Raw genomic sequence first — 72,089 nt, 5'->3', positions numbered from 1 at the left:
AAAAATTGTCCTCCCTGATCTTAAACGGCACTGACTGCCACTGCTGTGCATTCAAACTGACCGCCACTGCTGTGTTCGTTGTCTGTAACTTATTTCTGCCCATACCATAACCCCATCGCCACCATGGGTAACTGTTCACAACGTTGAGATCAGTAAACCGCTCGCCCACACTACGCCAAACACACTGTCTGCCATCTGCCCCATACAGCTGAAACCGTGATTCATCCATGAAGTGCACACTTCTCCAGCGTGCCAGTGGCCATCAAAGGCGATAATCTGCCCACTGAAGTCGGTTACAAAGCCGAACTGCAGTCAGGTCAAGACCCTGGTGAGGACGACGAACACGAAGATGAGCTTCCCTGAGACAGTTTCTGACAGTTTGTTTAGAAATTATTCGGTTGTGGAAACCCACAGTATCATCAGCTCTCTGGGTGGCTGGTCTCAAACGATCCTGCAGGTGAAGAAGCCGGATGTGGAGGTCCTGGGCTGACGTAGTTACACGTGGTCTGCGGTTGTGAGGTTGGTTGGACATACTGGGTTGGAAGTGGCTTATGGTAGAACAATTCACATTAAATTCTCTGCAACAGGTCTGGTGGACATTCCTGCAGTCAGCATGCTAATTGTACGCTCCCTTAAAACTTGAGATATCTGTGGAATTGTGCTGTATTGTCCCCAGCACAAGGTGCACCTGTATAATGATCATGCTGTTTAATCAGCTTCTTGATATGCCACACCTGTCAGGAGAAATGCTCACTTACAGTGATGTAAACACATTTGTGCACAACATTTCAGAGAAATAAGCTTTTTGTGCAAGTGAAACATTTCTGGGATCTTTTATTTCAGCTCATGAAACATGGGACCAACACTTTAATTGTTGTGTTTATATTTTCTTCCGGTTTAAAATAAATGTGACAACATGGTGAGCACGTGAACAGGATCTCACGTGAAATAAATATGACAGCATGGGAATGCAAACGTTTTTCACATGTGAAGATACAATTCCACATGTGAGAGTTAGGTTTTCACATGTGAACGTTTTTTACATGTGAAAATGAATCTGCAATTCACATGTGAAAAGGTGGTGATAACATGTGGAGTGTTCCAAAAACGTTCACAGTATCGTGGAGTGTCTCAGCTTGTCTGGTTCCCTTTTCTCTTCTTGCTCAGACTCCTTGGGTTCCATCCATGCAACGTCATCTTACATAGCTGAAAACCTCAAATCCATTGCTTGTGGGACACATATGTTTCTTGTGTATTAAATGCCAAATGGAATTGCTATCCAATCGCTACTTAGCCGCATGAGAGCCATAGCTTTGAAGGCTGACCTTATTTACGGCATCTAATTGAGTGTATTTCTTACAGATTTAGAAACACAGGAAAAGTCCCAAATGCCACCCTATTCCCTACATAGTGCGCTACTTTTGACTAGAGCCCTATGTGCACTGGTCAAAAGTAGAGCACTATATAGGGAATAGGGTGGCATTTGGGACGCCCTCTTAGAAAGACAGTGAATAGATCTTATGATAAGTGACAGTTGAGAAAATACTATTTAATGTCATTATCATTTATTTTACTCAAAGGAAGATTTAGGGACAGAAACATAAAGAGACCCTTATATAAGCCTTTGGGGCCAAATCATTTGCAGACATGCACACAGCTAAATGGAGGAACGAAAGGAAAGTTATGAAAGAACGTTAACCTTGCCCATTATGATATTACCTCAGATAAACAAAATGTATCCTAGAAGTTTAAACAAAACCATACGACATGGAGGAAATACATTACATTGTAAATACATCTATAAAACATAGGTAACACAATCTGACATAAACCACTGAAGAGAAGATAGACCTAAAGGAAACTAAACTACAGATGACAGTGTCTGAAATCCTTGTCTGGCTCGTGACATCCTGTGGGATAACAGATAGGTCCTGAAGGTTCAGTTTACGGCCTGAGGCAGTCCATGGGGCTCCTAATACACACACAGCCGCGCACGAATGCACGTGTGGACACACACATACATAGGCAGTCCATCACGTCCCCTTATACTTACAGGACCGCAAGGAATATTTTATATCAGCACTGTCTAATTTGCCTTTGATCTCTTACTGTTTATTGCCATGCCATTTTGATAGCCCTCGCTATGTAACTCTAGCACCAATGTTCTCTTTGGGAATTAGAGTTCCCTGCAAACAAAGGGTTCTCTATCTATGCCATCATGTCATCTATATAATAGAAGTTCCAGAATGAGGAATGCAGTCAAAGCCACAACCATGCATAACTTTGGAATATCAGTTCCCAAACTACGGTACGTGAATTGATGGTATGCTTTAGCTACTGGTACTAGTAGCCGGGGACTTTAATGCAGGGAAACTTAAATCTTAAATGTTAAATTTGACCAAATTTCTATCAGCATGTTAAATGTGCAACCAGAGGAAAAAGAACTCTAGACCACCTATATGCCGCACACAGAGACGAATACAAAGCTCTCCCTCGCCCTCCATTTGACTAATCTGACCACAATTCTATCCTCCTGATTCCTGCTTACAAGGAAAAATTCAAGCAGGAAGCACCAGTGACTAGATCAATAAAAAAGGTCAGATGAAGCAGATGCTAAGCTAAAGGACTGTTTTGCTAGCACAGACTGGAATATGTTCTGGGATTCCTCCGATGACATCACATCAGTCGTTGGCTTCATCAATAAGTGCATCGATGACGTCGTCGCCACAGTGACTGTACGTACATACCCAATCCAGAAGCCATGGATTACAGGCAACATCCGCACTGAGCTAAAGGCTAGAGCTGCCACTTTCAAGGAGCGGGACTCTAACCCGGAAGCTTATAAGAAATCCTGCTATCCCCTCCGATGAACCATCAAACAGGCAAAGCGTCATTACAGGACTCAGATCGAGTCATACTACACCGGCTCTGACGCTCGTCGGATGTGGCAGGGCCTGCAAACCATTACAGACTACAAAGGGAAGCACAGCCGAGAGCTGCCCAGTGACATGAGCCTACCAGAGGAGCTAAACTACTTCTATGCTCGCTTTGAGGCAAATAACACTGAAACAGACATGAGAGCACCAGCTGTTCCGGAAGACTGTGTGTTCACGCTCTCCACAGCCGATGTGAGTAAGACCTTTAAGCAGGTCAACATTCACAAGGCCGCAGGGCCAGATGGATTACCAGGACGTGTACTCTGAGCATGCGCTGACCAACTGGCAATTGGCTTCACTGACATTTTCAAACTCTCCCTGTTCGAGTCTGTAATACCAACATGTTTAAGCAGACCACCATAGTGTCTGTGCCCAAGAACACTAAGGTAACCTGCCTAAATGACAACCGACCCCTAGCACTCACATCTGTAGCCATGAAGTGCTTTGAAAGGCTGGTCATGGCTCACATCAACACCATCATCCCAGAAACCCTAGACACATTACAATTTGCATACTGCCCTAACAGATCCACAGATGATGCGATCTCTATTGCACTTCACACTACTGCCCTTTCCCACATGGACAAAAGGAACACCTATGTGAGAATGCTATTCATTGACTACAGCTCAGTGGTCAACACCATAGTGCCCTCAAAGCTAATCAATAAGCTAAGGACCCTGGCACTTAACTCCAACACCATCAACACTTAACTCCAACACGACTCCAACACCATCATTAAATTTGCCGATGACACAACAGTGGAAGGCCTGATCACCGACAACGATGAGACAGCCTATAGGGAGGAGGTCAGAGACCTGGCCGTGTGGTGCCAGGACAACAACCTCTCCCTCAACGTGATCAAGACAAAGGAGATGATTGTGGACTACAAGAAAGAGAGGACCGAGCATGCCCCATTTTCATCGACAGGGCTGCAGAGGAGCAGGTTGAGAGCTTCAAGTTCCTTGGTGTCCACATCACCAACAAACTAACATGGCCCAAGCACACCAAGACAGTCGTGAAGAGGGCACGACAAAACCTATTCCCCCTCAGGAGACTGAAAATATTTGGCACGGGTCCATCGAGAGCATCTGGTTGCATCACTGCCTGGCATGGCAACTGCTCGGCCTCAAGGCACTACAGAGGGTAGTGCGAATGGCCCAGTACATCACTGGGGCCAAGATTCCTGCCATCCAGGACCACTATACAAGGCGGTGTCAAAGGAAGGCCCTAAAAATGGTCAAAGACCCCAGCCACCCTTGTCATAGACTGTTCTCTCTGCTAACGCCCTGCAAGCGGTACCGGAGCGCCAAGTCTAGGTCCAAGAGGCTTCTAAACAGCTTCTACCCCCAAGCCATAAGACCTCCTGAACATCTAGTCAAATGGTTACCCAGACTATTTGCATTCATGTAGTTCAATACATTAAAGTATACCTAAAAGTAAAGTCTTACCCTCTGACAAGGGCCCCAGCCTAGCCAACGCTGTGCCGGCATCACAATGGACTCTATTTGTTTGCCACCAGCTTGTTGCTCCTAGCAACACCCCCCTCTCCTGTTCAGTGGCCAAAATGAAACTCTCTCTCTCTGCCGAGGGGAGTGGAGTGGACAGATATTATTCACAACAGCCTGATGCGAATCACTGATGGAAACAAAATTGAAGATAAAAAATTGTTTACAGAAACATGTTATGGCAGAAACTAGTATGATGTCTTGATGTGTCAGTGTTTCCTTGTTGTAAATATGACTCTACGCTACAACAAGTCAGGACAATTATTCTAGTCTATTTCCAGAGTCATGGCGTTTTACAGGCCAGTAATACCAGACCATCATACATTGCACAGAGACAGAGGAAGATCGAAATAATGTGGCAGACTGGCAGTTTCTAAGTATACTGCAGAGGTTAAGAGCATTGGGCCAGTCACTGAAATATCATTCAATGTGCCCTTGAGCAAGGCACAACCCTAATTGCTCCTGTAAACTGGATAAGAATGTCAATGCCACACATGTCTCAAGTTTTGAGGGAGCATGCAATTGGCATGCTGACTGCAGGAATGTCCACCAGACCTGTTACAGAGAATTTAATGTGAATTGTTCTACCATAAGCCGCTTCCAACGCAGTATGTCCAACCAACCTCACAACCGCAGACCACGTGTAACTACGTCAGCCCAGGACCTCCACATCCGGCTTCTTCACCTGCAGGATCGTTTGAGACCAGCCACCCAGAGAGCTGATGATACTGTGGGTTTCCACAACCGAATAATTTCTAAACAAATTGTCAGAAACTGTCTCAGGGAAGCTCATCTTCGTGTTCGTCGTCCTCACCAGGGTCTTGACCTGACTGCAGTTCGGCGTTGTAACCGACTTCAGTGGGCAGATTATCGCCTTTGATGGCCACTGGCACGCTGGAGAAGTGTGCACTTCATGGATGAATCACGGTTTCAGCTGTATGGGGCAGATGGCAGACAGCGTGTTTGGCGTAGTGTGGGCGAGCGGTTTACTGATCTCAACGTTGTGAACAGTTACCCATGGTGGCGAGAGCTGTTGCCAGAGAATTTAATGTTAATTTCTCTACCATAAGCCGCCTCCAACGTTGCTTTAAAGAATTTGGCAGTACGTCCAACCGGCCTCACAACCGCAGACCACGTGTAACCATGCCAGCCCAGGACCTCCAAAATCCGGCTTCTTCACCTGTGGGATTGTCTGAGACCAGCCACCCAGACAGCTGATGAAACTGAGGAGTATTTCTGTTTGTAATAAAGCCCTTTTGTGGGGAAAAAGTAATTCTGGCGGCTGGGCCTGGCTCCCAAGTGGGTGGGCCTATGCCCTCCAAGGTCCATCCATGGCTGCACCCCTGCCCATTCATTAGGGCCTAATGAGTTCATTTCAGTTGACTGATTTCCTTACATGTACTGTAACTCAGTAAAATCGCTGAAATTGTTGCACGTTGCGTTAATGTTTTTGTTCAGTATACATGAGATCATGTTTTCACATGTGTAGTTTCATGTTATCACATGTTGCTTTTACATGTTGTCACATGTTATCACATTAACTTCACATAAGTTCACGTGATCACATTTCATTTGGGAGTGGGGAGTAGATCAGCTTTAATATTGCAAATAGATTGTAGCTTTCATCAATATCATTTTCTGCATAATTTCCAATCCCCCATATATATTTTTTGTAAATATATAAAATGGTTATACATTACTAGTCTGTCTGTCTCTCTGTCTGTCGCTTATCTGATGACCTCAGACCACTTTGTCTTATTAGAGTGTGTGTGAGCGTGATTTATTGGAGAACGGGCTCAAATAGCCCGGAGCCTCGGCTTCACAGTTCCAGATAAGAAAACAGAAGACGTCACACACAGGACTGCAAATTAGATCTGTTAGTCCCCATGGAACGCAACGGCTGTTTTCAGCGTGGGGGGGGAGGGTAACACAACAGACATGTGACTGTGTCCTTGTAAAGATTTAAAACAATAACACCTGGAACAAGTCAACATTGCATATAGACTATGCTGTCTTTGAAGTGGTATTCTTAATCTCTTGCTGTATTATAGGCTACTGACCAATAGAATCTCTGACCCCTAGCCACTTTTCTTGCCCTCCCTCTTCTGTGTAAACTCGTCATCACATGTTGTACCAACTTGTGTAGGGTTTCATTTCTTTATTGGGCAAGACTGTGTCATTTAGGAGCCACAAAAAGTTTCCGAGAATTCAGGTCAGCAGCTGCATGGGATTGAGTGGGCAGCATAACTTGGCATGAGGCTCTCATGTCTAAAGAGGGCATTTATCAAAGCCTGTCCTCCTCCCTATTCGCTCTCTTTCTCTCACTCATGTACATTTTAGTCATTTAGCAGAGGACTCCGTTCTCTCTCTCTCTCTCTCTCTCTCTGTGTGCACGCGCGCTCTCCCTCCACGTTCTGTTCCTCTGTGACTGACTGGTAAAGCTCCAGTAATGAAGTCAAGCTAGCCGCTCTGGCTACACGAACAACACCTCTTTCACTTCAGCAGTTCTACTACAGTATGTCAAGCAGTGAGCACGGTTGTTATTTACCTCATATTACAGCCTCTTACGTTAATAGTACACATCTTATACAGAGCCATACATAGAGATATATCTCTGATCTAATCTCTGGTTATCTCATACAAATGTTGAAAGAAGAAGCCTACAAAGAGCTGGCAGTGGTAACGTCTGCTCACAGCTCACACCCTCAAACACGTAGATCCCCTGAACGCAGCTCAGTCTCCAGATCCCAATCACCTGAATTCTTATCACCTGTTCACACACCTGTATGTCATTATCACACACTATTTAGTTCAGTTCTTTGCACCCCATCACTGTGAGGTGTTGTTTGTTTTGCGACACACGTCTTGCTGAACGCTGGTGGTCCCGTGTATGATAGTTTTTGCCTATTCCCTGCCTGTACTTTAGCCTATTGGATTTCCTGTTGGCTACCTATTGCCTGATCTCCCGGACTATGTTACCAGCCTTTTCCCTCCCTGTACTGTTGCCCTTTTTGACCCTCTGTGTATGACCTTCTGCCTGCCGCTGGACCCAGCTACCTGCCTCCTGTGGTCCTTTGCAATAATCACCTGCTGTGCCCTGCACTTGAAAACCAGCTCTCTGTCTCCCCTCGTTTTCATTACAGCAGTGATTGTTATGACAGTAACAACAGTAGTGCACTGAATAGGGTCATATGGCCATGTGCCATTTGGGACACAGCCATGGACTTCAACCATTACTTTACTAAATCGTGCTTAAACAAAGTTGAGAATCAATAAATATGTGTTCTTAATTCTCACCTTTCCCCTTTGTTGACAAAGACACAACCCAAACAAGGTACGGGGCAATTTATTTCTTTAGTGTCACTGAACATTGTGAGAAACACTGTCTTTTGTTTTACATGGCAAGTGAGAGGAGAGAAAAAGCAAATGGTGTAAAGCAAAGACATTGCTTCTGTGGAGAAAAGCCAGTTGGTAAAGTTTTAGGACACCCACCTCAACGTTTGAAATGCTAATGAAACACTTGTGCTTCCTCTCTAAACTCGAGAGCTGAATTAACTTTGCAGAGTGTTCAACAATACTCAAGGGCCAGGGAAATATGCGTCATCGATGTGAATCTTTTGTTTTAATTACATGAGCCGAAGAAAACAAGACGAAACGTGGTTTGGGGCCAATAAGGTACTGTGATGAGTATAATTCTGAATAAAGCCAAACGGTAATTATACAGTAATTAAGATTGAACTTTGTCTTTCCATTGTGGTGTTATTCTGTCAGCCATATGCTGTTCTTTTATATCAGTCACAGGATGAAGCAGTATTTGATCTCTGGTAAAAAAAAAAAAAATCCTATCCCCTGTTTATCACCAGGAATATTTGTAGCTCTGACTCTTCAGACCCATGACACTGCTGAGGGTAGTTGTCACTCTCCTTGGAGATGACGTCTCTCGTCTCTCTTTTAACTCTGCTGGCGCCCCTACTGCTTGATGGATCTGGACCTTGAGTGGACCTGACCTGAGTGTAGCTGGTGCTGTGGAAAGTTGAAGGGCACATTTGGACACATTGTTTGAGTCCTAAATGGCACCCTATTCCCTGGAGCCTTGTGGGCCCTGGTCAGAAGTAGTCAACTTATAGGGAATAGGGTATCACATGGGACTCAGTCATTGAGTAGGGAGGTGGATGAGGCGTGCTGTGTGTTGACTATGATGCAGGATGGATGGATGTGGGGCCTAAGGGGCAATTCATGTCCGGACTGCCTCTGTAAACGTCTCCTGTGTATTACAGTAAACTCCAGCTCGTTACTGAGCAGAACAAGCCTTTGGTAGTTCTGGTAGCTTTGAGAAGCTGCTCTAGTTGGCAGCGGATATACAGGGATACTATAAAGGGCTGCAAGAATACAATATACAGCTAGTGTCTTGATTTGATAGAAACCCTATTGAACACTGTGAATTATACACATACAGTATGTTGTTAAGTTTACAACTTGATAGCAGACTAATCATGTTCAGTTTGGTACAGTACAACAATGTGGATTATGTCATAGGACTGTAAGACAATCTTCAAAGATGAATGATTTTTAATGCCATTACTTTTTATTTTATTTTGACCCATAAATGTTAATTGTCACCTACATTTAATACATAGGTTTTTCGGGTGTTGTTTTGTGCTCTAAAAAGCTGTGAAATCTCCTGGTTTGTGTTTTTTTAATGCTCTATGGTATTGTATGGTAATGTTAATGATCTTGGGGAATAATAATGATGAAAAGAGACATTGGAAGAAAATAATACTTGCAAGTGACCTTATTCAATAAGTTATATTCAATAAAATGCCGTGGCTCTGATAAACAGAAAAAATGACACACTAAGAACAAATGAAACTACATTCAGGGTATTTATTACAGTTAACTAAGACATAAACACGGTTCTTAGCATGGTCCTATCAACTGTTACCACATCATCACAAGTCTAACTTCCAACCAGAGACGCCAGTAATTGCCTACATTCTTTCTGTATCCAGGTAACAAACAATATACTGTAGAAACCTTCACAGGGGAGACATTTTGTTGCCTGACAGATCTATTACATAATAAGGAATGGCTCGGTCTGACATGTGTATCCTATAGCCAGCGGCAGCATATAGATTACCCAGAGTTCTCTCATTGACTTACTCACATCCTTGATTGATTGCGTCATCGCTGTTGCTGTAACCTTCTCTAGCAGGATGGAAGTGACTGTTACCATAAGCGGTAATAGATTGGGTGGATGGTTCAATCCTGGGAAGGTGACCAAGCATTGTCTTATTAGATCATGATGATGACTCATGGTACAACTATCTATCCCATGGCCTCTAACGGAAGGTTAATCTCTCGCCTGATGTTATTCGTCCCCAAAATCCCATTTGAGAAGTGTTTGAGGTACTGTATGTTGCCAACCACTGTCTCAGAATGTGTTTTCTTGTAGCTGTTCTACATTGTCCTTATTGTGTGTTTGTGGCCGCAGACAGGCACCGTGGTCCCTCCATTACATCTCTGAAAATAATGTCCCTTTTTCATACCAAAACTGTTAGACGGAATTAATGTGACCAAAAAAAACAAATAGAAAAGTTGAACAATATTTTTGGAAGACTTCCACAGTGCGAAATTAACAATTGTGACAAACATTATGAATGATTCAAAGGTTCTAAAGGCTCCAAACAATACACTCTCATAGGACAATGTGCTCAGTACAGACAACTCTGAGCTTGTCTGGAAGCAGAACGGATTGGGCTTAGGGCAGAGATGGAGAGAGAGAGAAGGAGACAACACTGGAGAAAACTAGAGCTGGCAAGGATGTGAGGAACTTGAGCTGAGAAAGACACTCGGCTGAGCCAACGATCAAAGCCAATAACACATGAGTGTGTATGTCTTTATTGACACGGATTTGTGTATGTACCTACAGAAGTGTGTGTGTCTGTGTGTTTGTGTCACAGTGCGTGCTCTATGTGTGTGTGTGCAGGGGAATAAGATAGGGGGTTAATGGGGTTGAAGAGATTCTGTCTGGCTCCACCACATTTGGGCTGTAAGTGTCACGTCTTGTCTGCTAGCGTGCCCCTCTCTGCCTCATTGTGGCGAGGTGAGGTGCCAGGTCCAGGGTGGGCCCGACATCTCTCCCTGTCAGCACTTCACTGTTGTCAGGGGAAATAGGCAGATTTATGGAGGGGGGGACCTCAGGCCCTCTCCTCCTCCTCCTCCATCCCTAATGTTATCTTCTCTCCTCACCCTCCTCCTCTCCTCTCTTCTCTACTGTCCTCTCCTCTCTTCTTTTCCTCCTTTCTTCCTCCTGATCGTCCTCTATCCCCTCTTCTTCCTCCTCCTCTCCATCACCTCTCCTCCTCATCCCTTCTTTTGGCTATAGTATGTTGATTGCTTCCAGGAATACTCCAGTTGTGTCTGTACTTTAATGCCACTGATATAATGCCCTTTCCAATCAAGTCTGAAGGGCAAGAAATTCACATTGAAGGATTATGGTCTGTCTTTCAACCTCAAACAAACAATGTAATTATTGTAATGGCTGGCATTCAACTAGAACGCATATGCGAAAATACTTTATTATCGACAATCGTTAGTTCTATTAGTAATGTGGATTGTAGAAAATGTCCTCTTGAATTACAGTCTTCTCTGGTTGTTGGCATGGTATGGCATTTACAGTTTAGACTTTGATAGGGGCTGCTCAGAGTGAGTGGGCTCTTTGATGTGGACAAGGGGCCAACCAGGCTCCATTGGCTGCCCGGCATAGAAATAGAATTACTAGAATGGAAGTCCTCATTCTGAAGGTATTTTTCTCCATAATGTTTTTCTCCATTCTATTTCTATAACGGGGATCCTGCCTCAGAGTGAGCTGCTTGTGGGTGGTCACCCCCATTAAATGATCCTTATAACTTCTTCTGTGTGCGATTTTAAAATAATCATTTGACGGACATACATCTAGTGTATTACAAACAATTATTGGTATCATGATTGTCTTTGAAATTTGTGTTTATTTACACAAAGATTCACCACGAAGATTGCCATTTTCCCATTCACCATAATGTTAGTCTTGAAAACCTGACCTCAGGCAACAGTGACTAGGGTCTGGTTTCAATTATGGACTCTTTTGGCAACTAAAATAAGGGAGAAAAAAAAATCCAGGGTGGGTTCTCTTCAGACAGACAATTCTCCCACCGAATCACGAGGCAGACATGCCAGAACGTCGCCATTCAAAGCCAAAGTTTGCAGGCAAAACCTTTGCAGTGGTTTTAGTGAAGGTAGTTGAAGCAAACTAGCAGTTACGTTGCTCCTCTATGCTAAAAGAGTCCATGAGTGAAACCAGAGCCTAGTTACTGTTGCCTAGGGTCGTGTTTTCCAGACCAGTATAATGGGGGATCCTGTTTTCTGCAAACAATGCCTGCAGTACAACGTTCGGCCTTGAACTTCCGCGGCTTCAATGAGAGGGGGCAGTCGTTCTCCCCCGGGCCAGACCTGGGTGGACGGCTGACTCTAAACACCTACCGATTGGCTCGCTCACAGCACTAACGATCCACTCCTGCTGTTGACTGTGCGTTACCATGGTAACGTGGGCTGATCAGTTCATCTCAGTGCAAGGTGTGGTCTTTTGGAACTCCTTTTATAAACAGTTCAAGTTTAGGAGAACTCAACGAGAAATGAGAACGGAAAGAGCTAAAGCAGCTTTCATAAACAGTACAAACTGATGACACCCGTTACTCATATGAAAAGTTACTTGAGTGTTAACTTTTTTTGCAATGGGCAGTCATTGCGACGGGCAATTTTAGATTCACTCCTAATTTCCTGAAGTAAAAGCCGGAGCAAAATAAATGCCATTTGGGATGCAGACGAAAACCCCTAAAATATTCGACTTAGACAATATTCTCTGCAGGCAGTGGATGAAGCAGCCAATCAGATCATATGATGCATTACACTTCATAAGACATTAAAAGGGTGGAAGGTGTGATATGGAATTGCTCTGAATGCTACATGGGTTGCCGGTGAAAGATGTTCGTAATACAGGGTCAAGGAAAGGCAGTCTTTTCCAAAAATATTTGCCGCTAGGTTGAAGAAAAATAGTGTATAATAGTTCAAGGTTTTGACATTACATGTCATATTTACTTACAGTACATACACAACAGAAACCATGCAGTTATAGCAACAAAGCCTGGATTGTATCAAATCTAGAAACAACACCAAAACATATGAACAAGTACAGGGTCATTTCCAAACTTCATGAGGGAAAGTTGTCAGGCTGGTTAGTCCCATCAAACTGTGTGGACTGAGCGATGGAGTTACACTCCACAGCAAATCACTTTTCCACCCATGAATCCAGGTCCTCTTGAACCTAACTGTGACATAGTCATCATACTGTAAGTATGGAACTTGTTATTGAGTTAAAGGGACTTATAGCAGAGTGAATGCACACATTTCCAATATGGGATCCCTTCTGGAATTGAACCCACAACCTTGATGTTGCCAGCGACACACACTCTAACCAGCTGAGCCAAAGCGGACCACCACCATTGTCTCCGAGAGAAGTCTAAAGAGTGGTTGATGTTTCCAGGTCTCTGGGACAGGCCTCATCCTTAATTCACTGTGTATAATCCTGTGGATGATGGATAGCCTGGGAGGCCTTGTACCGTACTGTACTGTTTGTGGCCTGTCGTTAGCACTGCTGAATAATTAAAATACTATTTATGGCTTATTGGCTCTCTCCGTCATACTTTATAGGCCTTCAGTATCCGTCTACGTATTTAATCACAGAAAGTTCTCAAAATAAACAAAAAAAACGTAACGTACTAAACAAAGTAAACTAAACACATTCATAAGCAGTGCATGTCAACAAAGTTGTCTACTTTCATTTCTAGGCTTAAGCAGGATAGTTAAATACATATTTTAGTTAAATTAGTTTGTTTTGTGAACTATTTCCCACAGAAAATAGTCAAACAACCCTTTCCCTTCCATTCTTCTTTAGAATCAGAGCCAGACCATTACCCTTTTACCAAAGCAAAGCAGAAATGTGTTTGCTCCGTGTAGCATCAGGGCTTGCTCAGGTCAGAGAAACAACAGGAGACATTGGTTGAAGAGAGGGTTTGTGCAGCCAGCGTGGCTCACCCCAGAGAGGAAAACAAAGACACATTTGCCAGAGAGTGAGTGTGAGTGAGTGAGTGAGTGAGTGAGTGAGTGAGTGAGTGAGAGAGAGAGAGAGAGAGAGAGAGAGAAAGTGAGAGGGACATCCCAGCTAACAACAAACATTCCCACCACTTTAGAGAACGTTCCCTTGGGAGTCTCATTAGGTCATTACCTAACGTTTTCATAGGAACGTTCCAGAGATGTGCAAGGACTGTTTCCAAGAGACCACTCTCTTAATGTCAAACATGGTTGCCATGGTCTTAGAATATTCAATATTAATATTCTAGACACATTTCATTGGAACGTTGCAAGAATATTTCGGTGTCCAGTTTTCTGAGGAATATTCCATCAGCGTCACACCAAACATACACAGAACATAGTTGCCGCGTTCCATCAACGTCACACCAAACATAGACAGAACATAGTTGCCACGTTCCATTAACGTCACACCAAACATACACAGAACATAGTTGCCACGTTCTATCAACGTCACACCAAACATACACAGAACATAGTTGCCACGTTCTATGAATATAACATGTTCATGCTCTAGACACGTTTCACGGGACGTTGCAAGACCAGTAATAATCCTCTTTGCAAGGACGGCTTGAAAAACAAACACTTGAGAGCAGCTGATTTCTCATGGCCGCGAAAGGTCAGCTGGTACAAATTGAGCTGCCTGTTCCTATCAGCTTAAAGGTCATGAACGCCTGATTGCTGTGTGTGAGAGAAGGAGAGGAAGAAAGAGGCATAAAGAGTAGAGCGAGAGAGACAGAGAGAGAGGGGGTGGGGGCAAGAGAAAGAGGGGGGAGAGAGAGAGAGCAGAAAGAGTTTCACTGAAAAATTAGGACTGATCTGACAGCTGCTGGTGTGGTGCCTGTGGCATTTGGCAAATTGACCTGCTGTACAAGCTATAAAGCTGGAGTAAACAGTCATGTTGCTGGGCCAATTACCCCACAAGAAAAAAGGGTTCCATCCCGAATGGCACCCTATTCCCTACATAGTGCACTACTTTTGACCAGAGTGTATGCCATTTGGGGGCGCATAAAAAAGGGATTTAAATATGCCAGTCCCCTGACACTGTAGAACAGGGAAACTAACTGTCTCTGTGCCAAACACATGGACGACAAATTAACTGGCTCTGGCTCCATGTCTTGTTTTCAGTCGTGAGAAAGTGAAAACAGCCACAGCTCAGTCGCTCAATACCTCCAGGCCCCGCTTTATGCTGAGGTCATTCAAACACAAAGGATTGGGCTTTTTTACTGTCTTTCCCAGACTAAATAAAAGATGGTGTGTACATTAATCAGATATGCCAGGCCAAGCAGAATATCACACTTTTTTGTTGCAGTGAGATATTTTTCAATTAAAAAAAATATATATCTACACCAGTGGAGACAGACTCATCAGTGGGTGACGACTGGGTCTGGTAGTTAGACAGGTTCCATGATGAGTGGGAAGTGGGCATCTCCCATGATCTGTAGCCTATACTTGGCACACACGGTAGGCTACAACGAGGGCTACCTGTAATGCACCAGACCAGCCAGCACCTACACACAATGGCAATTTATTCCATCTGACCAACGGAAAAGACCCATTGAGCTAAAACTGGGGAGGGAGAGGAGGCGGAACACTCCTGCTATAGACAGTGTGGTCCGTTCCACTACAGACTACAGTCCATATTATATAGTGCACTATATAGGGAATAGGGTGCCAGTTGGTACACAGGCCTGGTCCTGACCTCAGGCTGGGCCAGTCACAGCAGGGGACTGGAGGTACGTACCAGAGGGGCTGGTGGAAGGAGCTATAGGAGGACGGGCTCATTGTAAAGGCTGAAATGGTATGGTATCAAACACATCAAACATATTGAAACTACAGATTTGACTCCTCCTATAGCTCCTCCCACCAGCCTCCTCTGGTACATACAGCATCACCCTCTGTAGGTAGCTTCACCTCTTGATCCCCTGTTACAGTGTTAGGTGTCATACTGTTACTGTTTAGCATGTCTGATCTGGTATTACATAGGACCTTAAGCCAGTTGGTCCATAGCCCATCAAATCCAAAACAATGAGGATTTACTACGGAAAGTGTCAGGTACAATACAGTACAGAACAATACCCAGACAGAGAGGCCCATGTTAGGGTAGTATGGCCCTGAAGAAGGCACAGTGATGCCCGAAACGTTGGTGTTTTTTTTTACCCAAGACATGACTAGGAGGTTATATATATGGAGTGTGCGACTCTCTTTTTATAGCTTACAGTTTAACTAGATACTAAGCTAAACAAGATACTGAGATAATCTATTGCATTGTTTGTCAGCAGCAAAATGTGTGTGTGTGTGTGTGTGTGTCCCTGGTATATGGGACCACTCAGTAGGAAGTACTTGCAGTACTATTGGTATTCCATTAAGCCTCTTCATTGATTTCTGAATGCACACTACTGCACATCACAACTTCACTGTCCCCTGGAAAGGCACGCTGTAAAACATAACTGATACAGATAGGATATGCTAGGAAGTGGTATGTCCACATGAATGTACACCACACAACAGTTCATTACTTAATGACCTTTTGAAGACAGGACAATCAGTTCATGGTTAGATGAACCAATCCCAGGGAGGGATACTGAATGAGAAGAGGAAACAACAAAACATCATTGTTATCTGGGACGTTCAGATCCTGTTCATACGCTAACGAGGATGGCTTTGATCATGGCCTGCGTCCCCAATAGCACCCTACGCAGTATATAATGCACTGCTACTATTGGCCCTGGTCAAAAGTACTTCACTATATAGGGCGCCATTTAGGAGGCGGTACATGTGTTTTATATACACAGGAACATTCACGCAGAGACTCTTTCAGTCAGTATTATGCTGTGACCTACTTATGGTTTCTACCGTGGTACAGTACACTCCTACATCACTGATCCTATTTGAATGGACTTGTTATTCTACCAGAGCTAGCAGACCAGTTATATACACTATATACACACACAATTCAAAAGGCACTCGCACATCTAGGCACATCTTTTTTGCAGGTGCATGGTGACAGTTGAATAAAATGAGAAAAAAGTAGAAACCTGCACACCACTCCTGATAGTATCTTTCATAAGATGTTGTATATATACACTATATATACAAAATGATGTGGCCACCTCTTGAAATGAGTGGATTCAGCTATTTCAGCCACACCCATTACTGACAGGTGTATAAAATTGAGCACACAGCCATGCAATCTCCATAGACAAAAATTGGCAGTAGAATTGCGTTACTAAAGAGGCTCCCGAGTGGTGCAGTGATCGAAGGCACTGCATCTTAGTGCTAGAGGCGTCACTATAGACCGTGGTTCAATTCCAGGCTGTATCACAACCGGCCGTGATTGGGAGTCCAATAGGGCGGCCCAGCGACCGTCATTGTAAATAAGGTGTTCCTAACTGACTTGCCTAGTTAAATAAAGGTTTAATAAAAAAATAAAAGAGCTCAGTGACTTTCAATGTGGCACCATCATAGGATGCCACCTTACCAACAAGTCAGTTTGCCAAATTTCTGCCCTCTTAGAGCTGCCCCGGTCAACTGTAAGGGCTGTTACTGTGAAGTGGAAATGTCTAGGAGCAACAATGGCTCAGCCGCAAAGTGGTAGACCACACAAGCTCACAGAACGGAACCTCCATGTGCTAAAGCAGCTAGTGCGTAAAAATGGTCTGTCCTCGGTTGCATTACTCACTGCCAAGTTCTAAACTGCCTCTGGAAGCACCGTCAGCACAATAACTGTTGGTCAGGAGCTTCATGAAGTGGGTTTCCATGGCCGAGCAGCCGAACACAACCCTAAAATCGCAATGCCAAGCGTCGGCTGTAGTGGTGTAAAGCTCACCACCATTGGACTCTAGAGCGGTGGAAACGCGGTCTCTGGAGTGAATAATCACGCTTCACCATCTGGCAGTTTGACGGATATCAGGAGAACTGTACCTGCCCGAATGCATAGTGCCAACTGTAATGTTTGGAGGAGGAATGGTGGTCTGGGGCTGTTTTTCATGGTTCGGGCTAGGCGCCTTATTTCCAGCGAAGGGAAATCTTAACACAGGAACAGTTTGGGGAAGGCCCTTTCCTGTTCCAGCATGACAATGTCCCTGTGCAGAAAGCAAGGTCCATGGAGAAATGGTTTGACGAGATAGGTGTGGAAGAACTTGACTGGCCTGCAGAGAGCCCTGACCTCAAACCCATTGAACACCTGTAGGATGAATTGGAACACCTACTGCGAGCCAGGCCTAATCGACCAACATCAGTGCCCGACCTCACTAATGCTCATGGCTGAATGGAAGCAAGTCCCCACAGCAATGTTCCAACATCCGGCGCCGACAGAGATGGCCGCCTCGCTTTGCGTTCCTAGGAAACTATGCAGTTTTTTGTTTTTTTTACGTGTTATTTCTTACATTGGTACCCCAGGTCATCTTAGGTTTCATTACATACAGTCGAGAAGAACTACTGAACATAAGAGCAGCGTCAACTCACCATCAGTACGACCAAGAATATGACTTTCGCGAAGCGGATCCTGTGTTCTGCCTTTCACCCAGGACAACGGAATGGATCCCAGCCGGCGACCCCAAAAAACTTCGAAAAAGGGGAAAACGAAGCGGTCTTCTGGTCAGACTCCGGAGACGGGCACATCGTGCACCACTCCCTAGCATTCTCCTCGCCAATGTCCAGTCTCTTGACAAGAAGGTTGATGAAATCCGAGCAAGGGTAGCATTCCAGAAGGACATCAGAGACTGTAACGTTCTTTGCTTCACGGAAACATGGCTCACTGGAGAGACGCTATCGGAGACGGTGCAGCCAGCTGGTTTCTCCATGCATCGCGCCGACAGAAACAAACATCTTTCTGGTAAGAAGAGGGGCGGGGGCGTATGCTTTATGGTTAACGTGACGTGGCGTGGCCACAACAACATACAGGAACTCAAGTCCTTCTGTTCACCTGATTTAGAATTCCTCACAATCAAATGTAAACCGCATTATCTACCAAGGGAATTCTCTTCGATTATAATCACAGCCGTATATATTCCCCCCCAAGCAGACACATCGATGGCTCTGAACAAACTTTATTTGACTCTTTGCAAACTGGAATCCATATATCCGGAGGCTGCATTCATTGTAGCTGGGGATTTTAACAAGGCTAATCTGAAAACAAGACTCCCTAAATTTTATCAGCATATCGATTGCGCAACCAGGGCTGGAAAAACCTTGGATCATTGCTATTCCAACTTCCGCGACGCATATAAGGCCCTGCCCCGCCCTCCTTTCGGAAAAGCTGACCACGACTCCATTTTGTTGATCCCTGCCTACAGACAGAAACTAAAACAAGAAGCTCCCGCGCTGAGGTCTGTTCAACGCTGGTCCGACCAATCTGATTCCACACTCCAAGACTGCTTCCATCACGTGGACTGGGATATGTTCCGTATTGCGTCAGACAACAACATTGACGAATACGCTGATTCGGTGTGCGAGTTCATTAGAACGTGCGTTGAAAATGTTGTTCCCATAGCAACGATTAAAACATTCCCAAACCAGAAATCGTGGATTGATGGCAGCATTCGCGTGAAACTGAAAGCGCGAACCACTGCTTTTAATCAGGGCAAGGTGACTGGAAACATGACCGAATACAAACAGTGTAACTATTCCCTCCGCAAGGCAATCAAACAAGCTAAGCAGCAGTATAGAGACAAAGTAGAATCTCAATTCAACGGCTCAGACACAAGAGGTATGTGGCAGGGTCTACAGTCAATCACGGATTACAAAAAGAAAACCAGCACCGTCACGGACCAGGATGTCTTGCTCCCAGGCAGACTAAATAACTTTTTTGCCCGCTTTGAGGACAATACAGTGCCACTGACACTGCCCGCAACTAAAACATGCGGACTCTCCTTCACTGCAGCCGACGTGAGGAAAACATTTAAACGTGTCAACCCTCGCAAGGCTGCAGGCCCAGACGGCATCCCCAGCCGCGCCCTCAGAGCATGCGCAGACCAGCTGGCTGGTGTGTTTACGGACATATTCAATCAATCCCTATCCCCGTCTGTTGTTCCCACATGCTTCAAGAGGGCCACCATTGTTCCTGTTCCCAAGAAAGCTAAGGTAACTGAGCTAAATGACTACCGCCCCGTAGCACTCACTTCCGTCATCATGAAGTGCTTTGAGAGACTAGTCAAGGACCATATCACCTCCACCTTACCTGACACCCTAGACCCACTCCAATTTGCTTACCGCCCAAATAGGTCCACAGACGATGCAATCTCAACCACACTGCCCTAACCCATCTGGACAAGAGGAATACCTATGTGAGAATGCTGTTCATCGACTACAGCTCGGCATTTAACACCATAGTGCCCTCCAAGCTCGTCATCAAGCTCGAGACCCTGGGTCTCGACCCCGCCCTGTGCAACTGGGTACTGGACTTCCTGATGGGCCGCCCCCAGGTGGTGAGGGTAGGCAACAACATCTCCACCCCGCTGATCCTCAACACTGGGGCCCCACAAGGGTGCGTTCTGAGCCCTCTCCTGTACTCCCCGTTCACCCACGACTGCGTGGGTCTCAAGGCCATCAGCTTCTATCTCAAGGCCATCAGACTGTTAAACAGCCACCACTAACATTGAGTGGCTGCTGCCAACACACTGACTCAACTCCAGCCACTTAATAATGGGAATTGATGGGAAATGATGTAAAATATATCACTAGCCACTTTAAACAATGCTACCTAATATAATGTTTACATACCCTACATTATTCATCTCATATGTATACGTATATACTGTACTCTATATCATCTACTGCATCCTTATGTAATACATGTATCACTAGCCACTTTAACTATGCCACTTTGTTTACATACTCATCTCATATGTATATACTGCACTCAATACCATCTACTGTATCTTGCCTATGCCGCTCTGTACCATCACTCATTCATATATCTTTATGTACATATTCTTTATCCCCTTACACTTGTGTCTATAAGGTAATAGTTTTGGAATTGTTAGCTAGATTACTTGTTGGTTATTACTGCATTGTCGGAACTAGAAGCACAAGCATTTCGCTACACTCGCACTAACATCTGCTAACCCTGTGTATGTGATAAATACAATTTGATTTGATCCAGCGGAAAGCTTTCCCAGAAGAGTGGAGGCTGTTATAGCAGCAAAGGGGGGACAAACTCCATATTAATGCCCATGATTTTGGAATGAGATGTTCGACGAGCAGGTTTCCACATACTTTTGGTCATGTACCTTGTCCAGCACTATGGACAGATTCAATAACATGAGACATGCATGGATCCATGGAAGATGTAGTGATCACAGCCAGAACAGTGTAGTTTTGAATCTGTTAAATAGAACAGAGGCCATTTTAGTACTATCAATTCATCATAAATACATCGGTATGATTCACAGACTGCCTCTTTGCACTGAAACCAAATACACATCTAAATATTTCTCCAAAGTGATAGTATAAAAAAACCTGAGGCATATCTTACATGCGAAGAGTTTATTTATGAATAATCTGCAATGTTATACAACACTAGCACACTCTGACTGTATGTATGCTCCTTTTTAATGATCATAACATGAATACAGACAAACATGTGGCTCCAAAAACAGAGTTCCCTTTTTACAATACTCAAAAAAATACCTTGCTTTCATTTTAAATACGTGGCGTACATTGTTGGAAATAAAATATGCATTATATGAAATAGAACAGCTGCTTATTGGGTAGACTATAGTACCAAATGCGATTCTATGCAAATTACCTCTCTCTCCATAACACCTTCTTACGAATTACATGCAATAACAAAAAGAAAATGGATGCCTGTATGCACGTACAAAAAAAGCTGTACAGACTTTGTATGAAAATAGAAAACATCACAGCAAGATATGCAACGATAGTATCTATGTTACAAATAGCTTGCAGTACAAAAGGTCTATGAGAATGACCATTTAACGATAGTCCACCTGGAACCTAGCCTAGAGTTACAGAGCAAAGGGTTGGTCGTGTCAACCATAGAATTACAATGATTAGAAGTAGAATCATACTTAGAATTTCAATCATTCTAATTCGATGGTGTCAACATTATCCTGTGCTTGATATCAGGGCTACTGTATCACAAACTCAAAGCTCAAACTGACTTCCTGCTTTACGCAACATCCATCCGTACCGCATAAATTCAATCCCGGGGTAAAGATAATAGCAGTATGTTTGTAGCAAGCGGGGAAAAATAACATATTGAAGTCTTTATACATGGAAACCTGTTTTGGTTCAGGATTAGACTTAGATCTTTCAACAAGTACTGGTTGATGACACACACGGCCTTACATATAGTCTAATGTGATATGCAAGCCAGTTATTTGAGCAACAACATAAAGGTGTATAACAATTACAATTAAATCCTTAGTGAAGAGCATGTAAACATATGAATTGCTATGCTTTGCCAGCTTACAAGGCGTTTGATATGTTGAACGTTTACATCTATCAGGTTAATGAATTAACATTTTATATATCAAAGATATAGTTTTGATTTCCATAACATACATTTCATTATTATTGCCAAAATAACACAAAATGGTCTTATCCATATACAATTAAAGATGAATTACAACATGTCCAGTTGAAATAAGAAAATGAGCTTAGCCATTAAAGTACACATACTGTATGTGTTAAACATAAAGAAACATTTGGTACGCCTCAAAATGGCAGCATATCCCCTATATCCCTCCAACTCAACTCTGGACCTTGAAGCCAGTTCCGCTGCATTGTTTCATTGTTCCCTTCTAATCAGGGACTGATTTACACCTGGGACACCAGGTGGGTGCAATTAATAATTAGGTAGAACAGAAGAACAGCCGGCTGCTGACCTCATAGGGTAAGAGTTGAGTACCCCTGCCCTACATAGTCCACTCATTTTGACTAGGGTCAATAGGGCTCTGGTCAAAAAGCAGTGCACTATGGCATAGGGTGCTATTTGGGACTCGCCCTACCACAGAAACAGAAGTGTGTACAAGGCACACTGAGATCCTTACATGTCTATCTATTGTTCCTTGCAAAAAAAAAGCACTTTTGGAAAAAATGTGATATATTCACGTGATATCTCAAAAATTGATTTATGTGAGCAAATGAAACTGCACGGTTAAATATAAACCTCTTTTACATTTGAAAATATACTTAAAATATACTTTTTTTTTGTACAGTATGAGGATTGATTAACAAAAATAAATACATTTTGCGAAATGAAATGCCGCTGCGATTGCTGATGCTGAAAGAACAAAATCTGACCCCTGACACAGTCCTGTCACAGTCCTGACACAGTCCTGACACAGTCCTGACACACCATGGCACTAGAAATGAAAGCAAACGGTCCTCGCATTCACCCGAGGAACCCCTCCAACGGTGAACCACCAGCGACTCACAGACAGTTGACACAGGACCAGTGACGTTAGCTAACAGTGCCACCTCTGGTGCTCTCAGTACCAAATGGTAGAGATTTAACGCAACGATTTGTAATGAGATCAATGTCTTGGGCCCCATCTCAAATGTAGGTGTCTAGGGGGCAGTTTGGGATTGGGCCTTACAGGACACAGGCTCTCTCGGCTGTTCTCTCAAAGCAGCCCCAAGAGAAGCCCTGTGTAACAACAGTATTGCTCTGAGTGACACTTTTGTCAAACACCACAGTGTTTTATATCTAGCCTGATCCCAGATCTGTCTGTGCCGTCATGCCAACTGTCAAACCAATGACCATAGGAGGTGGCAGGACAGCAAAAACAAATCCGGGACCAGGCTATTCTCAATCTGGTCCAGCCTCTTATTGAATTACATTCTCAGACTCACGGCCAAGCCACACACACAATAACAGAAAACAGGAAAGATGTATCCATTGGTAATAACATCTCAAGAGTATAGCTTTCAAAATCTGATTCTTCTTCGACATTTAAGTTCTCAACGCAGGTAAGAAAATATACAGTTCAGCAACAAACCTCACAAAAGTATGTTGGAATAAAACCTTAAACCTCTATAATTATTATTTACATTTGGTGTGTGCATAAGTAACACTGATTGTAATGCGAGACGTTTGTCTTTTTGTGGATTCATCTCATAGTAACGGTTTGTGTTTGAAAAGCAGAAGCACTTCTTTACATTCATATTCCAACATCAGGCCTCTAGGAAGGAACCACAGTGCTGTTGTATTGGGATTTGTGAGACAGTTGATGACAGACATGCAATTCCAAGAAAACCCAGCTAACGTCCCAAATGGCACCCTATTTACTATACAGTGTACTACTTTTTACCAGAGCCCTAAGGGCCCTAGTCAAAAGTAGGACACTAATGACTGGAAGCGTCTGGAAGGAGAGGAGGATGGTGAAGAGGAGGAAGAGGAGGGTAAGTAGAAGTATGTCCAGGTGGTTCTCTTGTTTGGCAGTCGAGAGGCCATTGGAGCACCAAGAGTCAGACAGACATTATAGACTGTTGCTGTTGCGTAAACAATGCTTGTACTGGTGAAAAGGGCGCACAGTGGTTGGAGGGGGGGGGGGGGGGGTCATGGGGTGAGATGAAGTTTGTGTCCTAATTCCCTATCTAGTGCACTACTTTTGGCCAGGGCCGATAGAGTTCTGGTCAAAAGAAGTGCACTATATAGGGAATAGGGTGCTATTTGGGAGACACACAAAGGCATTGACTGAAAAGTTTACGGACGGATGGGCGGACGGAGCGGTGACCAAAGCCAATTCCCCCAGATGTCCAAGGTATTGATAGAGGTCGAGGTTACACTCTCTCCACTCGACTAGGATCATAGGAGTCTGAGGAGTAAAAGAACGGACACCAATCACAATCCAGTCAGAGATTCACGATGATGATTCCATTAGCTAAAAGGTTCATTCATACACAGTAATGAGAACACAGGGAAATCCAAGTCTGGGTGCCAGTCTGTTTGTGCAATCATGCCAACTCTTGGTCACTCATTGCAATGCCAATCTGGCAAGAACACAAACAGATCTGGGACCAGGCTAGGAAAATCCATCTTACTTAAAACAACTTGTTTCAGTGAGTCACAGTGGTCTCGGAGGATTCCCAGCTCACACACACACACACCCTTCCATCGACACCCGCTAAACCAACCCAATAAACAGTTCTATCATACAGCTGGAATAATCATTTCTGGAGTGGTTTTATGGCTGGGTTCTCCCACAGTTCTGCTATAAAAACACCTTATTGTCCACTTAGGTCAAACTGCCATTTAACCAGCCAGAGCAAAGGTTGCATCCCTACTAGTTCATCTGAGAATGTTCTTAGTGTGTTTTCCAGCAGTATTAGTCTTTAGAATGTATTAAAACCAAGTCTAAATTAAACTTCTATCACTCATATGCTAGGATAACAGCTCCCTCTTGTGGCACACATGCCAAAACAAATCTCCCTTCCACTAATGAACGAGGCTGAAGGAAATGCACATCTTTCAAGATCAAACAAAATATATTTACCTGTGCCTATTGTACAATGACGTATTTAATGCACTTTGAACTGTAGTATGAAAAGTGTTTTAAAATGGTTCTTATTTAAGGCATGCATGTGTCCATGTTCCTACCGTACCCGAGAGCATCTCGCCGTCCTCTAGGGTGGGAGAGGAGCCACAGGAAGACACACTGAAGCTCAGGGGGAGGGTGATCTCTCTCTTGGTCACCGTGCCGCTACGAGGTTTAGGGATGGGCTTGGGGAGGAGAGGAGGTTTCATAGGTCTGGAGACCGGCTCTGGCCTAACCTCCTGTTGGACATCTGGTTTCTCACTCCTCTCCGCCTCCTGCCACTCTCTTTTCTCATCAGGCTCTACCACCTCATCCTTCTCTACCTCCTGCCCCTCTCTTGTCTTCCCCTCTCTTTTCGTCTTTGGCTCTTTCTCCTCATCCTTCTTCCCCTTGATTTTGACTTCCTCTTTCTCCTCCTCCTGCACGACATCTGGCTCATCTTCTATCTCTTTCCCCTCCGCCTTGGACTCCATCCTCAACTCCTCCATCTCCCCCCCCTCTCTCTTCTCCTCTGCCTGCCTCATCCCTTCCCCTGGGTTTGCGTCGTTCTCTCGCTCTGACTCTACCACTACCCCGGTCTCTTGTTCTGGTTCTGCCTCTCCTGAACTCCTGACACGGATGCAGGAGACGGAGAATGGCTCATCCATGTGGACCATGCTCTCCGTGCAGCCAGGTGATATGGAGGAGGGGGACGAGGAGAGCCTGGGGGAGGCACCACCACTACCGTGTCCCTTCTTTCCTTGCCTCTCCCCACCCCCTCCCACACTCAGCACGCTGAGGGCCAGCTCCTCGTCTCGGGTCATGGGCAGAGACAGGGGCAGACTACTGGGAGGGAACTCCGGTAGCTCCAGCACCATGGAGGGGTGGCTCTGGCTCTCTCCACCTCCTCCAGCATGTCTGTCTTCATATACTGATAGGCTGTCATCCTTACTGGGTCCTCCTCCTTTCTCCTCTCCAAAGGTAACCACGGAAACCTCTACCTCCATCACTTCTTCGTACTGTCTTCTCACATGCTTTGTCTCCGTGTCTCTGTCCGGACTGTGCTCCTGGGTTTCTTCTTTGTGTTGTCTCTGATTCTCTGGGTTGTCTCTATGCTCCTGCTCCTCCTCTTTCTGTTCAACCAGGCCCAGTGATTCCACAGCCTGTGCTCCTTCTGGATGGAGTTCTGGTGTCTCTTCCCCAGTCTTTGTGTCATATTGGTTCTGCTGCTCTCTGTAAGGGCTGTGTGCCTGCGTTTCACCTATGCCAGTCTCTCCTTCCTCCTCGCTCTCCTCCACCACCCCCTGCAGTGACTCCTCCTCTCTCTCCTGGACCCGGCTCTGCAGTGAATCCGGGGCTACGTCTATCCCCAGTATCCTGGCTGCTCTCTGCTCCATCGTCTCGTTCTCAGGGATCCCCTTGGCACACTTCACCTCATATAGATTACTCAGGTCCTCCGTGGGCCTGGTGTTCGCCTTCTCCTTGATCAGCAGGGTCTCCAGGTGTCGATCTGCCAACGTCGCCTCATTACGCCAACTCAGAGGATCGGAGCTGACGCTGTATCTGTAGTCGCCATCCTTGAAGGCGATCGCTGCCTCCCGGGTCAGCCTGCCGGGTCGTGGTGACCCCCGCAACCCTTCACCTCTTGGCGACCCGCTGTTCTCACTCCGTGCCCTGCGGATGTTCAGATTGGGCTCATGGCCTCTGAATCTGGGTGGCACGACGGGCACATTATCCGGCTTTACCTTCCTCTCCTCTTCCACTACTTTAGTGGAGCCCAGCTCGTCCTTATTACTTCCCTCACGGATGTGCGCAACCTCAACCTGGCTGCTTTTGGCTAGAGATGGTTTCTCTCCGCTCTCCCATAATATCTGTACGTTGTGACATAGTTCCTCGTGGTCTAACGATGTGAGCGGTGTGAATGTGGGGCCACAGTGCTGGTCCTGCTCTCCGAGACTCCCAGGGGCCTCAGTGTAGACGGTGAGCCCCACGTCCCTCAGTAGAGACTCCTTGGCGACGTCCTGCTCCTGCCTGTAGGTAAGCCTGGGGTCATAGGTTTCCCTGTGGTCACTCTGTTCATTGTGGAGTTTGTAGTCTCTGAAACCAGTTGGCACCAGGTCCTCTCTCAGTGGTCTGGGGATGCTGGTCCTGTTCTGGGGCTGGGGCCTGGAGAAGGCACTCCTCACCTCCCTATATTCTGGGTCTATAGAGGAACCAGGGCCCCAGCTGTCTAGTCTGGGCCTGATGGTAGGGACGTTGTTGTTGGGTTTGTTATTCAGGCGCTGGTCTGGAAGGCTAACTGTCTCCCGCTCAGAATCTAGAGGGGGAGGGGCTATGGGCTGATGTTGATGTTGTGTGTCTTCTCCGCTCAGCTCCATGATGTTCCTGTACACCTCATCCAGGTCATCTATACACTGGTCCACACTGGGTCTCCTGGGCTGGACCTTCTGGATCTGGTCTAGTTCTACGCCTGCAGCCTTGTTGAAACACTCCAGCTCCTCGATGGCGTCCCACGGCCGCCGGCTCACCGGCTTCAGCAGGAACTGACCAAACGCCACCTGGCCCTGGCTGTTAGCGTTGACATCGTCTGGGGGTTTGGTAGTGGTGTTGGAGGTGGTGGTAGTAGCACCAGTCTTTCTGGATGTGGAGGTATGTTGGTCTCTCTCCTCCCCAGATCCAGAGGGTGGAGGCTGGGGTGGGAGTGATGGAAGTGACAGGGGCTGGGCCGGGCTGATACTGAGGCGGGAGAAGGCGCTGTTGCTGGACGGGTGGAGGTTCTTCTGGCCTTTCATGGGGTAGCCCACGCCGTAGGAGGCGGACACAGAGCTGCAGTCGGGGCCCACGCCGCTGTCTGTGGTTGTGTCTGAGGCCGGGTGGCCTGGCTCCTGACCCCCCTGTCCTCCAGGTGGACCGGACCCCCCTGTACACCCAGGACCCTTCACGGGGGAGCTGGTCTGGGTTTCCTGGTTCCTGTATTGGTCCCCGGGCCAGGAGCCGGCATAGCACAGCTCCTTGTCAGCACTGGCCTGGAGTGACCAGGCGTCTACTATCTCCTTCCTCAGAGGACCCTTCCTGGTGCTTCTCATAGAACTGAAGCTGCTGGTGTGGGAGGGGGGTTTGAGACCCATGTCTGATAACGACTTGCTACGGAGGCTTTGGCTGTTGTCTGATTGGACCACAGTGTTTTGGTTGTCTTCTGTGGCGAAGACGCTCACGATTGGCAGACTACTTGGCAGACTGTCAGGCATCTTCTCATTATTGTTCTGGTCTGCTGTGGAGACTGAGTCTTTATTGGTTTGTTGTTGCTGCATGTGGATGGGGACAGACACCAGGCAGAATATGGTCTCACTGTGAGACTTCCTCTTAGAGTTTCTGTTGTTGTGGTCTACCCCCGAGTCTGCTGGAACTATCTTCTTCACCTGCGTGATGGTTGTTTCCGAGAATCCTTGGTCTGAGCTGGAGCTAAGAAGCACCGATGAGGCCGGGGTGGGGGGCTGGAAGGCAGAGAAACCACCTAGGTTGTTTTTGGGATTATACCTGTTACAGTTTTGGTCAGTTGCTGCTGGGAAGTTATCTAGTGAGTCAGTCTCTTTGTGCAAATCGCTGTGCTGCTGCTTCCACCGGTTATTCTTATTGTCATAGTCGCTAGTAGACTTCGGCGTTGTCGGACTGGCTGGATCTGACGTGCTGGCAAGTGTCGGCGGGGCCCCCGTGGAGGCGAGGGACAGGAAGGCACTGTCATCAGACGAATGGTCTGACACGGTGACACTGGGAAGCTCAGAGGATGTGGAGTTACGGATGTGGCGAATGTTGTCGGGGTCCGTCATGGAGTTACCTCCGCCGCCTAGAGACGAGCTTCCTCCCCCAGAATTTTGTCGGACACGTGGGTCGTGGACGTACTGGATGCCAGGACCCAGACCCGGCTGGTGCTGCTGCTCGCTGTAGCCAGGGTAGAGCTGCTTCCGGTGGGGCATGCTCCTCTCTCGGAGGGGCTCTCTCTGAGGCTCCGGCCAGGACCCTCCTCCACCGGTGTGTCTGCTACCGAACCAGGGGTCCGGGGTCCCACGCATCTGTTGCTGCTGGAACACCTGGTGGTACCTGATAATAACAAAGTATTTAACATCTACATTGTATATTACATTAATGTTCATTTGGTCATTTAGCAGATGGTTCTTAACAACAGAAAATTATCCAAGTGCTTCAAAAGCAAAGTAAACAAGTAATATAAAAAATCACAAGTAAGGCTACAACAAGTTGCTACAACAACCATTACCTGTAGTTCACTGGGACCTCTCCATAGCCCCTGTGACCTCCATGGCCCCCTCTCATAAGCGGAGCTCTCTTGGGGGGATACGATGGGGGAGGGATATAACCCGGAGGATCCGTGCCGGACCCTCCATCTTGTGAATAATAGTCCAGCCTGGGGTCACCCATCCTGGGGTGGGGGAGGGGGGTTCTGTCCCTGGCCTGGGGCTGTGGAGTTGATGCTGCTGCTGGGTCTCCTGACAGCGTCTCAGAACTCCCCCGGGTCTGCTGGTGCACCTCGTAGGACGGAGGCCGCAGGGGACGGCTGAACCGGGTCTTTGGTACCAGAGAGGCCTGGCTAAGCTGGCTGGCCATACTAGCCTGACTGGATGGTCTGCTGTCATTCTCAGACCACCTGTCCCTGTCCCCTGTCCCAGCCTGGTTGTGGTTATATCTGTTGTAAGGGTCGTGATGGGGCCCTGGATGGCCGTTGACCTTCCTGTACACGTCCTGCCCAGACCCAACAGACCCAGACATGGCCACGTATTGCAGGCTGTCCGGCGGCAGCATTCGGGGCAGAGACTGGGACTTCCCTTTGTTCCTGGGCCCCATTACAACCACAGCGCCATCGGGTGTCCGGAGGTGGCGCTGCTGCAGTTGCTGTTGCTCCTGAGCCCGAGCCCAACTGTCGCCCTCACTGTCCGAGAGCTGGCGGGCGAAGCTGACCACGGCGGGTCGCCACTCGTCCGTGCCCAGGCTCTGACACTTCCTCTCCACGGCAGCCGTCGTCCACTGCTGCAGCGCTGCCTCTCTCTGCTTGGAGCGGGACTGGGCCTGGGACTGGACTGCCCAACGCTGCCTCTCACGCTGCTGCCGCTGATCCTCTGGGGGCACCTAGACAGACAGAGGACAACAATGGAAAGCAGTCTTTGTATAGGTCTCAAACGACAACCTAGTCCCTATGTAGTGCCATACCTTTGATCCAGGGCCTATGGGGAATAGGGTGCCATTTGGAACACGCATTATTGTGTCATCCTCAGTGGTTTTACTTATCATTACACTATGTCTTTTAAAAAGGTCAAAAAAACGAATCACAGATTTAAATCACCTCCTGTCTCTGCGGCTGCTGCACCCCCTCTGACCTATAGCCTCCTCCTCGAGGTTCTCTGAAGTCAGCGTAATCCAGGAGAACACTGAAGTCCTGGCCTCTCCTCCTCCAGTAGGACACGTCTCGGTGGCCCCTGGACTCTGAATACACCCCTCTGGGCCCCTCACAGAACCTAGAACACAGAGAAGACAACACAGTATTAGAACACCGTATAAGAACCTAAAACACAAAGAACGCAGACTATTAGAGACTAGAGCACTCATACAGTGCCGTCAGAAAGTGTTCAGACCTCTTGACCTTTTCCACATTGTTACTTTACAGCCTTATTTTAAAATGTATTAAATTGTTTCCCCCACCCTCATCAATCTACAGACTATACCCCATAATGACAAAGCAAAAACAGGTTTTTAGAAATGTTTGCTAAATTATTCAAAATAAATAACTGAAATATGGCATTTACAGCATCGAGTCTTCTTGGGTTTGACGCTACAAGCTTGGCACACCTGTATTTGGGGAGTTTATACCATTCTTCTCTGCAGATCCTCTCAAGCTCTGTCAGGTTGGATGGGGTGCGTTGCTGCACAGTTATTTTCAGGTCTCTCCAGAGATGTTAAGGACATTCAGAGAAGCCAGAAGCTTGTCCGGAAGCCACTCCTGCATTGTCTTGCCTGTGTGCTTAAGGTCATTGTCCTGTTTGAAAGTGAACCTTCACCCCAGTCTGAGGTCCTGAGCAGGTTTTCATCAAGGAGCTCTCTGTACTTTGCTCCGTTCGTCTTTGCCTTGACCCTGACTAGTCTCCCAGTCCATGCTGCTGAAAAACATCCCGACAGCATGATGCTGCCACCACCATGCTTCACCGTAGGGATGGTGCCAGGTTTCCTCAGATGTGACGCTTGGCATTCAGACCAAAGAGTTCAATCTTGGTTTTATCAGACCAGAGAATCTTGTTTCTCATGGTCTGAGAGACCTTTAGGTGCCATTTGGCAAACTCCAAGCAGGCTATCATGTGGCTTTTACTGAGGAGCACTGTCTGTCTGGCCACTCTACCATCAAAGTCTGATTGATTGGTGGAGAGCTGCAGAGATGGTTGTCCTTCTGGAAGGTTCTCCCATCTCTACAGAGGAACTCTAGAGCTCTGTCAGAGTGACCATCAGGTTCTTGGCCCTTCTCCCCCGATTGCTCAGTTTGGCCGGGCGGCCAGCTCTAGGAAGAGTCTTCCATTTAAGAACGATGGAGGCCACTGTGTTCTTGGGGACCGTCAATGCTGCAGAAATGTTTTGGTACCCTTCCCCAGATCTGTGCCTCGACACAATCCTGTTTCGGAGCTCTACGGACAATTCCTTCGAGCACATGGCTTGATTTTTGCTCAGACTTGCACTGTCAACTGTGGGATCTTATATTAGACAACTTGTTTTTGCTTTGTCATGTGTATATTGCTGAATATATATAAATAAATAAATATATAAATAATACATTTTTGAATAAGGCTGTAACATAACAAAATATGGATAAAGTCAAGGGGTCTGAATACTTTCCGAAGGCACTGTAACCCAGTATTAGAACGAGGAACACAAAGAACACAGTATTAGAACCTAGAATACAGAGTATAAGAACCCAGAACACACTATTAGAACACACAGTAGTTGAACCTAGAACACACAGTAATAGAACACACAGAAATAGAGCCTAGAAACCTAGAACACACACAGGAAACATCAGGAATAACTTTACAGCAAGATGTCATTGAGGCCCTCTTCCACTGGAGGGAGTCAGAACACTACTGGTAGAGGAATAGAGACATCAGTGGTCTGTCTCTCCCCATCTCTAAAGGCTAATGTAGAATGGAAGGGTTGCTGCTGTGTGACCATTAGAGATACACACGCATAATGCAAGCCAACTCCCAGTCTCTGGATAGGATATAGGCCTAGTTACAGCTATTTCTGGATATTCCTACTGTACATGCAAACAAACATGACATGTGTGCACCCTACGGTCTGAGAGAAGCTGATTCTCCATGCTTTTTTCATGTTCTGTCAGGGTAGTCAGCCGTGAGAATTAAGATCCACTCCATCCCATATCTTATATTACAGCCTACTTAGTCAATAGTAAGTGGATAGCATCTGCACCTCCTAGTGGAAAGATGAGGTATATTCCATATTTACCTTCAACAACTAAGCTAAAAACACCCCAGCAACAACCATTGTAAAAAGTGTCACGTATATGATTTTAATGCTTACATTTTCTAATCAAATGCGCTGTTTGCACTTGAGGCAAGGTTAGGCTATGCAGGTTGAATTATATAAGCCTAATATAATCAATGTTACCATTGTGTAATATTCAAGGTCAAATCCCTGTTCTATGAGCAAATATCAAAAACAAAAAATATAAAAATATATACATATAAAAAATAAAAATCTACATTTACTGAAATAGTATATAATTGAGTGTCATTGGGTACTGATATCATAGAATTACATAGAGAATGAATTCCACTACAGAGCTATACAATACACAAACCTCCAGCGCTGCTACTGCAACTAGGCTACTCAAGCTGAAAGGACAGACGAAAGGATGAGTGTCTCTGTAAAAATCCTACATTTTAACACCAAGGGACATTCCCCCGGAAAGGTTGCCATTGCATAACACCTTAACTGAACTAAGAATAGCAGGCAGCATCTCTTCTCCATATTTAAATACTGCGTGCATTATTAATGTTGAATGCGTTATATAAGGAAGGTTCTATGTGAAGCGATGGAGAGAGGGGCTATCGATAGCCTACTACTGATCGGGCTTTTAAAACAGGCAGACGTCCCTATCTGTCTCCATGCGTCCCAAATGGCATCCTATTCCCTATATGGGTCATTCTACAGAAGTGGTGCAAATTGGGGGTTGGAAAAAAATGAACATTTGTATCCTGTTTTTCCCAAACTTTCAGCACACGTCTTCCAACATATGTCAGGTAGACATACAGTTGAAGTCGGGAGTTTACATACACCTTAGCCAAATACATTTAAGTTTTTCACAATTCCTGACATTTAATCCTGGTAAAAAAATTCCCTGTTTTAGGTCAGTTAGGATCACCACCTTATTTTAAGAATGTGAAATGTCAGAATGATAGTAGAAAGAATGATTTATTTCAGCTTTTATTTCTTTCATCACATTCCCAGTGGGTCAGAAGTTTACATACACTCAATTAGTATTTGGTAGCATTGCCTCTAAATTGTTTAACTTGGGTCAAACGTTTTGGGTAGCCTTCCACAAGCTTCCCACAATAAGATGGGTCAATTTTGGCCCATTCCTCCTGACAGAGCTGGTGTAACTGAGTCAGGTTTGTAGGCCTTCTTGCTTGAACACGCTTTTCAGTTCTGCCCACAAATTTGCTATAGGATTGAGGTCAGGACTTTGTGATGGCCACTCCAATACCTTGACATTGTTGTCTTTAAGCCCTTTTACCATAACTTTGGAAGTATGCTTGGGTTCATTGTCCATTTGGAAGACCCATTCGCGACTAAGCTTTAACTTCCTGATTGATGTCTTGAGATGTTGCTTCAATATATCCACAACATTTTCCTTCTCATGATGCCATCTATTTTGTGAAGTGCACCAGTCCCTCCTGCAGTAAAGCATCCCCACAACATGATGCTGCCACCCCCGTGCATAACGGTTGGGATAGTGTTCTTCAGCTTGCAAGCCTCCCCCTATTTGCTCCAAACATAACAATGGTAATTATGGCCAAACAGTTCTATTTTTGTTTCATCAGACCAGAGTACGATCTTTGTCCCCATGTGCAGTTGCAAACCGTAGTCTGGCTTTTGTATGGCGGTTTTGGAGCACTGCCTTCTTCCTTGCTGAGTGGCCTTGCAGGTTATGTCGATATAGGACTTGTTTTACTGTGGATATAGATACTTTTGTACCCGTTTCCTCCAGCATCTTCACAAGGTCCTTTGCTGTTGTTCTGGGATTTATTTGCACTTTTTGCACCAAAGTACGTTCATCTCTAGGAGACAGAAAGCGTCTCCTTCCTGAGCGGAATGACGGCTGCGTGGTCCCATGGTGTTTATACTTGCGTACTATTGTTTGTACAGATGAACATGGTACCTTCAGGTGTTTGGAACTTGCTCCCAAGGATGAACCAAACTTGTGTTTTTTTCCTGATGTCTTGGCTGATTTCTTTAGATTTGCCCATGATGTCAAGCAAAGAGGCACTGAGTTTGAAGGTAGGCCTTGAAATACGTCCACAGGTACACCTCCAATTGACTCAAATGATGTCAATTAGCCTATCAGAAGCTTCTAAAGCCATGGCATCATTTTCTGGAATTTTCCAAGCTGTTTAAAGGCAGTCAACTTAGTGTATGTAAACTTCTGACCCACTGGGATTGTGATACAGTGAATTATAATTATAAAATTACTTGTGTCATGCACAAAGTCGATGTCCTAACCGACTTGCAAAAACTATAGTTTGTTAACAAGAAATTTGTGGAGTGGTTGTAAAACGAGTTTTAATGACTCCAACCTAAGTGTATGTAAACCTCCGACTGTACATACTATTCACACACATTTGTTTGCATTGCATATTTGAAATACTTAGCTGAATTCCTTACCATCCCATTAAATTGGCCAGGTCCAAAACATACTGATAATGTTTCAGTAAAGGGAGAATCATGCACAGTATTGATCCTTTTGATTAACCTTCTATTACAGATACATTTTAGAAATTGCATTTGCATACCAAATTAACAAAATGGTAAAAACATGATTTAACCTGATTTTCTAAACCTTCAAATTGAAATTTAGAGAAATATCATCTCTATTGTTCTCTGTAAAATGTTCAATGTTGATTGTATATATTTAAAACTTGTTGATTGATTGATTTACTTATGCATCTAATTAAATATGTTGTTGGATGCTTAAATTGTCAATTTACCTATCTTTATTTTGGAAAAATAACATCCGTTTCGGTGTAAATCATACAGATAAATGGAGGACTTATTTTAGTATAGATATTGCCATTCAGGGCTTCCACCATTTAAAAGTAAGCTGGGTGGAGATTCCTATGGGTTGGGAGTGATCAGATCAGCCAATGATCAGAGAGCATTGTCTTCTTCAAATTGGGTCGCCTATGGTTTGTAAACCAAAGACTAAGGTAATATCCTAGAGCCAAGACCAAGAGTCCATGGGCCCTTTCTTCAATTGTAAGAAACTCAAGTAAACTTGAGTAAAGTACAGTACAATATATTACAGTACAGTAAGTACGTTTTTTTTGTGGGGGGTGTTTTACCCCCTTTTTCTCCCCAATTTTCAATCTTGTCTCATCGCTGCAACTCCCCAAAGGGATTGGTAGAAGAGAAGGTGGAGTCATGCGTCCTCCGAAACATGACCCGCCTAACTGCGCTCCTTAACAACCGCCAGCTTCACCCGGAAGCCAGCCGCACCAATGTGTAGGAGGAAACACTGTTCAACTGGCGACCAGGGTCACCCCGCAGACTCCCGGCCCGCCACAAAGAGTGGCTAGAGCGCGATGAGCCAAGTAAAGCCCCACCAGCCAAACCCTCCGTTAATCCGGACGACGCTGGGCCAATTGTGTGCCGTCCTGGGACTCCCGGCCACGGCCGGTTGTGGCACAGGCCAGAAATGAACCCGGGTCTGTAGTAACACTTCTAGCACTGCGCCACTCGGGAGGCCCCAGACGTCTATGTTTTGACCAAATAGATGTAAATGTTTGGGCTCTTGGAGGGTTGGAGCCCCCCTGCTAGCTATGCAACTTAATGCACTACACTTTTTCCTGAAGTGTGCACTTGTCCACTACCCACATGGTGGTCCTCTGTAGCTCAGTTGGTAGAGCATGGCGCATGCAACTTTATAATGGAGATAGCCTCAATGGCGCGGTCTGTGCTGTCACAGACACCATAATGGCACAGATACAAAGATGAGACCTCTATATATCTCTATGGTGTCAATTGTTACGGCTGGGACAATTTTGGTCTGGACACAAATAACATATGGCTGGCTATCTTTCATTTGGACAGATGTACATCCCAGCAAATATACAGTGGGGCAAAAAAGTATTTAGTCAGCCACCAATTGTGCAAGTTCTCCCACTTAAAAAGATGAGAGAGGCCTGTAATTTTCATCATAGGTACACTTCAACTATGACAGACAAATCACATTGTAGAATTTTTTATGAATTTATTTTCAAATTATGGTGGAAAATAAGTATTTGGTCACCTACAAACAAGCAAGATTTCTGTCTCTCACAGACCTATAACTTCTTTAATTAAGAGGCTCCTCTGTCCTCCACTCATTACCTGCATTAATGGCACCTGTTTGAACTTGTTATCAGTATAAAAGACACCTGTCCACAACCTCAAACAGTCACCCTCCAAACTCCACTATGGCCAAGACCAAAGAGCTGTCAAAGGACACCAGAAACAAAATTGTAGACCTGCACCAGGCTGGGAAGACTGAATCTGCAATAGGTAAGCAGCTTGGTTTGAAGAAATCAACTGTGGGAGCAATTATTAGGAAATGGAAGACATATAAGACCACTGATAATCTCCCTCGATCTGGGGCTCCACGCAAGATCTCACCCCGTGGGGTCAAAATGATCACAAGAACGGTGAGCAAAAATCCCAGAACCACACGGGGGGACCTAGTGAATGACCTGCAGAGAGCTGGGACCAAAGTAACAAAGCCTACCATCAGTAACACACTACGCCGCCAGGGACTCAAATCCTGCAGTGCCAGACGTGTCACCCTGCTTAAGCCAGTACATGTCCAGGCCCGTCTGAAGTTTGCTAGAGAGCATTTGGATGATCCAGAAGAAGATTGGGAGAATGTCATATGGTCAGATGAAACCAAAATATAACTTTTTGGTAAAAACTAAACTCGTCGTGTTTGGAGGACAAAGAATGCAGAGTTGCATCCAAAGAACACCATACCTACTGTGAAGCATGGGGGTGGAAACATCATGCTTTGGGGCTGTTTTTCTGCAAAGGGACCAGGATGACTGATCCGTGTAAAGGAAAGAATGATTGGGGCCATGTATCGTGAGATTTTGAGTGAAAACCTTCCATCAGCAAGGGCATTGAAGATGAAACGTGGCTGGGTCTTTCAGCATGACAATGATCCCAAACACACCGCCCGGTCAACGAAGTGGCTTCGTAAGAAGCATTTAAAGGTCCTGGAGTGGCCTAGCCAGTCTCCAGATCTCAACCCCATAGAAAATCTTTGGAGGGAGATCAAAGTCCGTTTTGCCCAGCAACAGCCCCAAAACATCACTGCTCTAGAGGAGATCTGCATGGAGGAATGGGCCAAAATACCAGCAACAGTGTGTGAAAACCTTGTGAAGACTTACAGAAAACGTTTGACCTCTGTCATTGCCAACAAAGGGTATATAACAAAGTATTGAGATAAACTTTTGTTATTGACCAAATACTTATTTTCCACCATAATTTGCAAATAAATTCATTAAAAATCCTATAATGTGATTTTCTGGATTTTTTTATCGCAATTTGTCTGTCATAGTTGACGTGTACCTATGATGAAGATTACAGGCCTCTCTTATCTTTTTAAGTGGGAGAACTTGCACAATTGGTGGCTGACTAAATACTTTTTTGCCCCACTGTATTAGTCCCAAATCCTACTTTACATATCAAATAAATCAAATCAAATTTATTTATATAGCCCTTCGTACATCAGCTGATATCTCAAAGTGCTGTACAGAAACCCAGCCTAAAACCCCAAACAGCAAACAATGCAGGTGTAAAAGCATATTTCTTGATACAGTGCCTTGCGAAAGTATTCGGCCCCCTTGAACTTTGCGACATTTTGCCACATTTCAGGGTTCAAACATAAAGATATAAAACTGTATTTTTTTGTGAAGAATCAACAACAAGTGGGACACAATCATGAAGTGGAACGACATTTATTGGATATTTCAAATCAAAAACTGAAAAATTGGGCGTGCAAAATTATTCAGCCCCTTTACTTTCAGTGCAGCAAACTCTCTCCAGAAGTTCAGTGAGGATCTCTGAATGATCCAATGTTGACCTAAATGACTAATGATGATAAATACAATCCACCTGTGTGTAATCAAGTCTCCGTATAAATGCACCTGCACTGTGATAGTCTCAGAGGTCCGTTAAAAGCGCAGAGAGCGTCATGAAGAACAAGGAACACACCAGGCAGGTCCGAGATACTTTTGTGAAGAAGTTTAAAGCCGGATTTGGATACAAAAAGATTTCCCAAGCTTTAAACATCCCAAGGAGCACTGTGCAAGCGATAATATTGAAATGGAAGGAGTATCAGACCACTGCAAATCTACCAAGACCTGGCCGTCCCTCTAAACTTTCAGCTCATACAAGGAGAAGACTGATCAGAGATGCAGCCAAGAGGCCCATGATCACTCTGGATGAACTGCAGAGATCTACAGCTGAGGTGGGAGACTCTGTCCATAGGACAACAATCAGTCGTATATTGCACAAATCTGGCCTTTATGGAAGAGTGGCAAGAAGAAAGCCATTTCTTAAAGATATCCATAAAAAGTGTCATTTAAAGTTTGCCACAAGCCACCTGGGAGACACACCAAACATGTGGAAGAAGGTGCTCTGGTCAGATGAAACCAAAATTGAACTTTTTGGCAACAATGCAAAACGTTATGTTTGGCGAAAAAGCAACACAGCTCATCACACTGAACACACCATCCCCACTGTCAAACATGGTGGTGGCAGCATCATGGTTTGGGCCTGTTTTTCTTCAGCAGGGACAGGGAAGATGGTTAAAACTGATGGGAAGATGGATGGAGCCAAATACAGGACCATTCTGGAAGAAAACCTGATGGAGTCTGCAAAAGACCTGAGACTGGGACGGAGATTTGTCTTCCAACAAGACAATGATCCAAAACATAAAGCAAAATCTACAATGGAATGGTTCAAAAAATAAACATATCCAGGTGTTAGAATGGCCAAGTCAAAGTCCAGACCTGAATCCAATCGAGAATCTGTGGAAAGAACTGAAAACTGCTGTTCACAAATGCTCTCCATCCAACCTCACTGAGCTCGAGCTGTTTTGCAAGGAGGAATGGGAAAAAATTTCAGTCTCTCGATGTGCAAAACTGATAGAGACATACCCCAAGCGACTTACAGCTGTAATCGCAGCAAAAGGTGGCGCTACAAAGTATTAACTTAAGGGGGCTGAATAATTTTGCACGCCCAATATTTCAGTTTTTGATTTGTTAAAAAAGTTTGAAATATCCAATAAATGTCGTTCCACTTCATGATTGTGTCCCACTTGTTGTTGATTCTTCACAAAAAAATACAGTTTTATATCTTTATGTTTGAAGCCTGAAATGTGGCAAAAGGTCGCAAAGTTCAAGGGGGCCGAATACTTTCGCAAGGCACTGTATATTAGATGTTCGGTAGTGACACTTCTTAAAAATACATGAAGATTTACCAACTTGCTTACTCATTTTTTCCAAAATATCTGCAGGCTACTCACCATGTGGCTATTCTGGAGAGGGGTGCAATCCCATCACCTGGTGATATGTGTAGGGGTGTGGCTTAAGGTACATTAATGCTACAGTCTTTTAATGTGCGTGTTACGGTAGGACAGCATTTTTTTGAGAGATTTTTTACAAAATATATCAATATTTTTAAATGTAATAATAGAAGAACTGAAGGCCTAGTGAAAGGTTGCTGGATCAAATCCCCGAGCTGCCAAGGTCAAAATCTGTCTTTCTGCCCCTGAACAAGGCAGTTAACGCACTGTTCCTAGGCCGTCATTGTAAATAAGAATTTGTTCTTAACTTAACTTGCCTAGTTAAATAAAGGTAAAATAAAAAACAGTGCACTTCCTTAGTGCACTATAAAGGAATAGAGTGCCATTTGGGATGTAAAATCTGTCTGCAGAACTGGGCATGCTCAGACGGATGTTGGCGCTGGGGTCTATCATCAGCAGTAGTAGCAGCAGTTCTAGTCTGTTTACAACACAACTGTCCCATGTGGCAGATTAAGACTCCAGAACACATTACCCCAACTCCCTGTCTACTGGCTTTATCGGAAAGGGAGGGAGGGAAAGATAAAAAGAAAGGGAGAAATAGAGAGGTGAGAGAGAGGGAGAGAATCTGTGGTGCAGCATCCCAATGCAGAACTCCTATACTGACTGACTCCACCTTTGCATGACTATGTACCAAACAAGATTCCTGCAACAGACCAACTGTATGATTAACAACATGCAAGCGAGAGATGTCAAGATTGCATGCAACGATAAAAAAAATGGAAAAACTAGCATTCCAAAAGATTAAGTAGACCGACTCACCCGCTATCTGTCGTGAGAGAATCGCCCAAGGAGTGGGTGTCACCTTGGTTACCGCTGTCGGCTTCCCTCCTCTGTGGTTGGCTGTTCCTGTCCCTCCATGCATTGTCAGTGTGACTCGAGGAGTAGCTTTTGGTTGGGGCTGGTGGCTGGGGCTTCCTGCAGTTATTGTTGCCGAACACATATACCCCCGGCGCAGAGTCTATCTCATACCCGTTCACCGTGCCGTGACCACCACCAGACCGGCTCTCTAAGATCTCCTGGCGACAGGAGGAAGGGTCGCCGTAACGCTTGTTATCGTAGGAGGACGGGGGGGTGGGGGAGACGGCAGTGGGGGCGGTAGAGGTGTTTTGGGGCAGCTTGTATCCATGAGAGATAAGCAGGTCCTCCACGCTGTACATGGTCGCATTTGTTTTGCTGGTGTTGTTTTTGAAAGAGGGGCGGGTGGGTGGGGGGTAGCGTCACTCAGACCTGGTTGCTAGACGCAGCGAAAGGAGCCCGAGCACAGCTGCACAGCTGACTGGCCATCACTGGGAAAACAGGAGAGAAAGAGAGATAGATAAAGAGCAGGGGGTGTTAAAACAATTATCCCTCTGTCTCCATATCATTCTCTTTAGAGTACTGCCCAACTGGACGGAGAAGAGGGGAGAAGCGAGAACAAAACCCCCCGTTTCAAAGCCTCCGCTCCCTCCACCACAAACCAACCGCTCTGTCTGCCTCCCTCTCCTCTCCTTCCCTCTCCTCTCCTCTGCCCGACAACAGGACGCCCCTCTCCTCTCCCCATTCTTTCCCCGTCCTCTCCTCTCCTCCCCTTCTCTGCTCTCCTCTCTGCCCCACAACAGGAGTCTCTCCATCTCAGTCCGAGACAGAGGTCTGATACTAAGCCCACCACATGCAGACAGCGGGAGAGGAAAATCACCAGCGCTAGTTAGAGCAACCCAAAATATCCTTATTATCAATAGTAATAACGGTGCTAGTGACACATATCATGTAATAACTATGTAATAATACCTGAACTGTAGAACTGTAGCCCTGAGGCAGCGGCTGGTTGGCTAGCCCATGTTTGGTAAATCAGCGGTGGGGATTGGGAGGGTAGTCAGTGTTGCAGTGGATCTTGATGTAACAGGCTAAGCGGTGCTCCCCTCATCTTGTGTTACTCAGCTTGCCTGCACCACCAGGACTGTGTGTGTGTGTGTGTGTTCCAGCCTCTTTCCACATCCAAATCCTAATCTGGGGCGTAGCTATAATAATCACCCACCCAGCCAGCCAGGCATACAGCTCCAGAACACCCTGAGGATATTCCTGAATCCTGGGCATATGCCTGAAAGCCCCTGGGTAATATGAGTGGATTATACTCTGCCTGTATTGTAGTGACCTGTTAGTGATGTTTACAGCAGCGTACCACTGGACAGATGCTAACGCTAGTCTCCGTGTCACTGTATACCAAACAAGAGTTAGCCTAGTTCAATGGTTCCCCATTTAGGGTATGTGTACCCTTGGGTGTACTTGGGCTATCCACAGGGGGTACTTGGGAAGACTTATAAAACCATAGGCTTGCTGGTAAAATGCACATGAGAGGATACTTTGTATGTCCAAACAGAGCTAAATGTGAGTCGGGGTACAGTAACCAAAAAAGATTAGGAATCACTGGCCTAGTTTATACCAACACCTTCTGGGATTATACTTAAAGCAGAGATAGGAGGACGAGCCTGTGGTAGTCTAGAGTAAATCACAGTGTTTCAATAAATAATATTCTACAAAGTATTGTACATAGACCAGAGGCTGTATGAATCAAGCATCTCAGGTGCTAATCTAGGATTTACACCCCCCCCCCCCCCCCCGCAGGCTAATCTTATTCATTGTGATCTAAACAACTGATCCTAAATCAGCACTGCCACTCTGAGATGCTTTTGGAATGCAGTTCCAGACTGGAGACGTCTTGTAGCGGTGTTGCGTTGCTCTATTGCCTTGCCTGCCGTCCACCACCTTAGTCGTGGTACTACCTAGGTGACTAACGGTCTCTCTAGGAGCGTGAAACACTGCCCGCTCTCTTTGTATGACCAGCCCACTAATACGATTATCTTTCCCATGTACAACTTTAAACCTGTTAGTATTGGGGGATTGACTGTTGGCTCAGTGTTACTTTCTCCTGTTTAACTGTTGCCAACTGCATTTTGGTGGAGCATTTTCTTTCAGGCACATTTCTGTTGGAGTAGATATTTGGGAACATTGCACAAAATAAATACTGGATTTGATTACTGATGAATTAGCGCACTGTCAAACTCAGATTCAACTGCAAACTTGTTTTCACAATCTTGAACCCAAAATGATGCAAAGTCTCAATTAGATAGGCCTATACGCCAAATGTATCCAAGCCATGCCAGATGTGACACTATGTGCAAACCACATTTGAACTGCAAACCCCATTCCATCTCTGCTAATGCAACTGGTAAAACAAAGAGTTCAACAGTTCAGGCAACCTAGGATAGCGTTGTCCTGTGACATTTCTCCCATTTCTAGCAGCAACAAGTGAAACGTTACACCATCCCGGACCCTGGTCTACACAGAGGCTGCTATTCCCTACGTTGTGCTTTTCCAATGAGACAGCGGGCCGCCAGTGTTTCATGTTAATGTTCGCTCTCGTGTTATTATATCACGACACTAAAGACTCGTGGCCTGCAGAATCAACAACCTGCATCATTTGAGACTGTTGCTTTGTTAGTCGGTGTTAAAGTTCACAGTTAGCCATTGTTATGTAAATGCCAGCTGAAAAGTACCCAGGACCTTGCCTTGGCTCCAAGTCAGAGTAGGTCTGCGGGAACCATGGCCCAGTAAGACACGGGTGCTGGCCCGTGTAGATGGAAACAGAGCCTTTTGGGTGAAACACTGGAGTAAATCATCAACACATTCATTATGTTCTTCTATCCTCGTGGGGACCTCAAATTCATTTCCATTCAAAATCCTATTTCCCTAACCATAAGCCTTACCATAACCATAACCCAATCCTTAAACCTTACTCCTAACCATAAACTTAACCACTAACCCCTTACCCTAACCATAACCCCTAAGCTTAAAATAGCCGTTGTCCTCATGGGGTCGTGGGAAATGTCCCCATGAGGGAGAATTTTCCTTGTTTTAACTTTAGGTCCCCACAAGGATAGAAGAACCAACCCACAGACAGACACTCACACGTGTAATTCGGCAATGTCATAATATAATCAAAACTGATTATGATCCATAACATATGCTGCCCGATGTAAGACATATTTAAACCCACAATCCTAATTCATGTCAGTCAGTAATCATCTCTAAATGGGCCTTATCTTCACCATCACCAGTCAACATCAGGATAAGTATTTCCCTTTTCCCCTCTGTTCGTGACCCTCCTGGCTCCCAATCCCCCTTAGCCCCCCCCCCCCCCCCCCCCCCCCTCCTGCCCTAGCGTCCAACGGCGAGCTCAGTTTAAATATCACTAATTCTCTTACGCAATGGAATTACCATTTGATATCAAATAAAACTCCTGATTCAGGCAACAGCAGCAGCCCCGGACAGCAACAACGGCCCACTTTCATTCCCTCTTTTCCTAACACCACAACAACAACATTTGAGTTTTGTTAACAATACGTGCGTTGTGTTAGCTACTGACTTAGATCTTTAATGATCCTGGCAAGGAAACACTTCTACTGTTGTTGCTGCTGCTGCGGATTCTTGAAAAGTGCAGATCTGGTACTTTTTAATGATTTGACTCTGTCAAAATGAAATTAATGATCTTCTTTATGGATATCATGGAGGCCTAGCTAAGCTAAAAATAAGCTAAACCATATGCAGACCAGATCTGGCATTTCACAGCACTGTACTCTCTCTCACACTATGTAGCCTAAAGAAAATGAATGTCGCCTAACACTCATTGACATTTCTTCAATCACAACCACTTGGTAGGCTAAATTAGATAACAAATACTAGATAGAGTCCAAATAATAAATCAGCGTGTTTTCTGGTTTGACTGGTTTGTAATGAAATACAGTGCATTTGGAAAGTATTCAGACCTCTTGACTTTTTCAACATTTTGTTACATTGCAGGCTGATTCTAAAATGGATTAAATTGTTTTTCCCCCCTCATCAATCAACACACAATACCCCATAATGACAAAGCGAAAACAGGTTTTTAGAAATGTTTGCAAATGTATAACCCCCCCCCCGCAAATATCACTGTTAAATAAGTATTCAGACCCTCTACTCAGTACTTTGTTGAAGCATCCCAGACAGCGATTACAACCTTGAGTCTTCTTGGGTATGATGCTACAAGCTTGGCACACCTGTATTTGGGGAGTTTCTCCCATTTTTCTCTGCAGATCCTCTTAAGCTCCATCAGGTTGGATGGGGAGCGTCGCTGCACAGCTATTTTCAGGTCTCTCCAAAGATGTTCGATCAGGTTCAAGTCCGGGCTCTGGCTGGGCCACTCAAGGACATTCAGTGACTTGTCCCGATGCCACTCCTACGTTGTCTTGGCTGTGGACTAAGGGTCGTTGTCCTGTTGGAAGTTGAACCTTCGTTCCAGTCTGAGGTCCTAAAGGATCCTCAAGGATCTCTCTGTACATTGCTCCGTTCATCTTTCCCTCGATCCTGACTAGTCTCCCTGCCGCTGAAAAACATCCCCTAAGCATGATGCTGCCACCACCATTTAAAAATTTTTTTTTTTTTTTTTTTTTTAACTAGGCAAGTCAGTTAAGAACAAATTCTTATTTTCAAAGACGGCCTAGGAACAGTGGGTTAACTGCCTGTTCAGGGGCAGAATGACAGATTTGTACCTTGTCAGCTCGGGGGTTTGAACTTGCAACCTTCCGGTTACTAATCCAATACTCTAACCACTAGGCTACCCTGCCGCCCCCACCATGCTTTAGGGATGGAGCCAGGTTTCCTCCAGACGTGATGCTTGGCATTCCGGCCAAAGAGTTCAATCTTGGTTTTATCAGACCAGAGAATCTTGTTTCTCATGGTCTGAGATTCTTTAGGTGCCTTTTGGCAAACTCCCATCTATTAGGTGAAATACCAGTGTGTCATCACAGCAGAAAGATTTGCGAACTGTTGCCACAAGAAAATGGCAACCAGTGAAGAATTGACACCATTGTAAATACAACCCATATTTATGTTTTTTTATTTTCCATTTTGTACTTTAACTATTTGCACAACGTTGCAACACTGTATATAGCCACAATATGACATTTGAAATGTCTCTTTTACTTTGGAACATTTGTGAGTATAATATTTACTGCTGCCGCCACCATGCTTCACCGTAGAGATGGTGCCAGGTTTCCTCCAGATGTGATGCTTGTCATTCAGGCCAAAGAGTTCAATCTTGGTTTCATCAGACCAGAGAATCTTGTTTCTCATGGTCTGAGAGTCTTTAGGTTCCTTTTGGCAAACTCCAGGCAGGCTGTCATGTGCCTTTTACTGAGGAGTGGCTTCCGTCTGGCCACTTTACCATAAAGGCCTTATTGGTGGAGTGCTGCAGAGACGGTTGTCCTTCTGGAAGGTTCTCCCATCTCCACAGAGGAATTCTGGAGCTCTGTCAGAGTGACCATCGGGCTCGTTGGTCACCTCCCTGACTGATGGAGGCCACCGTGTTCTTGGGGACCTTCAAGGATGCAGACATTTTTTGGGACCCTAGCCCAAATCTGTGCCTTGACATAATCCTGTCTCGGAGCTCTATGGACAATTCCTTTGACCTCATGGCATGGTTTTTGCTCTGACATGCACTGTCAACTGTGGGACCTTATATAGACAGGTGTGTGCCTTTCCAAATCATCCCCAATCAATTGAATTTACGACAGGTGGACTCCAATCAAGTTGTTGTCAAGGCTCAGTAGAAGACCCAGATGCAGACGGTTTCGAAGTAACAAAATTTTAATACAAAAACAGGAGGCAGGCAAACGACAGGTCAAGGGCAGGCAGAGGTCAGTAATCCAAAGCAGAGTCCGGACGGTACAGAACGGCAGGCAGGCTCAGTGTAGGCAAAAACCGGTCAAAACCGGGAAAAAAGGAACTAGAGAAAGACAGGAGCACGGGAAAACCGCTGGTAGGCTTGACTAAACAAAACAAACTGGCAACAGACAAACAGAGAACACATGTATAAATACACTGGGGATAATGGGAAAGACGGGCAACACCTGAAGGGGGGTGGATACACAAAGACAGGTGAAACAGATCAGGGTGTGACAGTTGTAGAAATATCAAGGATGATCAATGGAAACAGGATGCAGCTAAGCTGCTAAGCAGGATTCTACAAAGCCATTTTGGGTTTACTACCTTTTTATTTGTGCATTTTTATTGTTCAGAAATGTGGTGGGTACCTTCTTCGTTCGCTGGACTTTATCCTGCTAACTGTTCCAAATGTCCGAACTGAATTTGGTAAAAGGGCTTTTATGTACTCTGCGCCATCGTCTTGGAACACCTTACAAAATAATTTTAAACTGGAAGAACTTGTCCCAATTGGTGTTTTTAAATCACTGATGAAGGATTTTGAGGCTGATTCACTGACCTGTCAATGTTTTTAATTTACTGTTTTATACTCTTGTGAATTCAATGGTTTTTACTAGATTACATTTAGTTTTTCATGTTGTCTGTCGGTCATTTTTTTGTAATGACTTGGTGCTGCCTATCTTGGTCAGGGCGCTCTTGAAAAAGAGATTTTAATCTCAATGAGCCCTTCCTGGTTAAATAAAGGTTTAAAAAAAAAAGATCAATTTCGTGTCTCATAGCAAAGGGTCGGAATACTTACGTAAATTAGGTGTTTCTGTTTTTTATTTGTAATAAATTTGCAAAAATGTATAAAAACCTGTTTTTGCTTTGTTATTATAGGGTATTTTGTGTAGATTGATGAAATAGAAAAATAATTGTATACATTTTAGAATAAGGCTGTAATGTAACAAAATGTGGAAAAAGGGAAGGGGTCTGAATACTTTCCGAATGCACTGTACAGTACATAAATAAAGGCATTTTTTGAAGAAGAAGGCATCTGTCCTGACTGGTAGCTAGTGGCTACAACACCAAGGTTGCCTTCCAAATGGCACCATATTCCCTACATAGTGCACTACTTTTGATGAGAAAAGTAGTCCACTATATATGGAATAGGGTGCCATTTTGGATGCATTCCAAAAGGCTGGAGGAGGAAGACAGTTTCCCAGTTAACAGTTTGGTGGCAATCCTCTTCATGGCCCCGGTAGGGGGGGGGGCGAGTGACCCTAAAAAGAGTGTATACAGTGGCGGAATACCTGACCACTGTGACTGACCTAAAATTAAGGAAAGCTTTGATTATGTACAGACTCATTGAGCATAGCCTTGCTATTGAGAGAGAACGCCGTAGGCAGACCTGGCTTTCAAGAGAAGACAGGCTATGTACACACTGCGCACAAAATTAGGTGGAAACTGAGTTGGACTTCCTAACCTCCTGCCAAATGTATGACCATATTAGAGACACATATTTCCTTCAGATTACACAGACCCACAAAGAATTTAAAAAACAAATCAAATTTAAACTCCCATCTATTGTGTGAAATACCACAGTGTGCCATCACAGCAGAAAGATTTGTGAACTAATGCCACAAGAAAAAGGCAACCAGTGAAGAACAAACACCATTGTAAATACAACCCATATTTGTTTATTTATTTTCCCTTTTGTACTTGAACTATTTGCACATTGTTACAACACTGTACAAAGCCATAATATGACATTTGAAATGTCTCTTATCCTTTGGAACATTTGTGAGTATAATGTTTACTGTTCATTTTTTTATTTAACTTATTATCTATTTCACTTGCTTTGGCAATGTAAACATATGTTTCCCATGCCAATAAAGCCCTTTGAATTCGAGAGAGAGAAGCATGGGAGAGAGACAAGACTAGGGCTTTGACGACACAGATGAAGAGCCCTAGTCAGGAAATTGAAGTTGTCTATAGCTACTTTAAGAAAGAAAAAGCTAACAGGCAACAAAAGTCAAGTCTAGATCCATGTTATCCAACAGTTTGCCTAACGAGCTTGGACAATTCTATGCAGAAAGGTTAGTGCAATTCTTATAAAGAATGTGTAATGGGCGTTGCCAAAGTGTTTCGCAGTGAAAATATCTACAGGCCGGCTAGCAGACATACGCTCACATTCAAACAATTTTGTGGTGATGACAACATCTGACATTCATCATCATAGCTCTGGGCGCTGCAATAGTTTCTGGACCTGAACCCTGACAAGGAATGAAGGACAAATTGGTGTCGGTTACTTATTCCTACATTATATAGTGATAAACTATGAATGTTTCTTACAGTTTTATCTGTCTGTCTACCTATAAACCTAAGCCTATTTACACAGCTTATGAACGCTTTTCCTTAGCGGTGGTCAAAGTAGGAATCAATGTCAAAAAGGTATTCAGGAGACAGTGAGCGTGACATGATCCCAGTGGAGGCTGGTGGGAGGAGCTATAGGAGGACAGGCTCATTGTACTGGCTGGAATGGAATTCATGGAACATTATCAAACAGATCAAACATATGAAAAACACGTTTGACTCCATTCCATTGATTCTATTACAGCCATTACAATGAGCCTGTCCGCCTATAGCTCCCCCCAACAGCCTCCACTGCATGATCCATCCGTAAAACAATCCTAGAAAACTGCAGCACATGGCTAGAAAACAAAAAGGAATCGAGGAATAACCCACAAACTTGTGTCTGGAGACACTATTTGAAATCAATTTTTGATTGAACTTGCCTGTTGCAATGGAACCAATAGAATAGTTACAAAAGTGCAAACACCATCCATCTGGCACTGCATACAGTGTAAAGTGAAATGTAATAGTATTTGAACCCAGGTCTGCCAGAGACCCAAAGGATAACATCCCATCCAATCCCTGCCTCAAATATTCCTTCAGAGGAGCCACACCTCTGTATTGTTGCAAACCTCATTGGCCAGAGAGACCAGAAGAGGGGAGGGGCCAACTACATTCTGCCAAAACCTTTTTATTGTTTGGCTCTGTGACATCATCGTCCAGCGTACCCTGCTTGGAATTGGCGCTTCCTGAGGATGTGTGTCGGTGTTTCCAATCAGCTCTCTCAACACGACACTGAGTATCTCTGAGACGCTCTTGCGAAGGCTGAAAACGGGATATGTCCCAAATGGCACCCTTTTCCCTAAAGTGCACAACTTTTGACAAGGGCCCATAGGTCACACATGGCCAAGTCACACATGGTCATATTTCAACGCCACACTGCCAGCCCAGATCCGCTACAACTCACAGCCCCAGCCCACCCCTCTCGTTGTCTCACTCTTTCTGACAGTCTCTTTGTATGTACAGTACTAGTAAAAAGTTTGGACACAAACTCATTCAAGGATTTTTCTTTATTTTTACTATTTTCTACATGGTAAAATAGTGAAGACATCAAAACTATGAAATAACACATATGGAATCATGTAGTAGCCAACAAAGTGTTATATTTTATATTTGAGATTCTTTAAAGTAGCCACCCGTTGCCTTGATGATAGCTTTGCACACTCTTGGCATTCTCTTAACCTGCTTCATGAGGTAGTCACCTGGAATGCATTTCAATTAACAGGTGTGCCTTGTTGAAAGTTAATTTGTGGAATTTCTTTCCTTCTTAATGCGTTTCAGCCAAAGAGTTGTGTTGTGACAAGGTAGGGGCGGTATACAGAAGATAGCCCTATTTGGTAAAAGACCATGTCCATATTATGGCAAGAACAGCTCAAATAAGCAAAGCAAAACGACAGTCCATCATTACATTAAGACATGAAGGCCAGTCAATCTGTGATTTATTTCGAATTCAAGGCACACTTAACCACACACTTAACCAGAATGGCTATCACAGCATTTTGCAGCAATATGCCATCCCATTTTTAAACAGAACAATGACCCAACAGACCTTCAGGCTGTGTAAGAGCTATTTGATCAAAGAGAGTGATGGAGAGCTGTATCAGATGACCTGGCCTCCACAATTAACAACCTCAAACCTATTGAGATGGTTTGGGATGAGTTAGACCACAGAGTGAAGGAAAAGGAAAAGCAGCCAACAAGTGCTCAGCATGTGGGAACTCCTTCAAGACTGTTGGAAAAGCATTCCAGGTGAAGCTGGTTGAGAGATAGCTATACACACTCTTGGCAACCATTAAGGCAAAGGGTGGCTACTTTGAAGAATCTCAAATATATTTTGATTTGTTCAACACTTTTTGGTTACTACATGATTCCATGTGTTATTTCATAGTTTTGATGTCTTCACAATTATTCTACAACGTAGAAAACAGTTTTTTTTAAATCAAGAAAAACCCTTGAATGAGTAGGTGGGTCCAAACTTTTGACTCTCGCTCTCCTGTTCTGTCCAACCCCACTAAGAGTGAGGGGCCCTGGCTGCAAAATGTCAACTGATTGTGTTTCAGTAGTTTTTCAGACTCAGGTCCATCTGGACAGAACACTTCTAAACACCTCGTTTACAGTAGCTTAAGTGACAGAAGTTGAACGTATTTATCAAAGACATGACAATGATTGATCTAAGAATTGAGCAACATTCACAACTATCCGTTCCCTTCCTTGTCCTTTTCCCCTAACCACTGCACCACATTACTAACAAACCCATGCTGCCACACTCGGTCAACAACATGTTATCTATCTATCCACACCCTCTCATCAGTAGGGTAGGGTACAGCACTAGACCTCAACAACAATCTCATTCACATTGAGTGAATTAGCTCATGAGGAATTACTTAAAAACACCCACAAACATATTTTGCTCAACTGCTCCCATAGCAACGGTCGTTTTCCTTTTGTGAAATAGCAGATTGCTTATGGACAAATGTATGTAGGCTGTTCGCTCCACATATTCTATGTCCCAAATGGCACTCTATTGACTAGGGCTCATAGTGCCATTTGGGATACATCCCCATTGTTTCCCTCCAAAACTTGACAGTGTGGGAGTTACTGAGGGAGTCATCTGGCTTCAGTATGAAAGGACCTCCGTTGGGTTGGGTTGGGATGGGATGTTACATTCCCCTACACTGGAGTCAGTAACATATTACAGACCACAGACTTGATTCACTTTAGACACACTAGAGTGATCTAATCAAACAGTGTCAAGTGTTTGTAATGCTGTGCGGATTCGTCAATTCAAAGTTATGACTTCAGATGATGAGGAACATTAAAAGAGTATTGCAGTGTGTAAAAAAATCTAGGTCTAAATGAAAAGTTTTGTTGGATATTAGTGTCGCACACGCAATAGGCTTATTTATAACACGTTTTTCAATGGAATCCAGTCCACACCCTGCTCCAGTTTTAAATGTACAGTATAAAAGACGCCTTGGAACGTCTTGGTAAGCCTGTCTGAAACATTAGCAAGTTAATGCCCGTGATATACAGTACAGTTCTCTGCAGTTCATAAAAGGAATATCATCGTTGTTTTGGTTTTTGACCATAGAAATAGAATTATAGAATGTTTACTTGAATGGAGATGTTCCAATGTTCCTTCTAGAAATTATATTTCTATGTGTTTTTTTTTACCCCGTCCACTGTTCAGCTTGTCTTCTCATGGTCATTAGTTCTCATCAAGGTTCTTGGGGCTACCTTGAGATGACCGAGGCATGGTTTATCAGACCGAACCACTGTGATCAAAGGATTAACACACCGCAGTACACTAGCACGATGCTAATCAGGTATGGACAGACTTGGCAGGCAGCTGAACACTTCGATGGAGGGGGAAGAAATGTGAAAGAATCAAAAGCTATGGGACAAAAAGTCCAGAACTCCAAATTAGATGACTGATTTTTTACAGATTTTGCCTTATCAGAGAGTATCAGCTGCTATTTTATGAACTAGTCGATAACGTCCTTAAAAAAAACAGTACAGGTCAACAGACCTAAACGTTGATAAGAATTGTACAGTGCATAAAAAGTTTGGAATAAGATATGGTGCATGCATGGCTAACATTATTCAATGTCTGTAAAGAATGGGTCTGTTTTATCGTCTAGTACCAGGAAGTCTTTCTGGCTAACTGACTTACGGCTGTTTGAGCTAAGTGATAGAAGCTGAATTGGTACAGTATGAGTCACTTAGCCAGGATACATCCATGCAACGCCTCTATAGTGCTGTGGCTGTGTTGACCAGCCCTTTCCTTTCCTCTCCTGTAGTACAGCCGGAATTAACGAACCACTTCCCTCTTTACACCTACCCGCCAGGGGCATCCAACTGGCTTTACGTTCTTACACCGACCCTGCCAAAGGAGGGTATGTGTCAAAACACGCACACAAGCACGCTCTCTCACGCACGGGTGCACACACACTCTTTCTCTCTATGACTGACACACACACACTCACCACCGTCCCGTCCCCCCTCCCCGCCCCCACACCCACACACACACACACACACACACACAGTAAAATCAAACCCCAGAGCTGAAACTTGTCAAGGAGTTTCAACCTCTCTGTTTACATGTCCAGTGTCGGTTCTCCTTTGGAAACTACAGTAGTGGACCAAAACAATGTGTCAATCTAAGAATGCCAGAGTCATAACCTTGAAATAACATTACAACAAATGCTACAGAGGCTGTCGCAGCTAACATAACCTCTCACACAGTGCCCTTCGGTTGAGGATCTGTCCTCTGCCTAGACAATGCAAAGTCCTTTGTAGTCTACTGCTTCATCTTAAAATGCTGTAAAACCAGGGGCTCTAAAGCGTTGCGGCCTACTGGTTCTTCTAAATGAATAAACAGCTAAATACTAAACAAACTAATACTGTCTAATAGAAATCCACAGGACTAGACTACAGTACTGTTCTCATGCAGCTTCTTAGCCCTGCAAGGCCACACCTACAATGCGTCCCAAATGGCACCCTATTCCCTATGTAGTGCACTACTTTTGATCAGGGCACATAGGCCTCTGGTCAAAAGTAATGCACTATGTAGGTCATTTAGGACTCACACCTAGGATTAAATGAATCCAATAAGAGTGAGTTCAGACAGAGGAATTACGCTGCTGGCTGAGTTCCGATAACTACACGAATCAACCTAAAACATAGGCCTAGAAAGACTGACTATGGTCATCTTATAACAAGATATAGGCTTGCATCCTAAACGTCAACCTATTCCCATAGGACTCTGGTCAAAAGTAGTGCACTATATAGGGAATAGGGCGCCACTTGGGATGAAACTCGTAAAAATGCAATGTTGCGTGAGAGCACTGCAAAACACAGTAATGTCTGCATCATAATGACCTTTGTTTGGAGATTACTGAACTTCCAGTTGAACTGGCCAACTGAACCACAGGTCTCTGGTCTCTAGTCTAGACATCTGCCCTCTAGAGGACCCTGAGTGAAAGGTCAAGAAAAAGACAGCTGGCTTTCAACACCCCTCTGACTTCAGAAGCAAACCAGTCTAATATGTTAATACCATCCAGCTGAATGTCTTTCATTTCATAGAGTGTAGGTCTATGTCTGTGTTTAGTATTATTCATGAGACAGTGTAGACATATAGGCCTACACTGTTTTAACTTAGATTTTCTGTCTGGTAACTCCAGTCTAAAACCATATTGAAAGGCCTAGCTAGCACTCAGTGAGAGATTCTGATTATTAATACACTATCAGATTGCTAAACTATTTACAGAGGCATGTGTTACTGTTAGCCGTCATTATTAGTGTTTTCCAGGAAGGATACCTTCTCTCCACGTAATCCAAGATAAGTGACGCCTGGCAAAACTCTCTTCCTCTTTTCCTTCCTTTCGACGCCACTCCTCTCCCTAAAGGTTATGTTGAGTTCTCCTCCTAGGTGACACAAAACAGACCCAGTAAGTGGGAATAAGTGGGGGGGGGTTAAGTTTTCATACAGCACCAATTAACAGAATGAGCCATGGGCTAGGCTAACTGAAATGTCAGAATAAAGTGAAACTAGACCTAGCATGTTGAATTCTTTGTGCAATACTCATCAAGACCCTCTCAAGACGCATTGCCTATCACCGTATTGCTATGTTTTTGTTTATTAACGAGAGGATGACAAATACAAACTGACCTTTTGGTGTTCCTACATGCAGATTAACTAACAAGCAGTGTCCGACTACAATGAATGTAATAAATGGAGAAGCCTATACTAGCCTAGTTAGTTGACCTTGACCATTCATCACACCAGTTGTTGACCTCTTCCTCGTGCCTTATCACCATAGTCATACACTGTTAAAAAAAAAAAAACTGTTTCAACTAATTATTATTAAGGATATGGTTCCACAGCGTTTTTTGTTTTTTGGTTTACTCAATTTCCTGGTCCATGTGTTACCTGAACCTTAAAAAAAAAGTTGTCCCAAACTTAGCTCCAACTTGAAAAAAGGTTGGCAAAAATGATGTCAACTTAAAATGATGTGTTTGCTCAACTTGTCTGATATGTCTCATATGTTCATTCACATTATAAATTATAATCCCCCCCCCCCCCAAAAAAAAAAAGTATGTGGAACTATTTACATACACATAGTGCTTATAACATACAACGTTTTCAACTTAAATATTTGACACACATTGACATTGTGCATGTTCATTTATACAGAAATTATATTTCAACATGTCCTCACCTGGGATTTGAACTAACAACCTCTTGATTCATGGCATTCCGAGCTTCCTGCTATACCACCATGTCTGTGCCAATTATTAGTTCATCTGACTATTCTCTAATCATTGGTTTAATTGACTTATTTCAGCAATTTTTTGATTTTTCTCTATAGTTGTCTAATGTTGGTGGGGCATGTTTTAATGTTACTCCCTAATCACTATGATAAATACAATAAATTGAGTGTGCTTTTAACAGAGCTGAGTGCAAAGTGTAGCAATACAGGTGAAATCAGTCACGGACACAGACATGGTGGCATAGCAGGAAGATTGGAATGCCACGAACCAGGGTCGGCTCCAGGCATAAGCGACATAAGGAACTCAATCGGGGTCTCAACTTACTTTTGAGAATTAGAATAGTAGAATAGACAAGGTGCAAGTTAGAAATGTGGTTGTACATCAGCAAGTTATCTTGTTTTGTCAGCCACTGAACTTGTAATAATCATGGCCGAATACTGACTGGGCATTCAGGGCCATTGCATCATGGCGAAATGTGTATAACTGCAGGAAATTTGATTTAAAACAGCCAAAAAATTCTCAACCTCATGGCAAAATGTGTAGAATTGCAGGAAATTAGCTTTAAACCTACAATAATTTATCTTGGTCCCATGGCAAAATGTGTAGAATCGAATGAAATTTGCCTTAAAATTGCAAAATGTTCTATGCCCCATGGCAAAATGTGTATAATTTAAAACATTTTTCTCTCTGCCGTCAAGAGGGGGGCCACCATTTTTTGGGGCTGCTTGGTTGGGGGGCCGCTTAGGGCCCTTAGCGGTTGTGAGTTTAAATCCCAGGTGAAGACATGTACAGTATATTAACTACTGTATAAATGAACATGCACAATGTAATTATATATGTCAATGTGTGCCAAATATGTATGTTGAAAATAATGCCCAAATAATAATTTCTAGTTGAATGAACATATGAGACCATATGAGTCGAATTTTCTCAAGTTTGAGCTAAATTTGGGCCGTTTTTTTTTTGTTCAGGTAAAACATCAACCGAAAAGCTGAGTAAACAAAAAAAAGAATGTGAAACCAGTTACTTAATAATAATGAGTTGAAACCCGCCGATTTCACACTTCAGTACGCTCAGACTGTCTGTCTCCTGTGTCAACACAATGAGTCACATTTCACACACACACACACACACACACAACTGGTAACCTACACTTCTGAGTAGTATGTCTCTAACTAGTCTAATAATAATGTTTTTAAAAAATCTAGATGGTTGTATTAATCCATCAGAATAACATTATAATAGAAGTACTTGAAAAGTTATCCAAGTTCGACCAAATGGGGCAAACGTAAGAAGATTGATGATTTGACCTCAGACATGTGATTGAGAAGATGCTGCAGGTGCGACATTGGGACACATCACAGCCAGCCGCATAAACTTGACAGACCAAACCATGCCATTGCTGGGTCATTGACATTCCCACTGCGATGTGTTGTTGATGGTTACAAATATTTTAAATATAACTGCGCTGTAGCAAGATTGAAGGCGTTCAAAACTGTAGTTCTAGTCTGTGCCGTTACCAAATTGAACATTTGCTTGATAACTGTGATATGCCAATGCAATTTGCAATTTGCAATTTGGATACTGATTGCCACTACGTTTGTCTAACCTTCAGCAAGCTATTGATAGCTGGGCTGGCTACATTGTAAACACGCGAAATGTTGAATAACAACTAGGTTGCTAGCTAGCTAGGTCTGAAGTGCAGTTGCAGGTAACCTTCAGCGAGTCCAGCTAGCACTCTATATTGAAGTAAATAAATATGTAAACAACGGTCATTCCGTTCGTCCATTCCCCTAACTTATGTTCTTGACATCCCATTTTTAACCACATTCAGCTATCTATGGTGAAAAATGCAAGCAATTGCAGCAGATATGAAGATCACCCAGCCAGGCTTTAAGTTGAGGCACCGTTTGCAGATGCGCCTCTCTCTCTCTCTCTCTCTCTGCCTCTGCTCTGTTTACTTCATACCAGCAGCATTCTTCAACCACTGCCGAATATGCCTCCAGCGGACACAGCCTTCACTCGATATCCTATTTAATCCGTCGTTTTCTTGCATTAGTCTACATTTCACAAATAGACTACCGCTATCATCACCTTGAAATTACGCACTGTATAGACACTTTACCTGGGAGATGCGTCGGTCGCGTTATCGTCTGGTAGGCTATAGTTCCCTGCGTTCAGTATCTGCGGCCGAGAGAGCTCTGTGCTGTACTGTGCTGGGCATTTGCTTAGCATGCCTATTCGGGGCGGCAACTGGAGGGACGCAGGAGCAGCAGCTCTCCTCAACGCGCCCTGGTTAGCGACAGAATGAATACAGTATGCTTTTTTTCAGCAGTGGCGCTGCTGGATGATTTTGTACTGAATGGATGGCGCTGAATTTATAGACCTACTGTGCCCCTCATATTTTCTTTTTCCAATTAGTTTGCTACAAAGTGAGATTATGATAGTAGCCTAAACAGTACATTTTTAGTTTAGCCCTTATTTAACCAGGTAAGTCAATATCTAAATCCATCTGCCATGGAGTTAGGTAACAAAAAGTAGGCTAATGAAACCTTTCAATTAACGCATGCACGCACGCACGCACATTTCTGACCAAATACAGTAGGACTACACCCGCAACCCCGCATCGATGCACACTAAACACACACACGAGAATGTTTTCCTTGCTGAATGTTCACAGGTGGAGAGAGTTGTTCTCTTTTTTTGCACCACTTAAAAGAACAGAGAAACCAAATGACCTCCATAATATTGACACAGATGTTGCATATAACTGAATCCCTGAAAACTGGGGGGGCTGGTATTTTCTGGCTGCCTCAACCTGTGTATTCCCACAACGGAAATCATTCCAGTAATATAACGTCCGTGATTCACCCATTCTAACGTTTCAATATAGGTCTATTTCATAATTGATTTGTAAAGGCCACTCTACCTACTGACCCAACAATATGCTCATGTTTACAGAGGTTGTATACAAAATGGCACTTTATGGGCCCTGGTCAAAAGTAGTTCACTATAGGTAGTAGGGTGCCATTTGGGAAAGAACCAGAGAGTCCAAATTAACTTCAAATGACCTACTTGATGCTTATCTGCTCCCTTTAAAGCTAGTCATTGTTGCAGTGTGTGCCCAATGGCCCATAGTCATCTCCTGCAGGCCATTATATGTAAGAACAGCATTAACGGAAAGTCATAGTGTGTGTGTGTGATGAGGGACCATCCAGTCTCAATGGTCTCTACTGTAGTACCATTCAAAAGTTTGGACACACCTATTCATTCCAGGGTTTTACTTTATTTGTACTATTGTTCTGCATTGTAGAATAATAGTGAAGACATCAAAACTATGAAATAACACATATGGAATCATGTAGTAACCAAAAAAGTGTTAAACAAATCAAAATATATTTTATATTTGAGATTCTTTAAAGTAGCCACCCGTTGCCTTGATGACAGCTTTGCACACTCTTGGCATTCTCTTAACCAGCTTCATGAGGTAGTCACCTGGAATGCATTTCAATAAACAGGTGTGCCTTGTTAAAAGTTAATTTGTGGAATTTCTTTCCTTCTAAATGCGTTTGAGTCAATCAGTTGTGTTGTAACAAGGTAGGGGTGGTATACAGAAGATAGCCCTATTTGGTAAAAGACCAAGTCCATATTATGGAAAGAACAGCTCAAATAAGCAAAGAAAAACGATCATTGCTTTTAGACATGAAGGTCAGTCCGGAACGTTTCTTCAAATGCAGTCACAAAAACCATCAAGCGCTATGATGAAACTGGCTCTCATGAGGACCGTCACAGGAAAGAAAGACCCAGAGTTACCTCGGCTGCGGAGGATAAGTTCATTAGAGTTACCAGCCTCAGAAATTGCAGCCCAAATAAATGCTTCACAGAGTTCAAATAACAGACACATATCAACATCAACTGTTCAGAAGAGACTGAGTGAATCAGGCCTTCATGGTCAAATTGCTGCAAAGAAACCACACTAAAGGACACCAATAATAAGAAGAGACTTGCTTGGGCCAAGAAACACGAGCAATGGACATTAGACCGGTGGAAATCTGTCCTTTGGTCTGATGAGTCCAAATTTGGATTATCTCTGAAAGGATTATCTCTGAAAGTGTGGTTCCTACTGTGAAACATGGAGGAGGAGGTGTGATTGTGTGGGGGTGATTTTCTGGTGACACTGTCGGTTATTTATTTAGGATTCAAGGCACACTTAACCAGCATGGCTACCACAGCATTCTGCAGCGATACACCATACCATCTGGTTTGCGCTTAGTGGGACAACATGATTCCAAATGTGTTATTTCATAGTTTTGATGTCTTCACTTTTATTCTACAATGTAGAAAAGAGTAAAAAAAGAAGGAAAAAACCTTGAATGAGTAGGTGTGTTCCAACTTTTGACTGGTACTGTACGTGTGATCAATAAAGCCCTTGTAAACAATTACTGTAGGACTATACCACAGCTGTATAGATAAAGCCACTGCTGTACAGATGATCAAACCTTTTGAGTAACATGTAGAGACGATGGACTTCGTAGAGACCTGGCTCTAAATTGGAGGAGAGAAGTCGGAGATGGTATCCTGAACAGAGGAGAAGAGATGTAGGATATGTAATCTCGTCCACCAGCTGGCTCTAGCAATTGAGCTTGGGGACGAGGTGATAGGATATAGGATTATCAAGTCATAATGTCTTCTTTATTATCAGTTCCAGTACATGCTGTTGCTTATATAATACAAAACAATGTACAGTGTATCAATTATAAGATTGATAAAACCATGTCACCACATTATCAGTGAACGTCATTGGTTTGCTTTGAACCAATCTGTTACTCTTTGTTTAGTGTTCAGCATGCTATGTTTTTTGTCTCTTTCCATCTGCACTCAACTTTCTATCTGCACCCTGTTTCATGTTGTTATAACCTGGTCCTCCAGTGACGTGTGGTGAGGTTGGTGACTGGGTAAGCACTGGCTATTATCAAATCCAGGTTTACTCACAAATAAACCGTGATGAAGCCCAAGTTCACCATACAACAGATATCTCCAACAACCAGTGACATACAGTGCCTTCAGAAAGTATTCACACCCCTCGACTTTTTCCACATCTTTTGTCGTGTAGAGATTGTGTGTCACTGGCCTAGACACAATACCCAATACAATATCAAAGTGGAATGGTGTTTTCAGAAATTAAAACCAGACTCACTCATTTCTTGAGTCAATAAGTATTTGTTGTGGCAAGCCTAAATACCTTCAGGAGTGTCACATATACACTTGGAGTCAGGAAGCAGATGCAGAAGGTGAGTTTAATAAGAAGAAAGGCCGATAAACAAAAACAGGAGAAGTGTACTGAACATGAACAAAACCAATACAGCCTGATGACTAAGGCTACTGAGAGCTAAATAAAGGGAGAGTAATCAAGTTGATGATGAGATCCAGGTGTGCGTAACGATGGGGAGCAGGTGGGTGTAATGATGATGTCAGGACCGGTGGTTAGTAGATGGGTGAGTACCAGAGCGGGGGAGCGGGAGTAGGCGTGAGGAGGGGTAAAAACATGCTTAATCATATAATAAGTTGCAATAATAGTGTTTAACGTGATTTTTTTTGTGACTACCTCATCTCTGTACCTCACACATACAATTATCTGTAAGGTCCGTTTTCAGGATAAAAAGAAACGGAATAGAGCTAACCACAAGCATAATTATAGTGGAAAATCTGGTTTAGTCTGCTTTCCAAGTGACACTGGGCGACAAATTCACCTTTCAGCAGGACAATAACCTAAAACACAAGGCTACATATACACTGGAGTTGCTTACCAAGACAACATTGAATGTTCCTGAGTGGCCTAGTTACAGTTTTGACTTAAATTGGTTTGAAAATCTACGGCAAGACTTGAAAATGGCTGTCTAGCAATGATTAACAACCAACTTGACAGAGCTGGAATAATTTTTAAAAGAATAATGGGCAAATATTATACAATCCAGGTGTGAAAATCTCTTAGACTTACCCAGAAAGACTCTCAGCTATTAATCACTGCCAAAGGTGATTCTAACCAAGTAGAACCCATTTGAGTTCCGTGTAGAACCCTTTACACAGAGGGTTCTACATGGAACCCAAAATAGTTCTATATGGAACCAAAAAGGGTGCTCTATGGGGACAGCCGAAGAACCCTTTTGGAACTCTTTCTTCTAAAAGTGTTTAGTGAATAGGGTGCCATTTGAGACACAACTCTGATATTTCTCATCTTAGTGGGCTGACTGCTGACCTGACCTGGAGAAAGATAGGTAGGCGGTGTGACTGCAGGTTTCTGATACACATCCTGGTAGTAGGCATTCAGCTCACATCCAATCTGCCTGAATTATATTTGTGAAGTAAATAGAAAATTGCTGGTATGAATGATCATCTCTTTGGAGATTATTCTCTTTGGTTCCTTTGTCTTCTGACATAAAACAGCTAAAACAACTGGGTTTTTCGACCAAAGTTTCATCAAAGTTTACAACTAATGACTATAGAAATGTGTCCCAAATGGCATTCTATTCCCTATATAGTGCACACATTTTCACCAGGGCCCTATGGTCAAAAGTAGTGCACGAAATAGGGAATAAGGTGCCATTTGAGTAATATTTAGGGTTTGTCTTCATTTAAGACTGGGCCTGTGCCAAACACACCAGAACAGGAAAAGAGGCTTTCTGCTGTATGAGTTAAAAATACTATCAGGTAATGGGCTATTGGAGGCCAACAGGGTATAGTACTGTTAGCTAGTGTGGCCACTGTACAACACAAAGCTTGGTATAGGATAAAGTGGATATTATATTTGACCTGGCGTAGCTCAGTGCCACCTCGCATGCATGTTTATTCTCTCCCTTTGATCTGCCTCGATCAATTCTGGGCCCATGTTGATCTAGAATCAGGTCCCCCCCTGTCCATAATCTTATTAATTATGATCTCGAAGACAAAACTGATCCTAGATCAGCATTCTAAGAACACCACCCCTGGCTATTGGTCATCAGAAATCGTAAAAAATCTTAATTAGCCTAAGCCTTCTGTTTTGATACTCAAAAACATGAAGAAAAAAACATGCAACCCAACGTCAACATTCTAGTATTCGGTTGACATACAGTGCATTCGGAAAGTATTCAGACCCCTTGATTTTTTCCCCCACATTTTGTTACGTTGCAGCCTTATTTTCAAATGGATTAAATAAAACATTATCCTCATCAATCTACACACAATACTCCATAATGACAAGGCAAAACAGGTTTAGACATTTTTGTAAATGTGTTAAAATAAAAAAAACTGAAAGATCACATTTACAGTAGTCAGAAGTTTACATACACCTTAGCCAAATACATTTAAACTCTGTTTTTCACAATTCCTGACAATTAATCCTAGTAAAAATGTCCTGTCTTAGGTCAGTTAGGACCACCACTTTATTTTAAGAATGTGAAATGTCAGAATAATAGTAGAGAGAAATGATTTATTTCAGCTTTTATTTCTTTCATCACATTCCCAGTGGGGTAGAAGTTTACATACGCTCAATTAGTATTTGGTAGCATTACTTTTCAATTGTTTAACTTGGGTCAAACATTTCGGGTAACCTTCCACAAGCTTCCCACAATAAGTTGGGTGAATTTTGGCCCATTCCTCTTGACAGAGCTGGTGTAACTGAGTCAGGGTTGTAGGCCTCCTTGCTCGCAAACACTTTTTCAGTTCTACCCACACATTTTCTATAGGATTGAGGTCAGGGCTTTGTGATGGCCACTCCAATACCTTGACTTTGTTGTCCTTAAGCCATTTTGCCATAACTTTGGAAGTCTGCTTGGGGTCATTGTCCATTTGGAAGACCAAGCTTTAACTTGACTGATGTCTTGAGATGTTGCTTCAATATATCCACTGACTGATGTCTTGAGATGTTGCTTCAATATATCCACATAATTTTCCTTTCTCATGAAGCCATCTATTTTGTGAAGTGCACCAGTCCCTCCTGCAGCAAAGCACCCCCACAACATGATGCTGCCACACCCGTGCTTCACGGTTGGGATGGTGTTCTTTGGCTTGCAAGCCTTCCCCTTTATCCTCCAAACATGACGATGGTCATTATGGCCAAACAGTTCTATTTTTGTTTCATCAGACCAGAGGGCATTTCTCTAAAAAGTATGATCTTTGTCCCCATGTGCAGTTGCAACCATTGTCTGGCTTGTTTATGGCGGTTTTGGAGCAGTGGCTTCTTCTTTGCTGAGCGGCCTGTCAGGTTATGTCGATATAGAACTTGTTTTACTGTGGATATAGATACTTTTGTACCTGTTTCCTTCAGCATCTTCACAAGGTACTTTGCTGTTGTTCTGGGATTGATTTGCACTTTTCGCACCAAAGTACGTTCATATCTAGGAGACAGAATGAGTCTCCTTCCTGAGCGGTATGACGGCTGCCTGGTCCCATGGTGTTTATACTTGCATTCAATTGTTTGTACAGATGAACGTGGTACCTTCAGGCGTTTGGAAATTGCTCCCAAGGATGAACCAGACTTGTGGAGGTCTACAATTTTATTTCTGAGGTCTAGGCTGATTTCTTTAGATTTTCCCATGATGTCAAGCAAATAGGCACTGAGTTTGATGGTAGGCCTTGAAATACATCCACAGATACACCTCCAATTGACTCAAATGATGTCAATTAGCCTATCAGAAGTTTATCAAGCCATGCCATCATTTTCTGGAATTTTCCAAGCTGTTTAAAGGCACAGTTAACTTAGTGTATGTAAACTTCTGACCCACTGGAATTGTGATACAGTGAATAATAAGTGAAATAATCTGTTTGTTAACAATTGTTGGAAAAATTACTTGTGTCATGCACAAAGTAGATGTCCTGACCGACTTGCCAAAACTATAGTTTGTTAACAAGAGTGGTTGAAAAACAAGTTTTAATGACTCGAACCTAAGTGTATGTTAACTTCCGACTTCAACTGTACATAAGTATTCAGACTCAGTACTTTGTTGAAGCACCTTAGGTAGCGATTACAGCATTGAGTCTTCTTGGGTATAACTGTACAAGCTTGGCACACCTGTATTTGGGGAGTTTCTCCCTTCTTTGCAGATCCTCTCTAGCTCTGTCAGGTTGGAGCATTGCTGCACAGTTATTTTCAAGTCTCTCCAGAGATGTTCGATCGGGTTCAAGTCCGGGCTCTGGCTGGGCCACTCAAGGAGATTCAGAGACTTGTCCCGAAGCCACTCTTGTGTTGTCTTGGCTGTGTGGTTAGAGCCGTTGTCCTGTTTGAAGGTGAACCTTCACCCCAGTCTGAGGTCTGGAGCATGTTTTCATCAAGGATCTCTCTGTACTTTTCTCTGTTCATCTTTGGCTTGACCCTGATTAGTCTCCCAGTCCCTGCTGCTGAAAAACATCCCAACTGCATGATGCTGCCACCACCATGTTTCACCGTGGAGATGGTGCCAGGTTTCCTCCAGACGTGACGCTTCGCATTCAGACCAATGAGTTTAAACGTATTTTTGCCCTGTCATTATGGAGTATTGTGTGTAGTCGTAACGTAACAAAATGTGGAAAAAGTCAAGGGGTCTGAACATTTTCCAAATGCACTGTATATAGGCTAGGGCTAGGCCAAGTTCTCACTAATAACTGTCAATGCCAATCTTGCCTAGTTGGTAAGAGAATTTAGACATGTTTTGGATCGTACTCATTTTGACCATTAATTTATTGCAAGGGTACAGATTTCTCTTCTTTATGAAAGGAATGCCCTAAACTTGGCCCAGCTATAATAACTAACTGCATGCAAGGCCTCCTCCATGCACCAAAACCGTCCATTTCACTTCAGAGGCCTTACTATACTTATAATTTGGACTGACTATTTCAGGAACCCGAGACTATTCTGTGGCTACTCGATGCCCACAATCTATCACACAGAACCACAAGACGTCCCAAACAAACCCAAACAATCGGCCCATAGTACTAGTCCAGATACAAACTGTGCCTGCATCCCAAATGGCACCCTATTCCCTATGAACCCTGGTCAAAAGTAGTGCACTATATAAGGAATAGGATGTCATTTTGTACAAAGACTGTTTTCTTGGTACATTCCAATGTTCATTATGTTTGATTGCCTTTGAAACCAATGTCCAGTGAACCAGCCAGCACCCTTTGAAACCACGCTGCAATTTAGTCAAACTCTGAACACATAACATACAACAATGTACTACTGAGTTATTCTCTCATACATGGGGTTAAAGTAAACAAACAACAAAACTTCTTGAAGATCTGATTTCGTCTAACATCTCATACGATAGGAATGATCCATTTAGTGGATGATACATGAATGAGAAGAACATTGAATGATGTCATTGCTGTAGTCCCTCACTCCTCTATATCGAATCTATTTAGTTTCTTCTTTTCACTATAGCTTGTCAGGATAGCTGAAATGGGGTACAGAGATGGAGTTGTCACTTAATAATCATGTAATTGTTTTTATTTTACTAGGCAAGTCTGTCTTGTTTAGGGGCAGAATGACAGATTTTTACCTCATCAGCTCAGGGATTCGATCCAGCAACCTTGCGGTTACTGGCCCAACGCTCTAACCACTATGCTACCTGCCTAGTGTAGCCTAGTGGTAAAACACTATTATGGCACACAGAGTCCATGCAACTTATTATGTGACTTTTTAAAGCATATTTGTACTCCTGAACTTATTTAGGCTTGTGTTGAATACTTATTACTCAAGACATTTTTCATCTTTTCCTTTTTTAAATTCATTTGCAAACATTTCTAAAAACATAATTCCACTTTTACATGTGATGGTATTGGGCGTAGATCAGTGACACACAATCTAAATGTAATCCATTTTAAATTCAGACTGTAACAACAAAATGGGGGAAAAAGTAAAGGGGTGTGAATACTTTCTGAAGGCACTGGATATAAAGCAATTCCTAAATAGAGCAACACAATCCGTACCTAGCCTAAATAGTACTAGTAGTACTGTACTGTTTGTATCAGTACTGGAACACACATACTGCTTATAAATCAATGTGGTACAAACACACAGTTTGTTTCCCACATGGCACCCTTCCCCTATATAGTGCACTAGCTTTGACCAGGGCCCAGTGCACTATATAGCGATTATGGTGCCATTTGGGATGCAACAACACTGTCTGTCACATTGCAAAAGGGCCACAGTTGATGTCTGGTAGTGTACCCCCACTCAACAGCTCTCAGACCTCCTTGCACATAATACCCATAATCAAACTAACTGTACACCAACAAAGCAAATCCTTAAATGACTGGGTCTGACAGAGGTAAGCGCCTCCTGTAACAGATCAAAGATGTGGGGAGAGACAGAAAGAGAGAGAGAAAGAAATAATGGAGAGAACGTGAGGGAGAGAGACAGAGAGAGAGAGAGAGAGAGAGAGACAGAGAAGGTCCAGCAGTATGTGGTCCATCTTTGGTCTGATCCTGAAGCCTGCCCTGGGCCCTGCCTGTGTTCAAATGCTATTTGAAAACATTTAAAATACTTAATCTGTGCTTGATTAAGCGTGCCTGATGAAATGAAACCATTAGTTGCAAAACTGCAAATCCCACCCATTTGGCACTGCAGCCAGGCTAAACATACACTTAAAGTATTTGAAATATTTGAAATACTATTTGAACCCAGGTCTGCCTGAACCCTGCATGGTGGTGCAAAGTCACCTAGAGGCATCTGCTCCAGAGATCAGAGGGCTGGTGGTGCGCGGAGGCTTTTTGTTTTGGCCCTGCAGCTGTGGGATCTAGTTATTGTTGTAAGGTAAGGGATCTGTGGAGAGAGGGGGCACAGGGGTAACTCTCAACACAGTGAGGCTCAAGTAAATCTCCTCACCTCTGAACTGAGTGCTGCCTGATGATGCAGAGTCACTTTGATCCAACTCCGTGTGAAACAAGCCGCAGAGCTGCAGATTCAAATGAGCTACTGAGATTCTTGGGAAAGGTAACCATCTATAGTGTCTACAGCATCTGAAATGGTTCCCATTCCCTATATATTATGGGCCCTGGCCAAACATATAGGGAATAGGGTGCCATTTGGGACACAGCCTTTGTGTGAAAGTTTCAATAACTTCTTCTCTGAAGTCGATGAGATGTTAAAGGAAAGACACGAGACAGTGGACTGGTCTTCCTGTGGTGCTCTCTTTGACTGCTGAAGGCTGAACGTCCATGGCTTCGCATCAGATTTGACCTCAGGCATGTGATATTTAAGTCTGACTGAAAGTGTTCTTCGCCTAGACAGCATGATTATGTGCATGTGTGTGTCTGTGTGAAGCTTAGCCAGTTCAATATGTCCTGCTCAGGGCTTCCCATGCCAGAGATGACATCAGACAGCGATGACATCAGACAGAGATGACATCAGACAGACAACATCAGACAGAGAACATCAGACAGAGATGACATCAGACAGAGAACATCAGAGCACAGAGAGAGAGAATACAGGCAGGAGAATCACTGTTCTGTGCCCCAAAAATGAATATGAATATGGTGCCATTTGGGTGCCATAAACTGGTGCCATAAAATGTGTGACTGTTCAGTTACAGACAGACCAGAGCACTACCGCGGGTATCATGAGAACTATGAGGATCTGCCCCACCCAACTGACATACCTCCATTAATATTATTATTTATTTTTTTACAATATATTTATTGGCTTTTTTTAAAAACAATTTAACAATCATCAGGAAAATATGACACAGATAATGCCCCGTTATTCCTTCCACCTACACAGCTTGCTACATGGGAGCACATCGTGCAAAACCCTCCCCTCCCCAACACATGAACACCCCCCCCTACCATCCACCGGTGTTAGCTTCAATTGTTAACAAAAAAACGAAACAGAATGACCTTCACATCCAATGCTAGAAAATAAATTATTCAACGTAAAAACAAATAATAATAATAATACATTAATGAAGAAAATAATGTGGCAGCTAAGGTGACGACTCTAGAAACTACTGAAAGTCCCCCAAGACATCAGTAAATTCAAAGGGTTTGTTACATAAATTGTATGTTATTTTTTCAGATGGAATATAGGAAGCATAGGAAGTCTTCTAGCCACATTTACTTGCTTGGCGGAGTGTCAGTCGTCCATATAAAAGCTGTGCACTTATTGGCTGCAATGACTGCCAATTTAATGAATCTGGTTTTGCTACCAATATTAACTGGTAGAACAGAGACATCTCTTAGAACAATAAGGAAAGGGTCTAGTGGAACAGTCATATTAGTGACCTGTGATAAGTCCTGAATAATGTCTTCCCAATAAGTGTGCTCACCTCCGTTTTACACCTTGGGCAACATTTAAAATATTTTGAATTGATCTTATACAGTCTCTCTGGTGTAAAGTAGACCCTATGTAAAATATTGAATTGCATCAACTTGTTCCTTGTGTTACATGAAAGACGCTGAGCATCTGAGAAGAGCTCTCCCCATTTCTCATCCTCAACAATGAGACCAAGGTCATCATGCCACTTCATGCAAGCCTTCAGAGCTGCATCGTTCCCCAGCAAAGCTTGAAGACTAGAGAACAGGTAAGATATAGAACCTTTTGCCCCTTTCCTTTCCTTTCCTTTCCTTTCCTTTCCTTTCCTTTCCAGCCACAGTTCATCAGTTATAGGTTTCCTCATGGGCTGAATCCTACCTCCCTGCTGAGTGGCAACATAATGTCTAACCTGTAGGTACTTGAAGAAATGAGTTTGGTGTAAGTGAAAATGAGATGGCAGTTGTTGAAAGGATAGTAGTTCACCTTCTCTATAAATCAAATCAAATCTTATTGGTCACATACACATGGTTAGCAGATGTTAATGTGAGTGTAGCGAAATGCTTGTGCTTCTAGTTCTGACAATTCCACAACTACGTAATACACACAAATCTAAAGGGATGGAATAGGAATATGTACATATAAATATATGGAATAGCAATGACCGAGCGGCATAGGGAAGATGCAATAAATGGTATAAGAGTACAGTATATACATATAAGATGAGTAATGTAAGATATGTAAACCTTATTAAAGTGGCATTATTTAAAGTGACAAGTGATCCATTTATTAAAGTGGCCAATGATTTGAGTCTGTATGTAGGCAGCAGCCTCTCTGTGTTAGTGATGACCAAATGTTTTAATTCCTTTGTTGAACCAAGAAAATGTAATAGCATCTCTGGGTGAGATGGGGTTATTATAGAAAGGTGTTTGTTCATATATAGATCTAAGCCCTTCTGTTTTTTTTACAGACTTCAATCAATGTATTGAAAGTGTTTTTAATGAAAGGGTTGTTTATGAGACCTGGCAAAGCTTTAGGTGGACTAATAGAAGGTATAGATGCCAATGAAACAGGGGACAGACACTCTTCCTCTGTCTCCGAGAGGGTGAACTTGTTGATATATTTTTCCATACCCACACAGCCTTTAACGTAATGTAATATTTTTAAGCCGGATCAATCGATTAAAGTGGATTAAACTATAGCACAAGCATGCACGAAACTACGCTTGTTTTCTACCATCCACAGTGAGTAAAGTGCAGTTGTCTTTTTAAAAACACAAACATCTTCCTTAAAGATTAGAAGAAAACTCCATGAATCACTTAGTGTGTTTTAATGTCTGACTGTCCTGTTTGCACACCGTCATGCTCCAAGTATCACTCTATGGTTACAGTACATGAAAGAACACACAACCTGTCCCGTAAATATATAGGGGCCATACTAAGGAAGGAACATGGGCCCATTCCCACAATGATCTGACAAACAGGGAGTCCCATAAACACACACTGCCTGCGATGTACTGCAATGTACAGCAATATGCTGTAACTAACTATCATGTAAGTAATAGCTTTAGGGCAAAGTGCAACCAAAAACATTTAAGTCACATGAGTAAGGTTTATGACACTGTGATGTTAGCGGGTCCACTCCTTAGCTAGCTAACTAACTAACTAGAATAACGTGGCGACGATAGTTTAAGTTGAACCGGTGAACCATGTAACTAGCGTTAGCGCAATGACTGGAAGTCTATGGTAACTGCAAGCATGCTAGTAGCTAACGTAGACTTTGTCATTGTGCTAATGGTAGTTAGCATTGGCTCACGAAACAACCTCTAACTTCCTTCATACAGGATGCAGAGACATAAAAATGGTATCCATGAGTTCATCTGACTCTGGGGACGTAGATAAAGGACTTTGTTGCCAAAATCCCAAAGTATCCCTTTAATGGTGAATCTAATGAATGTTTCCTATGGGCTCTATAAAACAGTTTGCAGAGTAGGGACTATACATCTCTGGTATTGGAGCAGACTTGATTAGGTGGGGGAGAGAATACAATAGATTCTCTAGAGCATCCTCCACATTTTGACCACAGCTTTCTGGTCTCCCCCTCCCATTGTTAGCCCATAGACAACCCCCATAAGTTCACTGTTGAGGCGTTCTTCTCTTCACCACAGACCTCCAACAGACCTACACCCCAACTCTGGAACGGTGCTCTTTCCGCAGAGAAAAACAACATCCATGTTTGGAGAGGTTAGATTCCATCAGGATCCGGATAGAGAAAAAATAAAAACCTTTTAAGATGTTTTGGCTTGGCTTCTATGTCCTCTGTCTTTACCAAAGCACATGCATTTATTGTAGCTGAAAAATAAATAACACATTTTCTTCCCCCGAAAAGTGATTTAATGTTCAATTGAGCCTCAAAAGCCTGGTGGGCTTTTGTTTTTCTACTCTCACACAGTACCTCTCCCACTCGCTCCCTAACTCATACCTCTCCCTCTATCGGATTCCTGTAGGTCATGGTGTTGTGAAATAAATTGAGGCTTTGTGGTATACTTGACCTGCAGGATAGTGTGGGTGGTGGGAGGGAGACGTTAAAGATATTTTTCATGCTAAATGATTGACCCGGAGTTAAATGACATGCTTCTATGATTTCAGACTCCGATCATACCTGGGGTTAAATAGTATGTATTTTCTTTCAAATACTTCAGCTGCACTTGATTCAGCTTGCCTGGTGTAACTGAACCAATAGAACAGTCCCAGACGTGCAACCCCTACCTGATCTGGCACGCCAGACAGGCTCAATCAAATGCGCAAAGTTATTTGTAAGAAAAACAAATACTATTTGAACCCAGGGTTGCTGCTGCCGAGAGTAGAGAGAGAACCAGACTTACACTCCCAGTTTAAAAAAAACCTCCACATCTGGCGAGAGGAGGGAGGACGAGGACTCACTGGCCTGGACTAGCTAGAAGCGGAGGGGAATGGGGCCGACATCTGAAAACACAGGGTGTAGAGACGGGATAGGGTGCAGATAGGCTGACGCTATAATTAGTCACCTCGAAGGATTCTGGGAAAAGCAAACGGGGGCCCGCTGTGGATCCTAAGAGGCTGGAGCGCAGAGAGTGACTCCCTCCTTCTACCCTAAGAAACATGGTCAAAGATGGGGAGGACATTCAACTCACAGAGTTAGGAATCCCATGCCTACTATACCTAGGCACTAAACCCATGTGGGTCATTCATTTCAGGGGCTGTCTGTCAGCCACTACAGCATGAACAATGCCCCTAATGTCTTCTCAGAGACTGGGGTCTGTGTCCCCAAATGCCACCCCAATCCCTATAAAGTGCACTTCTTTTAACCAGAGCTATGGGCCCTGGTCAAAAGTAGTGCACTGTAAAGGAAATAGTGTGCCATGTG

General features: G+C 43.7%; 1 protein-coding gene across 2 annotated transcripts; it reads right to left on the bottom strand.

The window, feature by feature from the left end:
• Positions 1–21,097: 21,097 nt before the first annotated feature.
• Positions 21,098–57,729, bottom strand: LOC115105105 (uncharacterized). 2 transcript variants are annotated; one of them, XM_029626711.2, is made up of 7 exons: positions 57,546–57,729; positions 54,468–54,574; positions 40,778–41,304; positions 30,464–30,635; positions 29,384–30,249; positions 25,199–29,208; positions 21,098–24,411 (listed from the first exon to the last, which is right to left on the bottom strand). In XM_029626711.2, exons 3-7 carry the CDS (start codon positions 41,173–41,175, stop codon positions 24,377–24,379), a joined length of 5,481 nt encoding a protein of 1,826 aa, XP_029482571.1. In that variant the 5' UTR covers positions 41,176–41,304; positions 54,468–54,574; positions 57,546–57,729; the 3' UTR covers positions 21,098–24,376. The 2 variants fall into 2 exon arrangements, with proteins under 2 accessions (XP_029482571.1, XP_029482572.1); XM_029626712.2 differs by lacking the exon at positions 54,468–54,574.
• Positions 57,730–72,089: the final 14,360 nt, after the last annotated feature.

Source organism: Oncorhynchus nerka, linkage group LG22 (assembly GCF_034236695.1).
Source record: "Oncorhynchus nerka isolate Pitt River linkage group LG22, Oner_Uvic_2.0, whole genome shotgun sequence".
NCBI classification, from domain to species: Eukaryota; Metazoa; Chordata; class Actinopteri; order Salmoniformes; family Salmonidae; genus Oncorhynchus; species Oncorhynchus nerka.
This window is presented reverse-complemented; position numbering and strand designations above follow the sequence as displayed.

What these genes read in the sequence shown, in the direction of transcription:
- LOC115105105 (XM_029626711.2), bottom strand. Translation starts at nt 41,175, where the DNA reads ATGTACAGCGTGGAGGACCTGCTTATCTCTCATGGATACAAGCTGCCC. An exon ending in AGCAGCCGCAGAGACAGGAG is followed by an intron (nt 30,250 to 30,463) that starts GTGATTTAAATC and finishes CTGTCTGTCTAG; the next exon opens with GTGCCCCCAGAGGATCAGCG. An exon ending in GGACGGCGAGATGCTCTCGG is followed by an intron (nt 24,412 to 25,198) that starts GTACGGTAGGAA and finishes TTTACTCCTCAG; the next exon opens with ACTCCTATGATCCTAGTCGA.